We start from the raw sequence: 72,089 nt of genomic DNA on the forward strand, positions 1-72,089 counted from the left end.
CGACAATTGACTCTTTCTAAAGAGAAAACTTAGATGAAAGGCACTACTCAAAGGATTGAGCAGCCCTGAAGGAGTGAACTTAGAATAATAAAGATTGACTGACTATACTGACAAACATAGTGATGCTTCTGACTTAGTTAATGTTTTGTTTGGTAAGTCTATCCTTTCAAGGAATAGTTTTTCAATTGGTAAACACCGGACTTCTTCCTCGAAACAGTAATGCCTCAAGAATTTAATTACGACCCCTAAGATTGCTTAGCTTCAATGCCCCCAGTTTTGAGGATATCACTTGAATTTGCTTGAACTTCAGTTGATCTTCAGTCTTGATACCGGCTGTTGCCTTCTTATACTGATTCTCTTACCGTGACCAAGTCACCTCTTCAGGGTTTTTAACTTGGCGGACCGCGCTAGCCTTAACTTTTGCCTGAACCACCTTTCTAGGTTTTCGATCCAGCAGGCTATCCCCTTAGCTTTTGCCTAAGCCGCCCTTTCGGGTTTTCAACTTAGCAGGGGAATGATCTTAAATTTTGCCTAGACCGCCCTTTCAGGTTTTCAGTCTAGCAGATCTTCAAACTCCGTTATTTTTCTTATTCATCATCATTTCATTTTTTTATTGTATCTCAGGACCTAGCTCATTAGTTCTGAACACCAGAAGGACTTTTATAGGTAGGATAGGGCTTTTCAAAGAATGGCTTAAGGCTCAACAAAGATTTCGACCGAACCTGTGAACAGGTCGCCTACATATCCCAAGGTAGGAATCAGGTCGTGTGTAGTTCAGGGCGAATGCCCCTAGTTTGAAGATAAATTGTTTGATTTTTTTTTCCTTTTTTCTTTTCTTTCTGGAACAATTAACTTCTCTTCTTTTGGAACTTGTCCCTCTCTTTTTTTTTTGAAAGGATTGAATTTCTTTTCCTTTTTGAATCGACCGAACTCGGTTCAACCGAGTTGCCTACGTACCCCAGTATAGGGATCAGGTCTCGCGTAGTTCGGGGGAATGCCCCAAGTTTGATGGGTTTTCAAGAAAATTTGATTTAGGCTCGAAGGGTTTGCAAATCGGTATTCTTTTGACATTGGGTTTTGATTTTGGGATTTAATCGGCCAAAGGAGGCCTTTCGATGTTCAGATTGGGAATCGATCTAGGTTACTAGAGTCCCTCTGGTACTGATTATTTTTTTTTCTCTTTTGTTTTTTTTTTTTTTTTCGCGGAGTTTGACGGCATTTCCAGGTAAGAGATAATGGATCTTCTTCTTTCAAGATTCTAATACGTGCTTTTGACTTTCATAGAGCGAAACTTGTTCTTTGACATCCTCCATCTATGGATTCGTACTCTCGATATCTGATGATCACTTTTCATTGCTTGCTCTTGAACTTCTTATCTTGAATTTGTTGGCTTTATGTTATGAATTTGAGAACCAACGTCATTGATTGAAAATATGAAAGTTGTTTCCACTCTATGCCCCTTGTATAGCATATATCTTCTCACTTTCTTCATTTTCTTTGAGCTTTCCATCCATGTCTTGCCCCTGGTATCGGTTGTAGCTTTTCTAGACAATCTTCTTATTCTTGAAATAATTTTATCAATTCTTCACACTCTTCAGAGGGTAATGTATTTTCAATCGGCATTCACTGAATCAAAGTTTCAGTGCCAGCGTTTACCACTTCAATTTCATTTTTGAAAAGCTGGGATTGGCGCTCCTCCTCTTGTTCAAGTAATTGCTGTGACTCAAGTGGAGTTTCGTCAATTTTGTCCTCATTTGAGGAGGGAGTCTTATTTTAAGATCAGAAGCACACTTAAGAAACAAACACAAGTGAATTATTGGACACGACCTATCCTGAACATGCTCAGGATTCACAACTCTAAATAAAAAAGAGAGATGATTTGCCTGGACTAGGCATTGACCTTGAAATGTAAGACCGGACTCAACAATTGTACTGACCATGATGACTGATTCGCATAGGGGAATGCCCCTAGTTCAAGGATTATGATAGTGAACTCTGAAGGACTTAGCAAAATATTCTTGAAAAAGGTTGCCCTTAGAGTAAGAAAGGACTAAGGGTACAAGTAAGATTGGATCATCTGGACCAGGCATGATCAGATCATGAGATTGCATAATCGAAAGATTGTGAGATTCTGCTCCTGCCAGTTAGGGGATGGCATGAAGATACGATCGAATTGTATGACAGAAGAATGAAAGACGCACGATCAAGAGATTAGATGAGATAGCATAAGATTGCTTTCAACGGATAGATCATGAATGACTAATCCTATGAGATCTTTGAAAATGATGGGATTTATATCCTAACCCCAAAGGGAAAGTTTTTAATCTTCACACATTTTAACAGTGTTACCTGAAGGCATCAACCCTAATCCTAATCTAGCGGAGTGGAGAGAGGATCTCGACTCATGACTTTGTTCGTGTATCTAAGGACCGATCGTAGCCATTGGAAGATGGACCACGGCCTAATCTAGACACAAATGGGTAGGATATCCTAAACTAGGCTCACACACGTGATGCACATGTGTTCGTATACTACATGCATGTGTGGGTTAATCTAGGGGTAAGGCCAAGAGTTCCCTTAGCGCGAATCCCTGTTCGATATACTGTACCAGTGTCCGGCGTATCAGTACGTGAACAAGAGATCCGTTTACGTACCATAAAGGTACTAGGCTAAGGGTGGAATGCTTCTCTAGAACAGAGGCACCAGGTGATGAAATCACAGTCAACCATGCTAGATAACACTCCGGGTTCCTAAAATAGGATGTGTGTGCACGTGAGACGCATGGTTTAGATGCAAGTGATGTAAGTGTGTGCAATATGTTTGCGCAATCTATGATGCCTTCAGGTTTTGTTAAATTAAGTTTGAGTAAAATGTGATGAGAAAATAAAACAAGACAAACTAATCTAACAAGTATAGAGTTTTTATGAGCCATTTAAAATTAAATTCAAATGAATTATCTTTTGAAGTTTTAATGAAGTTAGGTGATCCCCAGCAGAGTCGCCAGACTGTGGTACCCTGATCCCGCGAGAGGGGTGTGGGGCGCGAGCCGCCTCGCACTCTCTCTTTTGGTCTCTCGTATCCACGCGATTGGCGTGTGCATTTTATTATTGATTTGAATTAATCTTTCCTGTGAACTTGGGATCACTAAGGCAATCCGAATTCCACACGAAAGAGACTGACAGAGTCGCCACCTAGATGTGGGATCTAGGACCCGTAATTAACCAGAAATCTAGACTCGCTACCTGGTTACGAGAATGGAAGGTATGGGGAGTTATCCACCACATGCACCATTCTTGCCCGATAATCGGTCTTCGATTCCAAAAGCTAACTCTTTTAAATTTATTTTAAATGGCTCATTCAACTCTATGTTAATGTGCGAACTAAGTGACATGCATCCTATGATCTAATTTCAATGTGAATCCTAAATGTGTATCTTGATTTATTAATTTGTCTGGATTCAATCTAAGTGAAAGTTCTCCTAAAATTCTAATTTCATGGAAAGTCCTAAGTGATTTGATTAAGCATTTACAAGAAAATTAATATACAAAACACCACAATTTGTTTGTGGTGCCGACTCGCGGGTGGTATGCCATCAGACATCCAAGCTGCCTACGTACCCAAGCCTCACTGGGATCAGAGTCGACGTAGTTCGGTGCACCTAAGCTAAGTTACATATGCCTAACTCAACTAAGACACCGACCTAGACGGGATTGACTGTTTCAACAGTTTTAGGAGAAGTTATTTAATTCAAGTTGAAGATTTTATTATCTTAGGATTTCATCTAAGATGCTATATGATTCTCATCTAAATGCAAATGGTCCCTTAGACTAATGCAGGTTTGCCTTACATCCTAGTTTACTAGGCTTGTCCTAGGGAAAGATTGGGTGACTAGTGTAACTAGACCTATGGCACGGTTGCTATACATAGCAAGCGTCCGTGATGAGGCCGGACTCCTGACTCTAGGACTCCCTAAAACCTAAGACTCCCTAAAACTTAGGACACGACACGACACGACACCAGTGTTCCTAAATTGGGCTCTAAGGGTTCCTAAAGGAATTTTGAATCCACCGGCTCTTGGGAATCTCGAATTCTTTTGGGTTTGTGGAAACTTTTAGAGTTTTCTTGAAGCTTTTATTATCTGAAGGTATTTAGTGTGTTTGGTAGCTTTTAAAGTTGTTTATTTAGAAGGTTTTAGTTTCATTTGAAATTTTTAGTGGTCTTTTGGTTAATGGCTTTTAACGGATTTTTATCAGTGGATTTTAAATGGGTGAATTTTAGTTTTGTTAATTTTAGGTTGGATGTACTTTAGATTAATGTCTTTCGATTTTGGTTTGGAAAATGACGTTAACACAACCAAGTTTTGACAATTGCACAAATTCGACAAACCATTGACCATTAAAAGATCTGACAAATGCAGCCCACTAAAACTGTCGTAACTCTTTAACCGCTTGGCCAAATTCAACGTACAAACATGCGTTGGAAAGATCTTTTATAGGGCTACAACTTTGTAGTTCTCCATTGTTTGTAAATCTGTGATTTAGAGGTTCGAATTTGTGTTGCAAACAAAAGGACAGCAACATTAAACTGGAAATGCCTAAAGGTGTGCCGCAACCATTTTGGACTTAACTTTTTAACCGCTCGCTGTCTGATCTAGCACGAATACTCGTTGGAAACGGCACGAAAATATCTACGACTTTGTAGTTAACCATTTCCCACGATTCTGTTGTTTAGAGGTCGAAAAATCTGTTTAAAGTCTAACAGCTAGCACTATGACGGGAATGATATTGGCACCCCCATGTTTTCTTTTGATAGTTCTTATTTTTTTAGTGATTAAAAGACGGTGAATATGAAAAATGGCTTGAATGGGCCTGAGATTAGATTCAAATGGGATGTTTGAAAAAGGGATTGTTTTTATCTACTTGGCAAGGTGGGGTATGGATATTGGGTTCTTGAGATTGAGTGGGGCTGTTGTTATCAAATTGGAGTGGGGGCTGTTGTTATCAATTGAAAGATGGAGGTTTTGTAAGCCAAATTAAATGGGTTTTGATAATTCATGTAAAATTCAAGTTTTCTTTCTTGTAAATGTTCAAAATTTTTAATGAATTGTTTTCCCAAAAGAAATCTAAATTCCCTAACAAGCCAATGATTTCAACATCCCATTGCAAATAGGTTCTAATGACCCTAACACATTAATTATATTTAGCATAAGTGAGAACATGACCAAGGCCAAACTAGTACAAAATTAAACATGACATCAACCAAAATATACGCAAAACAACACTCAATCCTACAAATATAGAAAAGAAAATAAAATTCCAAAAGACATACCTTTTTGTAGACGATATTCCATGCAAACTTATGGAGAAGAGGGATTTGGTCTAGAGAGAGGGCTTGAATTTTCTAAGAGAGGGGTTCTCTCCTCTTTTCTTTTTTTTCCTCTTTTCTTTGGTGAGATGAGAGGGTATTTATAGGAGAATGGGATAGGAGGTTAGGTGAGGTTAGGTGAGGTTAGGTAAGGTTAGGTGAGGTTAGGTGATGTTAGGTGAGGTTAGGTGAGGTTAGGTGAGGTTTGGATGGTTATGATGGGAGGAGAGGTTAGGTGAGGTTAGGTGAGGTTTGAATGGTTAGGATGAGAGGAGAGGTTAGGTGGTTTTGGATGGTTAGACCCAGGTCATGATCTGCCATTGATCTAACGATTTACGGAAATCGGGTCTCGGAATGGAATCAGGGTCCGGGCTATGAAGTGACCCTAGCTTATTTTGTCCCGATTGATGATCCGTAAAGTCAGATCAAGATATTAATGACCTAAAACATATAAATCAATGATAGAGGGGGTTCTCACATGGATTTAACACACTAATTTATTTGTTGATTAAAACAAAACAAAATGGGGTGTCTACAGATGCCCCTCTTTGGTAGAGATGACGTAGTCATTGAATACCAAAGTTAAAAATGACAGAACCATTTTGCGTAGTTTTAATCGACAAAGGACTCTCTAGACACAACGCACCTTAACATAATGCAAAACCTTAGATGAAACCCTAGAACTTGAATAATAATAAAAACTCGATGCGGCGCCGTTCACAAACGGGCAATTAGAGAATGAGATATCATTTTCGAATGGATTCTGAAGGGAAAGGACAAAGATCGCTCTCAAACAGTTTTTAGAAGGAGATGAGACGCCGCTCACAAGCGGGTTCAACGAGGATAAGAAGCATTCCCAAATGGACTTGGATAATGAGGCACCGTTCACAAACGGCCTCAAGGAGGATAGAAAACCATTCACAAATGGACTCGAGAAAAGAGGCACCGTTCACAAACGGGCTCAAGGAGAAGACAAGACCATTCACAAATGGACTCGAGAAATGAAGCACCGTTCACAAACGGGCTCAAGGAGGACGATACCATTCACAAATGGATTCGAGAAAAGAGGCACCGTTCACAAACGGGCTCAAGGAGAAGACAAGACCATTCACAAATGGACTCGAGAAATGAGGCACCGTTCACAAACGGGCTCAAGGAGGACGATACCATTCACAAATGGATTCGAGAAAAGAGGCACCATTCACAAACGGGCTCAAGGATAAGACAAGACCATTCACAAATGGACTCGAGAAATGAGGCACCATTCACAAACAGGCTCAAGGAGAAGACGAGACAATTCACAAATGGACTCGAGAAATGAGGCACCGTTCACCAACGGGCTCAAGGAGAAGACGAGACCATTCACAAATGGATTCGAGAAATGAGGCACCGTTCACAAACGGGCTCAAGGAGAAGACAAGACCATTCACAAATGGATTCGAGAAATGAGGCACCGTTCACAAACGGGCTCAAGGAGAAGACAAGACCATTCACAAATGGACTCGAGAAATGAGGCACCGTTCACAAACGGGCTCAAAGAGGACACGAGACCATTCACAAATGGACTCAGAAAATGAGGCACCGTTCACAAACGGGCTCAAGGAGAAGATGAGACCATTCACAAATGGACTCAGAGAATGAGACACCTGTTCACAAACGGGTTCGAAGAGAAGACGAGACCATTCACAAATGGACTCGAGAAATGAGGCACCGTTCACAAACGGGCTCGAAGAATTTAGGGATTTTTTTATGAACTTGAATTTGACGTAGGAATGGATTTTTATTTTTATTTTTTAATTAAGGATTTGGATTTGATAAAATTTTTTATTTTTGGAAAATGAGGTACCGTCCGCAAACGGGCTCAAGGAGAAGATGAGACCATTCACAAATGGCCTCGAGAAAAGAGGCACCGTTCACAAACGGGCTCAAAGAGGACATGAGACCATTCACAAATGGACTCAGAGAATGAGAAACATGTTCACAAACGGGTTCAAGGAGAAGACGAGACCATCCCCAAATGGCCTCGAGAAAAGAGACACCGTTCACAAACGGGCTCAAAGAGGGCATGAGATTTTTCATGAACTTGAATTTGACGTAAGATTGGGTTTGTTTGAATCGGGGATTGGTTTTGATGAATTTTTTATTTTTGGGAAATGAGGTACCGTCCGCAAACGGGCTCAAGGAGAAGACGAGACCATTCACAAACGGCCTCGAGAAATGAGGCACCTTTCACAGAAGGGCTCAAAGAGGACATGAGATTTTTCATGAACTTGAATTTGACGTAAGATTGGATTTGTTTGAATCGGGGATTGGATTTGATGAATTTTTATTTTTGGGAAATGAGGTACCGTCCGCAAACGGGCTCAAGGAGAAGACGAGACCATTCACAAATGGGCTCGAGAAATGAGGCACCGTTCACAAACGGGCTCGACGACACAAGATAGCTTTGATTGATGAATTCAACAATGAAAAATTTAGAGATTTTTATGAATTTGAATTTGACGTAGGATTGGATTTTTTGAATTGGGGATTGGATTTGATGAATTTTTGATTTTTTGAGAAATGAGGCACCGTCCACAAACGGGCTCAAGGAGGACATGAGACCATTCATAAATGAACTCAGAAAATGAGGCACCGTTCACAAATGGGCTCAAGGAGAAGACGAAACCATTCACAAATGGACTCGAGAGATGAGGCACCGTTCACAAACGGGCTCAAGGAGAAGACGAGGCCATTTGCAAATGGGCTCGAGAAAAGAGGTACCGTTCACAAACGGGCTCGAAGAATTTAGAGATTTTCCATGAACTTGAATTTGACGTAAGATTGGATTTGATGAATTTTTTATTTTTTTGAACTCAATGAAATCGGGGATATTATGGATCGTGCCCGACAAAGATGTTGGAAACTAGGACTTTGACGAATGATGAAACGGCAAACCTTTGGAACGAAGAACCATTACTAGCAAGAATGGATTAGGAACATTTTTATGAAACTTCAACAAGATTTTTCTCAAAGAGACTGCTGGTCTTGTCTTCTGGGGATTTTGATAACTGAAACCTTGAACAAGACATTTGAGATTGGTAATTTAGAACAACGACTCTCTTGGATATTAACATGGAAAAGCGGGATCTGCTTCTTGACAGGTGTTTAGATAAACATTTCTTGACCAGGATAACTAACCGGAAGGGAATTATGAATTTGAATGGTTCATCTTTCTGAGAAATTGGCTCAACCACCATTGCATCTGAGGTTCTTCCAAGCTTAAGGTGCCTTCCTGGGGTATGATCTTTTTACGGAAGCTGGGCTTTCTGATGTTTCTACTTCTGAATTTTTCTGAGCTGATCTTCTTTGAAATGAAGTTGTTTGACTAAATTCTCGAGCTCTTTCAGGTATAATTGCAGGGAGCTGCCTAGGCCTGGCCTCCTTCACCAAGACAGTTACATCATTTGGACATAGGAACGACAATTGACTCTTTCTAAAGAGAAAACTTAGATGAAAGGCACTACTCAAAGGATTGAGCAGCCCTGAAGGAGTGAACTTAGAATAATAAAGATTGACTGACTATACTGACAAACATAGTGATGCTTCTGACTTAGTTAATGTTTTGTTTGGTAAGTCTATCCTTTCAAGGAATAGTTTTTCAATTGGTAAACACCGGACTTCTTCCTCGAAACAGTAATGCCTCAAGAATTTAATTACGACCCCTAAGATTGCTTAGCTTCAATGCCCCCAGTTTTGAGGATATCACTTGAATTTGCTTGAACTTCAGTTGATCTTCAGTCTTGATACCGGCTGTTGCCTTCTTATACTGATTCTCTTACCGTGACCAAGTCACCTCTTCAGGGTTTTTAACTTGGCGGACCGCGCTAGCCTTAACTTTTGCCTGAACCACCTTTCTAGGTTTTCGATCCAGCAGGCTATCCCCTTAGCTTTTGCCTAAGCCGCCCTTTCGGGTTTTCAACTTAGCAGGGGAATGATCTTAAATTTTGCCTAGACCGCCCTTTCAGGTTTTCAGTCTAGCAGATCTTCAAACTCCGTTATTTTTCTTATTCATCATCATTTCATTTTTTTATTGTATCTCAGGACCTAGCTCATTAGTTCTGAACACCAGAAGGACTTTTATAGGTAGGATAGGGCTTTTCAAAGAATGGCTTAAGGCTCAACAAAGATTTCGACCGAACCTGTGAACAGGTCGCCTACATATCCCAAGGTAGGAATCAGGTCGTGTGTAGTTCAGGGCGAATGCCCCTAGTTTGAAGATAAATTGTTTGATTTTTTTTTCCTTTTTTCTTTTCTTTCTGGAACAATTAACTTCTCTTCTTTTGGAACTTGTCCCTCTCTTTTTTTTTTTGAAAGGATTGAATTTCTTTTCCTTTTTGAATCGACCGAACTCGGTTCAACCGAGTTGCCTACGTACCCCAGTATAGGGATCAGGTCTCGCGTAGTTCGGGGGAATGCCCCAAGTTTGATGGGTTTTCAAGAAAATTTGATTTAGGCTCGAAGGGTTTGCAAATCGGTATTCTTTTGACATTGGGTTTTGATTTTGGGATTTAATCGGCCAAAGGAGGCCTTTCGATGTTCAGATTGGGAATCGATCTAGGTTACTAGAGTCCCTCTGGTACTGATTATTTTTTTTTCTCTTTTGTTTTTTTTTTTTTTTTCGCGGAGTTTGACGGCATTTCCAGGTAAGAGATAATGGATCTTCTTCTTTCAAGATTCTAATACGTGCTTTTGACTTTCATAGAGCGAAACTTGTTCTTTGACATCCTCCATCTATGGATTCGTACTCTCGATATCTGATGATCACTTTTCATTGCTTGCTCTTGAACTTCTTATCTTGAATTTGTTGGCTTTATGTTATGAATTTGAGAACCAACGTCATTGATTGAAAATATGAAAGTTGTTTCCACTCTATGCCCCTTGTATAGCATATATCTTCTCACTTTCTTCATTTTCTTTGAGCTTTCCATCCATGTCTTGCCCCTGGTATCGGTTGTAGCTTTTCTAGACAATCTTCTTATTCTTGAAATAATTTTATCAATTCTTCACACTCTTCAGAGGGTAATGTATTTTCAATCGGCATTCACTGAATCAAAGTTTCAGTGCCAGCGTTTACCACTTCAATTTCATTTTTGAAAAGCTGGGATTGGCGCTCCTCCTCTTGTTCAAGTAATTGCTGTGACTCAAGTGGAGTTTCGTCAATTTTGTCCTCATTTGAGGAGGGAGTCTTATTTTAAGATCAGAAGCACACTTAAGAAACAAACACAAGTGAATTATTGGACACGACCTATCCTGAACATGCTCAGGATTCACAACTCTAAATAAAAAAGAGAGATGATTTGCCTGGACTAGGCATTGACCTTGAAATGTAAGACCGGACTCAACAATTGTACTGACCATGATGACTGATTCGCATAGGGGAATGCCCCTAGTTCAAGGATTATGATAGTGAACTCTGAAGGACTTAGCAAAATATTCTTGAAAAAGGTTGCCCTTAGAGTAAGAAAGGACTAAGGGTACAAGTAAGATTGGATCATCTGGACCAGGCATGATCAGATCATGAGATTGCATAATCGAAAGATTGTGAGATTCTGCTCCTGCCAGTTAGGGGATGGCATGAAGATACGATCGAATTGTATGACAGAAGAATGAAAGACGCACGATCAAGAGATTAGATGAGATAGCATAAGATTGCTTTCAACGGATAGATCATGAATGACTAATCCTATGAGATCTTTGAAAATGATGGGATTTATATCCTAACCCCAAAGGGAAAGTTTTTAATCTTCACACATTTTAACAGTGTTACCTGAAGGCATCAACCCTAATCCTAATCTAGCGGAGTGGAGAGAGGATCTCGACTCATGACTTTGTTCGTGTATCTAAGGACCGATCGTAGCCATTGGAAGATGGACCACGGCCTAATCTAGACACAAATGGGTAGGATATCCTAAACTAGGCTCACACACGTGATGCACATGTGTTCGTATACTACATGCATGTGTGGGTTAATCTAGGGGTAAGGCCAAGAGTTCCCTTAGCGCGAATCCCTGTTCGATATACTGTACCAGTGTCCGGCGTATCAGTACGTGAACAAGAGATCCGTTTACGTACCATAAAGGTACTAGGCTAAGGGTGGAATGCTTCTCTAGAACAGAGGCACCAGGTGATGAAATCACAGTCAACCATGCTAGATAACACTCCGGGTTCCTAAAATAGGATGTGTGTGCACGTGAGACGCATGGTTTAGATGCAAGTGATGTAAGTGTGTGCAATATGTTTGCGCAATCTATGATGCCTTCAGGTTTTGTTAAATTAAGTTTGAGTAAAATGTGATGAGAAAATAAAACAAGACAAACTAATCTAACAAGTATAGAGTTTTTATGAGCCATTTAAAATTAAATTCAAATGAATTATCTTTTGAAGTTTTAATGAAGTTAGGTGATCCCCAGCAGAGTCGCCAGACTGTGGTACCCTGATCCCGCGAGAGGGGTGTGGGGCGCGAGCCGCCTCGCACTCTCTCTTTTGGTCTCTCGTATCCACGCGATTGGCGTGTGCATTTTATTATTGATTTGAATTAATCTTTCCTGTGAACTTGGGATCACTAAGGCAATCCGAATTCCACACGAAAGAGACTGACAGAGTCGCCACCTAGATGTGGGATCTAGGACCCGTAATTAACCAGAAATCTAGACTCGCTACCTGGTTACGAGAATGGAAGGTATGGGGAGTTATCCACCACATGCACCATTCTTGCCCGATAATCGGTCTTCGATTCCAAAAGCTAACTCTTTTAAATTTATTTTAAATGGCTCATTCAACTCTATGTTAATGTGCGAACTAAGTGACATGCATCCTATGATCTAATTTCAATGTGAATCCTAAATGTGTATCTTGATTTATTAATTTGTCTGGATTCAATATAAGTGAAAGTTCTCCTAAAATTCTAATTTCATGGAAAGTCCTAAGTGATTTGATTAAGCATTTACAAGAAAATTAATATACAAAACACCACAATTTGTTTGTGGTGCCGACTCGCGGGTGGTATGCCATCAGACATCCAAGCTGCCTACGTACCCAAGCCTCACTGGGATCAGAGTCGACGTAGTTCGGTGCACCTAAGCTAAGTTACATATGCCTAACTCAACTAAGACACCGACCTAGACGGGATTGACTGTTTCAACAGTTTTAGGAGAAGTTATTTAATTCAAGTTGAAGATTTTATTATCTTAGGATTTCATCTAAGATGCTATATGATTCTCATCTAAATGCAAATGGTCCCTTAGACTAATGCAGGTTTGCCTTACATCCTAGTTTACTAGGCTTGTCCTAGGGAAAGATTGGGTGACTAGTGTAACTAGACCTATGGCACGGTTGCTATACATAGCAAGCGTCCGTGATGAGGCCGGACTCCTGACTCTAGGACTCCCTAAAACCTAAGACTCCCTAAAACTTAGGACACGACACGACACGACACCAGTGTTCCTAAATTGGGCTCTAAGGGTTCCTAAAGGAATTTTGAATCCACCGGCTCTTGGGAATCTCGAATTCTTTTGGGTTTGTGGAAACTTTTAGAGTTTTCTTGAAGCTTTTATTATCTGAAGGTATTTAGTGTGTTTGGTAGCTTTTAAAGTTGTTTATTTAGAAGGTTTTAGTTTCATTTGAAATTTTTAGTGGTCTTTTGGTTAATGGCTTTTAACGGATTTTTATCAGTGGATTTTAAATGGGTGAATTTTAGTTTTGTTAATTTTAGGTTGGATGTACTTTAGATTAATGTCTTTCGATTTTGGTTTGGAAAATGACGTTAACACAACCAAGTTTTGACAATTGCACAAATTCGACAAACCATTGACCATTAAAAGATCTGACAAATGCAGCCCACTAAAACTGTCGTAACTCTTTAACCGCTTGGCCAAATTCAACGTACAAACATGCGTTGGAAAGATCTTTTATAGGGCTACAACTTTGTAGTTCTCCATTGTTTGTAAATCTGTGATTTAGAGGTTCGAATTTGTGTTGCAAACAAAAGGACAGCAACATTAAACTGGAAATGCCTAAAGGTGTGCCGCAACCATTTTGGACTTAACTTTTTAACCGCTCGCTGTCTGATCTAGCACGAATACTCGTTGGAAACGGCACGAAAATATCTACGACTTTGTAGTTAACCATTTCCCACGATTCTGTTGTTTAGAGGTCGAAAAATCTGTTTAAAGTCTAACAGCTAGCACTATGACGGGAATGATATTGGCACCCCCATGTTTTCTTTTGATAGTTCTTATTTTTTTAGTGATTAAAAGACGGTGAATATGAAAAATGGCTTGAATGGGCCTGAGATTAGATTCAAATGGGATGTTTGAAAAAGGGATTGTTTTTATCTACTTGGCAAGGTGGGGTATGGATATTGGGTTCTTGAGATTGAGTGGGGCTGTTGTTATCAAATTGGAGTGGGGGCTGTTGTTATCAATTGAAAGATGGAGGTTTTGTAAGCCAAATTAAATGGGTTTTGATAATTCATGTAAAATTCAAGTTTTCTTTCTTGTAAATGTTCAAAATTTTTAATGAATTGTTTTCCCAAAAGAAATCTAAATTCCCTAACAAGCCAATGATTTCAACATCCCATTGCAAATAGGTTCTAATGACCCTAACACATTAATTATATTTAGCATAAGTGAGAACATGACCAAGGCCAAACTAGTACAAAATTAAACATGACATCAACCAAAATATACGCAAAACAACACTCAATCCTACAAATATAGAAAAGAAAATAAAATTCCAAAAGACATACCTTTTTGTAGACGATATTCCATGCAAACTTATGGAGAAGAGGGATTTGGTCTAGAGAGAGGGCTTGAATTTTCTAAGAGAGGGGTTCTCTCCTCTTTTCTTTTTTTTCCTCTTTTCTTTGGTGAGATGAGAGGGTATTTATAGGAGAATGGGATAGGAGGTTAGGTGAGGTTAGGTGAGGTTAGGTAAGGTTAGGTGAGGTTAGGTGATGTTAGGTGAGGTTAGGTGAGGTTAGGTGAGGTTTGGATGGTTATGATGGGAGGAGAGGTTAGGTGAGGTTAGGTGAGGTTTGAATGGTTAGGATGAGAGGAGAGGTTAGGTGGTTTTGGATGGTTAGACCCAGGTCATGATCTGCCATTGATCTAACGATTTACGGAAATCGGGTCTCGGAATGGAATCAGGGTCCGGGCTATGAAGTGACCCTAGCTTATTTTGTCCCGATTGATGATCCGTAAAGTCAGATCAAGATATTAATGACCTAAAACATATAAATCAATGATAGAGGGGGTTCTCACATGGATTTAACACACTAATTTATTTGTTGATTAAAACAAAACAAAATGGGGTGTCTACAATATGCGAACTATATGACATGCATCCTGAAATCTAATTTCAATGTATTTCCTAATGTGTATCTTGATTTTTCTTGATTTATTTGGATTCAATCTAAGTGAATGTTCTCCTAAAATTCTAATATGGGAGAAATCCGATATATTTAGTTAAGAATTTATAAAAAACTAATATACAAAACCCCACTATTTGTGGTGGGCTGACTCGTGGTTGGTATGCCATCAAGCATTCAAGCTGCCTACGTACCCAAGCCTCACTGGGATCAGAGTCGATGTAGTTCGGTGGACCCCTAGCATGTGGTTGAACCATACCCTTTAGGAAAAAATAATTTTTCGGACCAAAATGACCTTTTGACCAATTCGCACCCGAAAAGTGACCAAAATATCCTTAAATTGGATCGCCTTTAAGGGGGAATTGTTAAAAATGGAAAGTCTTCGCGGTCAAAGTTTGAAAATAAAAACTTTTTTAATTGGCTCCTTTTGGCGGGCAATATCGAACATGATCATTTGGTACCCCCTGAAAATACCCAAAATGCCCTTGACACATAAAATATCCAAGTCAAGCGAAACCCCTGAGAAACTCTAAATTTATCAGGTCTTCCAAAATTTATTAAATGATCTAAGATTCCTTAGACACACCCTAGAGGTCAAATGAAACATATTGGAAATGACCAGATTACCCCTGAGGTACAAAACTTGGTGAAATTAGGAAAAACTTCTAAAAATAGCAGCTTTTTTTAAAATTCATGGAATCACTCAAGATTTTTCAGACACAACTCGGGGGTCAAACGGGACACATTGGGAATGACCAAAATACCCCTGTAATGCAAAAATGGGCAAAAATGAAGGAAACCCTGAAATTTCTAAAAATAGCAGGTTTTTTAACTTGCTTGGCTACTTGAACTTTCATCTTTCAGATACCATTGGAACACCTTAGAAACCTTTAGGATTGTGAATCGAACACCTTAGAAACATTTAGGATTGCGAATCAACTTCCAAACACCTAAAATGAGATGAAATCTACCCTAGAATGCATGGATGCCTAATCTATTTGCGAAATATGGACTCGAGACTTGACAAACTATCGAATCTTTTACTTTTTAAAGTGTAGCAAAATGGGGGTGTCTACACATGGCGGTCGCCCGGTGAGGGCTACTTGTTTGCTCGAAAATTTGGCTCACAAAACCTATCCCGGTCGACAGACCCACGGCGGTCGCTCACTCAAAACCCATGACGGAATAGTTCTGTTTCAACAGAACTCATTCCGGGGTCACCCGGCCTAACTCGGTTGACCGGCCCGCTATTTTTCCGCAAGTGCTGGAATTCCAGCAAGGTTGCCACGGTCGCCCGGGACACTCCCAGTCGACCAGCCCTGTATAAAATTCCATTTTTACTTTAAAGTTCAGGGGCTTTTGAGCTATGGTCTTTGTGCTTTAGTCCCAGGTTTTCAAACACATTTTTGGGTGTGTTGATGGTTTTCAAAGATGTAAAAAGTTAAGTATGAAAACCATTTAAAAACCTTTTGAAAGTGCATTTGAACATAAAATTAAGAGGACTCTAAATACATTTTAAAATGATACAGTTGAGTCTTCTTGGAATGTATTCGCTCATTTGCACTTCCTTGAACTTCTTTAGCTTGAGTGAACTTCTTTAACTTGATCTTGCTCTTGTGACTTCTCCTCCAATCTTCAATCCATGTTGAAAGGTACATGAGGTGTCACCAATGGCTAGTTCAACTCCAAGCTTCTTACTTGACACTTGCTAGGCAAATTGTGGGATCTTAAACTTGAGCTACTTGATTCGAACATCCTCAAATGATGATGTCTTCACTATGAGTGCAAGCTCCTTGATCATTGAGTGTGTGGATCCACAAGCCATGTGTTGTGCTGAGTTGTGTAATGACGATTATGACATGAAAATCATGTATATAACACAACACCTCAAAGCAACACATTAGTCCATAACTGCTAATCAATCTGATTTACTAGCATCAAAACAAGAAGGTAAGGTGAATGATTAACCCATGGGAACCCTTGGGCTTACAATGATTTAACAGGACTAAAGACGATCCAAAGTGCACCTACAAATGGTCCATGAGGTTGATTATGGAAGAACCATTGATCTATTTACCAATGGATTTTGTTCATGGTTTGATCAAGTCGAAGATAGAACATTGAAAAGTTCGTCTTTGAATTAATTGTATCGGCTCCCTAACCTATTGAAGTCCTACTTGCCTACAAGACCCTACATGCCTACATGAGACTAAGATGTGTGACTTAAGTGACAAAGGTGCAACTTAATTGCTTGATGTGCGACTTAGAGCCTAGTTTGGATTCTAAATATGAATATTTTATGACTCCTATATGAATAAGACTTAGGTTTTATCTAACCTAGATGAGCTAATTGCACTACAAGAAAGTTATTATTTAGCGGCATTTTTTCACCGGCACTCTTTTAAAACTCCCCTAGATATCAGATATTAGAGGCACTCATTTGCCATTTTGTGTGTTTATCTCTTAAAGTGTCATGAGGGTTAATCCCACTAACCTATCCGAAAGTGCCGGTTAAATTGCCGCGAGGGTCGATCCCACTAACCTATCGTGCAAAATCATCTAATCTATTCCCCTTCCCGTGCTTCTCATCTATTTCCCTTCTCGTGCTTCTCACCTATTTCCCTTCCCGCTTCTATCTTCCCCTTCCCGCCTTTCATTTCCCATTCACCGTCACCGTTGCCGCCGCCTCACCGTTGCCTCCTCTGGTGCGTCACAGTTGCTTTCGGTTTTCTTCTTTACCTAGATTTGATTTGTGGTCTGGGTTTATCTTTCTTTTTCTAAAAGGAAATTTCTGTTTTATTTCATCTAGATCTGTATCTCCGGCGACCTATTCTGGCGTCCATTTTCCGGCATCCGGTAAGATGTAGGGTTAGGGTTTCTTTCCATTTGCAAAATTCAATTTGTGTTTCTTTCAATTGAAAACAAGGGTACCAAAACCCTAGCTCTTGGGTTTTTTACAGAGATGATTGATCCCTAGGGTAAGGGTTTGGAAAATCCAATTTTTTTTCCATAAATCTCTCCATATCTCTATCTTTTTGGAAAATATCCGGTTTTGGAGAGCATTATTGGGCGCTATTTTCTTCCTAGAGGATCTGGTAGGGTTCAAAACTTAAGATTCATTTGATTTTCTCCCTAGGATTTTTTACTAGTTGTATTTTGGGATGTAGAGCCTGGATCTTAGGGTTGTAAGGGGTTAGGTTCAAAAACTTTCTAACTGTTTTGTCTGTTGTTTGAAAACTCTCTGCACATAAGATATACAACCATTAATTTCTCTTCTTCCATGTTTATCTTGTTGCATTGAAGTTTATGTCTTGTTTGTTCTTTTATTCTAAATGGATAATTTCTTTAGCACAAGCTACTTGAGAAGAAAGAAATTGGATTCTCAATGTGAATGTGGTCTCATTTTTATACATTGGCTCATGAATTAAATCATTTTTTTTATAAACGAATTAGGAGACCCTGTAAGTGCCCTGTAATAAGTAATCCATATGAATGGTCTCACCTTTTGATTTATCTCCAAAACAAGGCCATTAATTAAGCTGCTTGGTATTGTAAAATGGAGCATTTTGCTCCGTATTTTTTTTATTTTTTTAATACTACAAACTAGCATTATAGCCATAGCATATACAGGTTACACGGTTCACGATCATTCAAGAACTTTCACAGCATGGTAGTCATCAATTTCCTTTTGATTTCTTTTGTTTGGTTTCTAATTCTATAAATTTTATCCTGGTTGGGTGAATATCCAATGAAATGAGCAGATTCTTGATTTGGTTTTGGGCGTCTATGTCTCACCTATTCTTCTCACCTTCCTAGACTATCTGGTGGGGCTGTTGAGGGATGGAGAGGGGGTGGGGCTGTTGAGAGATAGAGAAGAGAGAAATGGAACTCATTTATGCCATGGCCTTGATGCTAGGACTTTCAACTCTATGTAACCATTATAGTTGTTGGAACTCTAAACCCAGTATTAATGCCCTAACCCTTAGATTCATGTGATGGTGCCCTGCATAAAATAAGCCCGAGTCAAGTGTGCCATTTGTAACTCATAATCCTCTTAGTTGCCTGTAAGTTTCCGTCCAACTAGCTTGTAGGTGTAGCTCATCATTTTGAACCTGTGAGGAAGATCTATATTATAATTTTTGTTTGCCGAATTCAGTGTGTTTTTTATTCTCTCTACTTCAACACTAAGAGGATAAAATAAGTCCCCAAGATCCTTCATATCCAAATCCTCTTTTAAACTTAAAGTCCCGAAGATCCTTCATATCCAAATCCTCTTTTAAACTTTAAGTCCCCAAGATCCTATCAAGGTACCCATTTATTTATATAAGCTATCTTATCAGAAAAAATAACTTTAATTATCCTTCTGTAGCATTTCCCCCCTAAATCTGTTTACTACTTTCGTAACTTGAGTTTTTCCTTTTGGGATTTCATGTGATTAGGTTTGTTCGTACCAGTCAAGATTCTAAGTTGTATTTCTCGCATGATGAAGAGACACTGATTGTGAAAAGGTGGTCTGCTTGATCACCGGCCCAAAGGGAAGAACATCTGCATCTCAAGAGGGAGGCTCTAGAAGAATAGATCCTAGACATTCTTGTTCTCACTGCCCCTGCAATTCATTTTTTTAGCAAAAGCTAAATCCAACCCAAGCTGCACACTTCAGTATTGATGATTAGGTTGATTAAACAACCTCACATGGAAAAAATACCTCATGAGAATGGTTCTGTTTGTTTGTAAAGATGAACATCTAGATTGTCTTAGCAATTTGTGATCTTTGAATGTCAGTAGAAATTGTTATGTTATGAATCTAATTGGTTGAGTCTAAAATTGTTTATAAATATGAACGCCTCAGATTGTGAATGCAATTTGTGATCTTTAATGTCATTAAATTTTGTGATGCAGTGAATGTAATTTGTAAACTTGAAATGTGAATGTAAACAGGTTGTGAACCCAAATTTTGGGATTTTCACATATTAAAAATATAATTATAAACGGACTTTTACCGGCTTTCATGAACGCCTTTTACTGCCGTTCATGAACGCCGGTAAAGATAAGAACAGCCAGTAAAATATATACTTGCTAACGACATCCTAGGAATTTCCCGACGTTCTAGAACGCCAGTAAATATATATTAACGCTGGTAAATGTAATTTTCAGCGGCGTTCATGAACGCCGGTAGTATAATTTTCAGCGGCGTTTATTTTGAACACCGCTAATACTTTTCGGGACGCTATATTCAGCGGCGTTCGGGCGTACACTTTTACCGGTGTTTTTCTGTATTTCACTGGCGTTTCCGGACGCCGGTAAAACCCTTTTTCCTGTAGTGTATATAAACTGAAAAAATGAGTTTGTATTACACAAGAATGTCTAATTCCTAATTTAGCCAGACTCTGGTTTTGAAACTGGATCGTGTTGGTACATTCCCAGAGCACTCTGGTTCATTCCAAGAGCCTTTAGTGTATTTCAGAGGTACTATGGTGTATACTGTGTCATTCCCAAGGGACTCTGGGTTGAATCAGGGAACTCACAAGGACTTTGGTTTGTTCTAACCCCTAATACTAGGTTTTAGTCTTCTAGTGAGATTATTTTAATGACCTAGATTCGTAGTACAATCAACTAGACCTAAATGATAATATGGATTACTTTATTGTACTTCTTGACTTGAAAAAAATTTACATTGACTCATTAATATTGATTTTCACTAATTTCAAAACTCAAACAAAGCCTACTAATTTTGCATTTTTAATCGGATCTAACTGATTTTGTGATTTTTAAAGAAGCTCAATGATCTTGAAGGAACCACACAGATTTTGTGATTTTTAATGAAAATTATCAAGACTCGAATTAGACAAACATGAAAAGGAAAATCCATTTACTCTTGGAACTGAAGAAACTCCCCTCCTCAAAGCATCATACTACTACCGAGAGCTTAATCCATTTTTCTTGCACAGATCACTGAAGGTCTCCCACTAAGAGAACCGTCGTCGAGATGTCAGGCAACTGCCACTACTTGAGTCGAGGAAAGGGGGCGGGTTATATGTTGGAGTTGAAAATTGGGTTGTAATACGATGCTTACACGTGGCACCGCTGTCAATGTGAGACTCGCACACGGTCCCTCCAAAAGATGACCTGCACCAGGGTGCCTCCGACACCGGGCAATCTTAACGTAAGCCCTTGTCTGGCCTACCGCTCCGAGTGGAGCTGCAAGCTGTGTGTCGTCATTTCTAATTCCACATCGTGTCATTATCTTGCAATGCCACCGGCAGAATCCATATCAGATTGCTCCTCCGCGCTATAAGATTCTACACATGGCAGCTCCCTATCTGTCACCACCTAGTGAAACAAACCACTCCTGTCACATCACTCTTCAGGACATGCATAGCCTTCCACTTTCTCCTATCACATCACTCTTCAGGACATGCATAGCCTTCCACTTTTCTGGAAGAGTTATAGATAACACCGAACCTCATTCACAATTATTGCTGGGGATCACAAGGAATGTAAATATTTGGATGAGCAGGATTTATTAGCATCTTCAGAGATTTTATCTCTTATTTTCATTAAATTAGCATACTTATTTTAATAACTGTAAATGAATCATTTTCTAAAAAGAATTATAACTTTTACCAAGACTCGGTTACTTATATATGGTTTTATTCTACAAATATATAACACTTAATAGTAAGGATAATGGTTATTTTAACAGATCTCAAAATCGTAAAATGCAGATTATGACAGCCCGTGCTGTAAAAAAGCACCCATACTGTGGCGACCTGGGCAAACAACAAAAAAAAAGGGCCCCGTATCCCCACAAATGCCAAAAAAACATAAAAATTGTAATCGATCTGTCTTATTCACCTGTCACCGGATCCTGTTTTAGGCGTGTTCCTGTATTTAAACTCCATAGCAACCAATGTTCCAAGCCGACTTATCTTTGTAAAAAACATCAACATACGTAACCTGTTTTGTGCACAATCGAGTAGTGGGCCTTGCTGACAGATATTTAAGACAAAAGAACAGTGAGAGCAAATAATAGAGTGGCGGGCAAACCAAAATGGTTATAAATCTTATAAACTTCTAGCATCCACTACAGTCAAGAAATCATTCTCAAAGTTTAGGTAATGGCTCTACTACTACCGGGCTCTCTCTCACTTTCTTTTCTCTTGTTGCTTCCCTTCGTTCTCCTCGTTCTTTTAAGAAGGTTCACCACTGTTTGGGCTGGTAAGCCCAATTTACTACCCCACCGCTCTCTCCGAAGTCTGACTAAGAAACATGGCCCTTTAATGTTCTTACATTTGGGTCAAGTTCCTACTCTAGTAGTTTCATCGGCCAAACTTGTTCATGAGATTGTGAAAACCCATGATATTGCTTTCTCAGGCAGGGCCAACACCACGGCAGCGAAGCATTTCTTCTATGGAGGCAGTGATGTGGCCTTCTCACCTTATGGTGATTATTGGAGGGTAGCAAAGAAAATTTGTGTTGTAGAACTCTTAAGTGCTAAGAGGGTGCAATTATTCCAACAAGTTAGGGAAGAAGAAGTTTCTAAGATGATCGAGAAGATCTCTCACTCTTGCTCGGTGTCGAGGGAGGCGTCCATTAATCTAAGTCAGATGTTCATGTCTCTCACAAACGACATAATTTCTAAGGTAGCCTTTGGTAAGAAGTGTGGAGGAGATGGGGAGAATAGATATGGTGGACTAGTAAGAGAAATAGCGATCATGATGGGACTATTTTGTGTGGGTGACTATTTCCCATCACTTGGATGGATCGACGTCCTCACTGGATTGGATTCAAGGATGAAGAAGACTTTTAGAGCCTTGGATTCTTTAATTGATCAAGTGATCGAGGAGCATCTTGATCCTGAAAGAGATGAGCAGACTACGGGAAAAGACTTTGTCGATTTATGCTTGATGTGCAAAAGGAATCCAACCTCCAAGACATCCCCATCACCAAAGATAACCTCAAAGCAATTATCTTTGTATCTCTCCCTCTCTCTCTCTCTCTCATATACAAGTGTACAAAAAAGATTATTCATGGGTATTAACATTAATGATGTGGAAAATCACTGATGCTTTCCTTCTTTTTCATAGGATATGTTTGCTGCTGGAACTGAAACAACCGCAACAGCCATGGATTGGGCAATGGCGGAACTTGTCAAAAACCAAACAGTGATAAAGAAAGCGCAAGAAGAGGTAAGGAGAGTTGTAAGCCCAAGGGTCTACTCTCCTATCTTGTTTTGATGATTCTAAACATAATTGATTGTATTTTTGAATACTAATCAATTTGCTTTGAAGTGTTGTGTTTGAGATAGGATTGATCATTGAAGAAACCAACACACAACATGGTCATGCTTGGAGATATCCCATACAAGAGTCAAAGGAGCTAAGTGAAGCTCACCTCATCTCTCAAGCAAGCATACACAAGATGGAAGATCAATTGAAGACCAAGACTAAAGAGAAGTTGAAAGCTACATAGGTATCATTGTACATCCTTTCTCTTTAGATTTTCAAGTCAAGGCAAAGTGTTTTCAAAATGTTTTTCAAAGAACACTTAAGAACTTAAAATGGATTAGTGAATGGTTATGTGGTGGACCAACATGTTGGGACCCTCATAAACATTCCAAAATAACCATAGGAGTTGAGTTCCAAAAGCTAAAAATCAAACAAGCAATAAAAATCAAAATCTGTGGATTTTTAGGCTTCTCGGAACTCCGAGATTTTTTCTCGGAGCTCCGAGCTCGGAACTCCGAGAGTTCCCTCGGAACTCCGAGAAAATTTCTCGGAACTCCGAGAAATGGTCCAGTAGAAATTTTATTTCTTCTGGCCGTTGTCTCAGAACTCCGAGAATTCTCGGAACTCCGAGAACCCTGCGACAGCTCAGAATATAGCCGTTGGGATTTGAATTAATTCTTGTATTTTGATATTTCCACCCCCAAACGGTCATATTCTTTGGAGAGGCTATAAATACAATATGTAGAGAAGTTTTTCTCTCTCTCTTGATTTTTGAAAAACCCTCTTAAGCACTCAAGCAAATTTGCAACCCTTTCAAGCTTAAGATTTTTGGTTTTTCCCAAACTTGCCTTTCACTTGTGAACCTATTGAGTTTGGATATTTTAGAGCTTTCACTTGCAACCATCATTGAAGAGCAATCAAGGATCTACAAAGAGCATCAAGCTTTCAAGAAGAAGCCAAGCTACTCAATCTTCATATCTTGTATAGGTGGCTAGGGCATTCCATTTTTAATTCCCTAGAGAGCAACCGCTTAGAACTCGGCGGAGAAGGAGAGTCTTTGTAAAGGTGTAAGGGCATCCTTGTTTAATATCCCTTGGAATTGTAACCGCCTCGGAGCCGGGCATCGTGGAGGTCTCCAATAGTGGAATCCCTCAAGTGCGACCTTGAGTAGAGTGGAGTAGGCCGTTGGCCGAACCACTATATATCGGTGTGTCAATTTCTCACTCTTGCAATTCCATTATTGTTTGGCTTGGCATTTCACTTTATTCTTTCAATTATATTTGCACTAACCAAATATTTAATTAAGTGAAGAAAAATTCCAATTAGGGTTTATAGGTAATTTTCAAAAGGCCTAATATTGAGTTAAATTCAATTCACCCCCCCTCTTGAGTATTTCAATTGGTATCAGAGCCTCGTCTCTAATTTTTAGAAAACCCTAACCGGTATAGAGTAAAGATTCTAAAATGGCAAACTACCCTCAACACCATGAAGGTTATTCAAACACTAGGCCACCCTATTTTGATGGAACAAACTATGGTTTTTGGAAAAGCAAAATGAAAATCTTTTTAACCCAAGACTATCAAATGTGGAGAGCAATTAATAATGAATACATCTTACCCACAAGAAATTTAAATGATTGGACCGAAGCCGAACAACAAGCTTCGAATTATAATGCCAAAGCCATGAATTCTCTTATTTGTGCTCTATCTCCCGGAGAATTCAATAGAGTATCAAATTTGAATTCGGCTAAGGAAATTTGGGACACTTTAGAAGTCACCCATGAGGGAACCAATCAAGTAAAAGAATCTAAAATGAACCATCTTTTTCGGCAATACGAACTCTTTCAAATGACATCCGATGAAACAATTGCCGACATGTACACTAGATTCACCAATCTTGTAAATGGATTAAGGGGTCTTGGAAAACAATTTTCCAATAGAGATTTAATGACTAAAATCCTTAGGTCCTTACCTTTGTCTTGGGAATCCAAAACCTCCGCAATCACCGAAGCCAAGGACATGAACACATTGAACCTAGATGAACTAATAGGGTCCTTGATCACCCATGAAATGATTTTCAAAACAAAAGCACCCGAAATCGAAACTAAAATCGAAAAAGGAAAAGGAATTGCTTTTGCTTGTAATGTAGGTGAAAATGAAGATGCAAAAGAAGACATGGAAGATGAAGTTGCCCTCCTAACAAGAAGGATCAAATTCTTGCAAAGGAACATGGGAGGGATGAGAAATAGAAGGACAAACCCTCCATTCAAGAAGAAAGAAGAACTCGGTGATGGATCTTCTCAACCACGATGTTACGGTTGCAAGAAGCTTGGACACATTCGCCCGGATTGTCCACTCAACAATGAACCCACTTCAAACAACCGCTTCAAGAGAAGAGAAGGCAAGAAAGGAATGACCGCCACGTGGGATGAAGAAATTGAAAGCGAAGGCGAACAAAATGATGACGAAGATTGCTTGATAGCAAGGAACGTATGCTTCATGGCCTCAACAAACGACAACAATGAGGTAAACACTTTAAATGATGTTATTGTTTTAAAAGAAGTTCTTGATTCCCTACAAAATGCAAATGATGAACTTGAAATTCAATTTGATAAAATTGCATCTCTTGAAAATTCTCTTGCTAACATGACAAAAGAATTTGGTTGGTTGAAAAAGGATCATGAATTTTTAGATGATAAGAATGAAAAATACAAAGTAGAAATTCATGAGTTAAATGCTTCTATCAAAATCTTAAATAAAAACCGACAAGAACTCTCAAATGAAAATAACAATCTAAAGCATGAAAATGGTAGATTATCTTTTGAGTATGATGAACTAAAGAAACTTTTTGAAAAATTTGAAAATAGTTCATTAAAATTGGATAGGCTTGTAAATCTTCAAAGAATGTCAAGTGACAAAAGTGGACTTGGACATAAATGGAACACCACAATATCCAACTATAAAACTAAACTTGAAAAGGTTTCTTCTAGCGGTACCAAAATTTGCTTTTATTGTGGTCTAGAAGGTCATTACAAGGTTGCTTGCTTACATGCTAAACAAGATAAGATTAAGTTGAACTCTAATGTGAAAACAAATGAACATAGCAAGATTAGGAAGATTTGGGTACCTAAGGGATCTCACTTGCCTATTCATATGTAGGTATGCCTTAAAAGCCACAACAAGAGGAACACATGGTACCTTGATAGTGGATGCTCTAGACACATGACTGGAGACCTCACTCAATTCGCATCACTATCACTCAAGGATGGTGGAGAAGTTACCTTTGGAGATGACAAGAAAGGAAAAGTCAAAGGTGAAGGCACCATAGGTAACTCTACCTCTCCCATACATGATGTACTCTTTGTTGATGGCTTGTCCCATAATCTTATTAGCATTAGTCAATTATGTGATAATGGTTTTGAAGTTGTCTTCAATCCCGACAAATGCATTGTTAAAAATAAGATAAATGGAGAAGTAAAATTCATAGGGTCTAGAGACAATAACATTTATACAATTGGACTAGATGATCTTAGACTCCAAAATGTGACTTGTCTAAATGCCATTAGTGAGGATTCTTGGCTATGGCATAGGAGGTTGGGTCATGCCGGAATGGATCTCATTTCGACCCTCTCCTCAAAAGAAAGTGTTAGAGGATTGCCTAAGTTCAAATTCATCAAGGATCACATTTGTAGAACTTGTCAATTAGGAAAACAATTGAAAAGCTCTTTTGCACCTAAAAATATGATTTCAACTTCCTACCCCTTGGAGCTACTTCATATGGATCTTTTTGGACCAATGAAGACTAGTAGCCTAGGTGGAAAGAGGTACGTGTTTGTAGTTGTTGATGACTACTCACGATTCACATGGGTCATATTTCTAGGACATAAAGATGAAACTTATGAAAACTTTCTTACATTGTGCAATCAAATTCAAAATGAAAAAGGTATTGCCATCTCCCACATTAGAAGTGATCATGGAACTGAATTTGAAAATGTACATTTTGACACTTACTGTAATGAACATGGCATAAAACATAATTTTTCCGCACCTAGAACACCTCAACAAAATGGAGTAGTAGAAAGAAAGAATCGAACTCTCCAAGAAATGGCTAGAACTATGTTGCATGAAAATGATCTCCCTAGATATTTTTGAGCCGAAGCGGTTAGCACCGCTTGCTATATCATAAACAGGGTATATCTAAGGCCAATTTGTAAGAAAACACCTTATGAGCTTTGGAAAAACTTGAAACCAAATATAAGCTATTTTAGAGTGTTTGGATGTAAATGCTTCATTTTGAACATTAAAGATAATTTACACAAATTTGATAGGAAATCGGATGATGGAATATTCTTAGGGTATTCTTCTCATAGTAAGGCATATAGAGTATTTAATAGGAGAACCCTAGTAGTAGAAGAATCCATGCATGTGACATTTGATGAAAGAGAGCCAACACCACAAGAAATGCCACATGATGAGGATGAACTCATTGAACATCTTTTTCCAAAATTGAGTGCTCCTCCTCATGCATCAACAAGTCATACATTACCTAGTGAGGAAGTAGAAAATGAAAATGATGACTCATTACCTAGGGATAGGAGAACATTGGTAGATCATCCTGAATCCCAAATTTTAGGTGATGCCACATTGCCAGTAAGAACTAGATCATACTATCGTAGTGTGAGTAACAATTTGGCGTTCCTATCCGAATTAGAACCAAAATCCATCAAGGAAGCTGAAAAGGATGAATATTGGTTGATGGCTATGCAAGAAGAGCTAAGTCAATTCGAAAGGAATAAAGTGTGGAGGCTAGTGCCTAAACCTAGTGATCATCCAGTCATTGGCACGAGATGGGTGTATAGAAATAAATTGGATGAAAATGGAATTATCACTAGGAATAAAGCTAGGCTTGTAGCCCAAGGGTACAATCAGGAGGAAGGGATAGATTATGATGAGACATTTGCTCCTGTTGCCCGTATGGAGGCTATTAGGATACTTTTGGCATATGCATCTCATAAAGGATTTAAACTATATCAAATGGATGTCAAAAGTGCCTTCCTAAATGGCTATATCCAAGAGGAAGTGTATGTTGAGCAACCTCCAGGTTTTGAAGACTTCAAACATCCAAATCATGTCTTCAGGCTTGATAAAGCTTTATATGGATTAAAGCAAGCTCCTAGAGCTTGGTATGAGAGGCTTTGCACTTTCTTAGTTGAAAAGGGATTCGAGATGGGAAAGGTGGATAAAACCTTATTTATCAAAAGAGAAAATCATGATATCCTCCTTGTCCAAATCTATGTGGATGATACCATCTGTGGCTCAACTAATCAAAAATTGTGTGATGAATTTGCAACCTTAATGAAAAATGAATTTGAAATGAGCATGATGGGAGAGTTAACCTACTTCTTAGGACTTCAAATTAAACAATACAAAAATAGAATATTTTTAAATCAAGAAAAATATACAAAGGAGTTATTAAAGAAGTATGGCATGGATAGCAGTAAGACATCAAGAATTCCCATGAGTACTTCTGCTAAGCTAGAAAAAGATGAATTTGGCAAATCTGTGGATCAGAAATTGTATAGGGGTATGATAGGTAGTTTGCTCTATTTGACAGCCAGCAGACCAGACATTATGTTTACTGTCTGTCTCTGTGCTCGATTTCAATCGGATCCTAAAGAATCTCACCTATCAGCAGTTAAGAAGATCTTCAAGTACTTAAGAGGAACCCAAAGTCTAGGACTGTGGTATGAAAGATCATCTTCCTTCACTCTCATCGGATATTCAGATGCAGACTTTGCTGGATGTAGAGTAGATAGGAAAAGCACTAGTGGGACTTGCCAATTCTTGGGTAAATCACTTGTTTCATGGTTTAGCAAGAAGCAAAATTCAGTAGCTCTGTCCACAACAGAAGCAGAATATGTGGCAGCTGGAGCTTGCTGTGCTCAAGTCCTATGGATGAAAAGCACATTGATGGACTATGCAATTAAAATGGACAATATTCTCATCCAATGTGACAACACTAGTGCTATAAGCTTAACAAAGAACCCCATACAACACTCAAGAACAAAACATATTGAGATCAGGCACCACTTCATTAGAGATCACTCACAAAAAGGGGATATTTGCTTAAAATATATCAACACTGAAGAACAATTAGCGGATATCTTTACAAAACCCCTTAGTGATGATAGAATTTGCTATATCCGAAGTGCCTTAAACATTTGGAGTGCGGATCAAATTAAAGAAATTGCCAAATAAATACTTTGTGCCTTTAACCAGCTTATTTATATAGTATTTATATATATAATCTTTGTTTGGTAGTATCTGCATGAATGAGATGTCAAATTTTTAATCTTAAAAATCACTCAATTGATATTCTTAGCCTTCTTAGTTTTTCTAAGTTGGAGAGGTATCTTCACTTTAATTAAAATACCTAACATCTTGACATATGTCAACATCTCGATCATGAACAGGTATATGTGCATTACTTGGATAAATATTTTTATACCATAAGCATTGATTTAGGGGGAGTTATCTACTCCTAAATTTTTTTTTACACCCTTTCTGTCGATGACAAAAGGGGGAGAAGGTTTGAAATTGATTATCTATTCAAATTTACTATATGCACCTCATGCTTATAACTTGTATCATTTATATGTGTGCATATATTGAGGGGGAGTTCTAGTATTCAATTGCCTACTATGTCACTCCACACACACCTCATAATCAATTTTGTTTGTCATCATCAAAAAGGGGGAGATTGTAAGCCCAAGGGTCTACTCTCCTATCTTGTTTTGATGATTCTAAACATAATTGATTGTGTTTTTGAATACTAATCAATTTGCTTTGAAGTGTTGTGTTTGAGATAGGATTGATCATTGAAGAAACCAACACACAACATGGTCATGCTTGGAGATATCCCATACAAGAGTCAAAGGAGCTAAGTGAAGCTCACCTCATCTCTCAAGCAAGCATACACAAGATGGAAGATCAATTGAAGACCAAGACTAAAGAGAAGTTGAAAGCTACATAGGTATCATTGTACATCCTTTCTCTTTAGATTTTCAAGTCAAGGCAAAGTGTTTTCAAAATATTTTTCAAAGAACACTTAAGAACTTAAAATGGATTAGTGAATGGTTATGTGGTGGACCAACATGTTGGGACCCTCATAAACATTCCAAAATAACCATAGGAGTTGAGTTCCAAAAGCTAAAAATCAAACAAGCAATAAAAATCAAAATCTGTGGATTTTTAGGCTTCTCGGAACTCCGAGATTTTTTCTCGGAGCTCCGAGCTCGGAACTCCGAGAGTTCCCTCGGAACTCCGAGAAAAGGTCCAGTAGCATCTGGACATTTTCTCGGAACTCCGAGAAATGGTCCAGTAGAAATTTTATTTCTTCTGGCCGTTGTCTCGGAACTCCGAGAATATTTCTCGGAACTCCGAGAATATTTCTCGGAACTCCGAGAATTCTCGGAACTCCGAGAATGATTCTCGGAACTCCGAGAACCCTGCGACAGCTCAGAATATAGCCGTTGGGATTTGAATTAATTCTTGTATTTTGATATTTCCACCCCCAAACGGTCATATTCTTTGGAGAGGCTATAAATACAATATGTAGAGAAGTTTTTCTCTCTCTCTTGATTTTTGAAAAACCCTCTTAAGCACTCAAGCAAATTTGCAACCCTTTCAAGCTTAAGATTTTTGGTTTTTCCCAAACTTGCCTTTCACTTGTGAACCTATTGAGTTTGGATATTTTAGAGCTTTCACTTGCAACCATCATTGAAGAGCAATCAATGATCTACAAAGAGCATCAAGCTTTCAAGAAGAAGCCAAGCTACTCAATCTTCATATCTTGTATAGGTGGCTAGGGCATTCCGTTTTTAATTCCCTAGAGAGCAACCGCTTAGAACTCGGCGGAGAAGGAGAGTCTTTGTAAAGGTGTAAGGGCATCCTTGTTTAATATCCCTTGGAATTGTAACCGCCTCGGAGCCGGGCATCGTGGAGGTCTCCAATAGTGGAATCCCTCAAGTGCGACCTTGAGTAGAGTGGAGTAGGCCGTTGGCCGAACCACTATATATCGGTGTGTCAATTTCTCACTCTTGCATTTCCATTATTGTTTGGCTTGGCATTTCACTTTATTCTTTCAATTATATTTGCACTAACCAAATATTTAATTAAGTGAAGAAAAATTCCAATTAGGGTTTATAGGTAATTTTCAAAAGGCCTAATATTGAGTTAAATTCAATTCACCCCCCCTCTTGAGTATTTCAAGAGTGGTGGGCAAAAAATCAAAGGTACAAGAGGAGGATATTCAAGGAATGGATTACTTGAAATCAATAATTAAGGAGACTCTAAGACTACATCCTCCTTTTCCATTGTTACTTCCCCGAGAGACGATCTCAGCTTTTAAATTACAGGGTTATCATATTCCTCCAAAAACAAGGGTTATCATCAATGCATGGGCAATTGGAAGGGACCCTGATTCATGGGATAATGCTGGAAAGTTTTGCCCAGAGAGGTTTATGAACAGTCCCATCGATTTCAAAGGGAAAGATTTTCAGCTGATACCTTTTGGGATGGGACGGAGGGGTTGCCCTGGAATTTCATTTTCCATTTCCTCCGTGGAACTTGCTCTTGCCAATCTCTTATATTGGTTTGATTGGGAGTTGCCTGATTCTGAAAACAAAGACCTGGACATGACTGAAGCTGCTGGTGTTTCAGTCAATAGGAATTGTGATCTCCATCTTATTCCCATATGTCACTTTCCTTAAGATGTTAGATTCCATCTTAATATGTGATTTTGTTCTTTCTTTTTGTAACATTTATCCAATTAAAAAATACCTTGGTTGGAATAAATATTTTTGCTTTGATAAAAATACCTAGGTTGGATGAACAAAAATATGGTAAACATGCCCTAAATATGTTGGAATTTAATAGAAAAGTGGCCCTTGTTAGTATTTTACAAAGTTGTTTTGTTTACAAAAGCAACTACTTTGGTTTGAAAAATGAGTTTGCTCAGTTCCTTCAAAAAAGCGAATAGTCCCGTATTGGAAAGTGGAGAAAAGCTTCATGGGTTTATATAGCTTTTCACTTCTTTAGCTTTGTAAATGAGAAGAGGAGAAAGGGGGGCCTATACACGCATGAGCCACAAAGTGGACCCGGTGGGCATTTGGTTATACCACACACACGCCGCCCGGCTCGGCCGGCTGGGCGTGTGAGTCAAGGTTTTCCCTTCCACTATATTTTAATTTTTTGTTTCTGTCCGTCTAACTTCCCTTTACCTTCGCCGTTATTGGATTATAACGCCGACGTTATTAGGTAAGCCGGCTTACAGGAACGCCCCATAACTGAGTAGATAACGTTGTTGTTATTTTACGAATAACGTCGTCATTCCTAAGCGTTGTAGCTATTCGGATGCGACCTTTCGCATCTGTAACATCTTTTGAATGGCTCTTTTTCTTAAATGGTGCTTTTACTACATTAAAGGGTGTGTTGAACGGACACGTTTTAGTTTAAAAAAGAGAAGGTTCTCTGTGTTTTCTTAAAAAAACAGAACGAAAAACCATTTCTAAAGTTTACTGTTTTCTTTCTGTTTTAGCTATCTTATTGTAAACAGAGACTTCTTTCTTCTTCTTTTATTTTACGTATTTTGTTGGGCATTCGGAGTGTTCGCGTGGTTCGAATCTATAAGATTGTGCAGTTCTTGGTGATCGATGGTGCGTCGGGCTGTTATATCCTAGGGGTGATTGTGGCCAGTAATCTGCTGCATTGGAATTAGTTTCCGCAGAGGCGCAAATTCACCTTAAAGAAAGCGACATAGTCCGTGCCTCATCTCGCCGCATCGAAAAGGTTACAGTAACGTTGTTTGTTTGCTTTTCTATTCCTCAACAGAAGTGTTATCGTGGAATTCGTCATCAAGATGGATCGCCCTTACGCGGTCAACGAACTCATACTAATGCAAGGACTTTTCGCAAGCAAATTCGGATCGGAAATGAATAAGAAAATCTGGTAAGCCATATTATACCCTAAATCCTCAACAATTTTTAAGTGAATTTTGTATTGTCTCTGTATAATATGGCATCACGCGATGAAGTTTTATCGGATTCCTCCAATCAGAACAAACCTTTTCATTTTAACTGTGCAAACTTTAAAGATGGAAGAAGAAGATATTCTTCTATCAATCCACGAAAAAGGTAGCCCATGTATTAACTGGAGCAAAGACATGGAGATCAAAACTAGAACCGACTCGTTCAGTCTTGATAAAACAGTGGAAAGAATCTGATTTCCTATGTCAAAATTTTATTTCAAATAGCTTCTCCGATGAACTGTATGATTTCTATAGTGACTCTCAGGATTCTAAGTCACTTTGGAAAGCACTACAGAAAAAATATCATACGGAAGAAACAGGTTCACATATAAACAAACAATTATGATATCATTACCTGAAATTCCAATGATAGGCCCAAGTACTATTATTGGCAACTTAGGAGGAGGGAGATTAGGTTATTTGTAAAAATAAATTTTTATCCTTTTGAAAACTTTTAACCTAAATAAAGATTAAGAGACCAAAAAATAATTTAAGCAACTAAGTTAAATCTAAAGTGCAAATTCAAATAAAAGAGCAAGAGACAAGAAGGAGTGCACTCGAAATTTAAAGTAGTTTGGTCCTCATACACGAGGCCTACTCCAGTCCACCAACCAAACACGTTGATGACTTCACTATGTTGATCTTCTTAACCTTAGCGAAGACCGGTGCCAATTACAATGTCCAAAAGCTTTAACCTTGGTGGCAATCCTCCCCACGGAGAGAGGGCTTCGCTTCTCCGAACACTCGCCCAAATACAACGATTGTCAAGAAAGAAAGAACAAGGAAAAATCTCTTCCAAAGGGTTACAATCTTGAAGAGGATGTACAAATGAGAGCCTATGATCCAAATCCTAAATGTAGAGGATGAGAGGCATAAATAAGTTTGATTCACTCTTAGATGTTCCGATTGTGTTTTAGAGTGTTAGGATTAATTATAGTGAAGTTTAGAACACACACACACACACACACACACACACACACACACACACATATATATATATATATATAGAAAATCCCAAATATGACCGTTTGAGGGCATAGTCATAATTCTGTGGAAAACTCCAACGGATATAATTTTTCTCCCGACAGAGTGTTCTCGGAGTTCCGAGAGACTTTCTTGGAGTTCTGAGAATTTCTCTCAGAGTTCCGGGAATACAAACAAAAGTTAGATTTTTAGTCCCTGGACCATTTCTCGGAGTTCCAAGAACTTTCTCGGAGTTCCGAGAAGCTTATTTCCAGCAGGTTTTCAAGTTTGAATTGCTGATTTGTTTTGAGCTTCAAGGACTTCCAATTCTATACGTAGATGGGATTGTTATTGAGGGTTCCAAAGTGTTGGAACACCACAAGGACAATCACTAAAATATTTTAGTCTATTTAGGGGTGTGTGATTTCTTTATTTATGCTTCTCAAAACCTAAACTAGGATTGGATCTTTACAAACTAATAAGACTTTAAAGATATGGTCTTCACTTGCATTGCTTCAAGTCTTCTTGCTTCTTGGATCTCCAATGACTTTGGCCTTCCGAATGTGGCCCAATGAGAGCTTCTTGGCCTCAATCCAAGCAACCTTGATATAAAACAATCATGATCTACAACTAAGACAGTTAAACACATTAATGATATAAATCACTTGAGTTTGGAATCATCAAAAGAAGATAGGAATGCCAAGGTGGGAACCATTGGGCTTACAATCTCGCCCTTTTTTATGATGACAAGTACAAGGGATTTTCCAATAAAAGAAAACATATTTTTCTTACTCTAGATTTTTCTCCCCCTTTGTCATCAACAAAAAGATGGGTCAAAAAATCCAAGAGTTAAAAATTTTCAATTTTAAGCTCTCCCTTTTTCAAAGAAAAAATCAACCATTGAACTCCTCTTAATTGGAATACTAATGCAACACAAGAGGGGGATTGTAAAAACCATAATTGAATGATATTCAAATTTAAGTACAAGCCCCTAATCTAAACAAAATATGAATAGAATCATGTGGGGGCTTTGGGAACCCAAGTTTTCTTGGTCCCACCACAATCCCTAATCTTAGATGCACATTGGAATTGATAGTGACCATAAATTCCACAATAATGACATCTAAGATGAGGGTCAGATAGACTAGTCTTATTATAAAACTCATGCTTAGGTCTATGACTAGCTTTCTTCAAGATTATGTCAATAATTTTATCACCATTTAAAATTCATGAGGACATAATCTTAATCTTTCATTTTCAACATGAAGATGGGTTATTTGATTCAAAAAATCATTATTGTCATCTTCAAAACATTTGGAAGAGCTTGCCATATTTTGGAATTTAACCAATTGGTAAGATTTCTCATCCAAATTACCCTTAAGGGTTTCAATATCAAGTTTAAGATTTTCAATTTGCACTTGAGCTAGAGATTTGGAAGAAGATGATTCATTTTTCAACATATCAAGTTCTTTTTCTAATTTGGAAATAGATTTCTTAAGAACTTAATTTTTTAAAATTTGGGAATGCAAAGTGTTACACAATTCATCATAAGATATGTTTCCACTATCACTACTAGATGAACTATGAGAAGGGTTGGAATTTACGTCTTCTTCATGGGTGAGTGCCATAAAGCATAAATCATCTTTATTTATTTTCTTTTCACTTGAGCTCTTGGTTTAAGTGCTTGATGCATCCCAAGCGGCTACAAGACCATTGTTCTTCTTCCAATCATTCTTCTTTCCTTTGTACTTTGAGGATGATGACTTGAGAAGTGGACACTCCGGTCTTTTGTGTCCCGTCTTCTTACAATTGTAACATCTTATTCCACCCTCTAAGTTACCTTCTTTTTCTTCTTTCTTCTTCTTTTTATCTTTCTTGTGCTTCTTTCTCCATAAGCTTTTGAATTTTCTCAACGCTTCTTCTTCATCACTATCCACTTCACTTGAGGAAGATGAGTCCGTCTTGGAGGCTTTGAGTGCTAGGGACCTACTCTTTTTTTCTTTTGGCTTCTTCTCCTCTTGTCAGCTAGTGAGGAGCATCTCATGAGTGATAAGATAACCTAATAGCTCCTCCATAGTGAGCTTAGAGAGATCCTTTGATTATTGTACGGCGGTAACCTTTGGATCCCAATGTGGAGGAAGTGACCTAAGCAACTTACCCATAAGCTCATCATTAGGATAAGATTTACCAAGATTAGCTAATTCATTTGTAATTTTAGAAAATCGGGTAAATATTTCAGAAATACTTTCATTTAAATTCATTCTAAACATTTCATATTTGCTCTTTAACAAGTTTACTTTGGAATCCTAGACTTGAGATGTCCCTCATGGGTAATGGCAAGGGTATCCCAAATAACCTTGGCGGAATAAAAAAGAGCTACCCTATTAAACTCCTCCATACATAAGGCACAAAATAAAGAATTAATAGCTTTGTAATTCAAGTTTTTTTGCCTTTTCTCAATAACATTCCATTCTTCAAATGGCTTGGAAGGCAAAGTGTATCCATTGTTAACAATATGCCAAAGCTCCACATCTATCGAAAGAAGATAGATGCGCATCCTTGTCTTCCATTGTCCATAGTTGGACCCATCAAAGAAAGGAGGTCCAGTTGTGGAATGGCCTTCCGGAAGTCCGGTTCCAATCACGTTTGCCATTTCACAATTAGAAAAGTTGCCAACGATCTTACCCTTGTTAGATTTTGAAAAACCTTACCAAAGTTCAAAAAATCTCTTCTAAGAGCCAAGGCTCTGATACCAAGTGAAATTCCAATCAGAGGCCCAAGTATTATTATTGGCAACTTAGGAGGACGGAGATTAGATTATTTGTAAAATAAATTTTTACCCTTTTCAAAACTTTTAACCTAAATAAAGATTAAGAGACCAAAAAATAATTTAAGCAACTAAGTTAAATCTAAAGTGCAAATTCAAATAAAAGAGCAAGAGACAAGAAGGAGTGCACCCGAGATTTAAAGTGGTTCGGTCCTCATATACGAGCCCTACTCCACTCCACCAGCCAAACACGTTGATGACTTCACTATGTTGATCTTCTTAAACTTGGCGAAGACCGATGCCAATTACAATGTCCAAAAGCTTTAACCTTGGTGGCAATCCTCACCACGAAGAGAGGGCTTCGCTTCTCTGAACACTCGCCCAAATACAAGGATTGTCAAGAAAGAAAGAACAAAGAAAAATCCATTCCAAAGGGTTACAATCTTGAAGAGGATGTACAAATAAGAGCCTATGATCCAAATCCTAAATGTAGAGGATGAGAGGCATAAATAAGCTTGATTCACTCTTAGGATGTTCCAATGGTGTTTTAGAGTGTTAGGATTAATTATAGTGAAGTTTAGAACACACATATATATAGAAAAACCCAAATATGACCGTTTGAGGGCATAGTCGTAATTCTGTGGAAAACCCCAACGGATATAATTTTTCTTCCGACACAGTGTTCTCGGAGTTCCGAAAATTTCTCTCGTAGTTCCGAAAATACAAACAGAAGTTGGATTTTTAGTCCCTGGACTATTTCTCGGAGTTCCGAGCTCGGAGCTTCAAGAATTCTCTCGGAGTTCCGAGAAGCCTATTTCCAGCAGGTTTTTAAGTTTGAATTGCTAATTTGTTTTGGGCTTCAAGGACTTCCAATTCTATACATAGATGGGATTGTTATTGAGGGTTCCAAAGTGTTGGAACACCACAAGGACAATCACTAAAATATTTTAGTCTATTTAGGGGTGTGCGATTTCTTTATTTATGCTTCTCAAAACCTAAACTAGGATTGGATCTTTACAAACTAATAGACTTCAAAGATATGGTCTTCACTTGCATTGCTTCAAGTCTTCTTGCTTCTTGGATCTCCAATGACTTTGGCGTTCCGAATGTGGCCCAATGAGAGCTTCTTGGCCTCAATCCAAGCAACCTTGATATAAAACAATCATGATCTACAACTAAGACATTCAAACACATTAGTGATGGGAATGCCATGGTAGGAACCATTGGGCTTACACATTACCATGAATTTTAACATAAAGAGTTGGTTCCGTAGGACTCTTTTGAAATGAGTTATAAAGGAAATACAGGTCAATTTTACTGTACCATGCTCTCGGCTCTTCTTTAAGCCCATAGAGTGCCTTTTTCGATTCTTACACTTTATGCTATATGCCTTTGATCTCAAAGCCTTGAGGTTGATCCACATACACTTCTTCCTCAAGTTCTCCATTTAGAAAAGGCTGATTTCAAATCATGCTGAAAAACTTGCCAATTCTTTTAAGCTTCTAAAGCCAAAACAATTCTAATAGTATCGATTCTAGCCATTGTGGATTCCGGACGGGCGGAGGGCGGTTCGGCGCGTCGCCGATGTGGCCTCTCACACGCATCTCCCCACACTCGGGTGGTGGTGTTTAAGTAGTTTGGTTAACTTTGTGTCTTGGGAAAACCTGAAGAAATACTAAGAGAGATATTAAGAGAAAGACAAGATAAGCCTCAGGAATCATCATAGGATCCGTCATCGCAGCAACCTATCAATAATCATGTTTTGACAAAGTGGGGTGTCTACAGATGCCTCTCTTTGGTAGAGAGTACTTTAGCACGTGAATGCCAAAGCAAGAGACCCAACATCATTTTGTCAATGGGGACTAATGATGGGGCACAAGCCTTCATCGGGTCCTTAGGCGCGACGGCCTTCACCGAGAGGTCTTGTTGTTAGGCAAGGTTTTAAATTTCGGTTTCAGGGGTAATTTCGGACCTAGCCGAAACCGAAATTTCTACAGAAATTGTGAAAAGATGCTCGAAATTTCAAATTTTTGGGTCAAAATTTCAGTCAATTGCCGAAATTTTGGTAATTTCGAAGGAAATTTGGGAAATGAATAAAAAATCAATATTTTTTAAAATTTCACCGAAATTGACGAAATTTCTGTTTCGACCGAAATTTAGTACGTTTTGCCAATTTTGGATTTCGGTCATTTCGGTTTCGGTCTTGACTGAAATCCAAAATTTCGGTCCGAATTTTCGGATTTCGAACGAAATTTAAAACCTTGCTGTCAAGTCCTTGAGCGGAAATCTCTCATTGACGGTTTATGTTTTTGAAAACAAGCAAATGTTAAGCAGGACTTGGGTGGACGCCGTGTTAACAGTTGGGAGGGACATATAGGGGACTAGGCTGTAGCCTAATTGGGAGGGACAACTGAGGGGTTAAGCTGTTTCCTAAAAATAATCTGGGTCGTGGTAGTGCTACCTGTCGGAGCGCTCGATCCACAGATTTGGTTAGCTTGAGAAGGACAATTGGGGGGGTCGAGTGCAAGATTTGATTTAGTTTGAGAGGTTGCTTTGCTGGTGTTTGATGTAAAACTTTATATTTGCAGAAAAGGCAGGTGTCATGTGCTAACGGGCTTAGAATTTGACGAAAAGGAGGGATTGCAAAATGGTGGGTGCCGTGTGCTGACGTGCTTAAAGGTTTTGCCAAAAAGGTGAGTGATGTGTGCTAATGGGTTTAGAGTTTGCCATGTGGTGAAGGACTTAAAGGGTTTTACAAAAAAGGCGGGTGTCGTTTGCTGACGTGCTTAAGAGTTTGTCGTGTGCTGACAGACTTAAACGATTTGCCAAAAAGGCTGGTGCCGTGTGCGGTGCCTAGTCCCGGACGCCACTCCGCACGGGGGTGTCGGTGTTCTGTAGGTGTTTGTCGTGTCTGCATTTTCCATGGACATGGGACCGAGATCCAAATCCCACGAAAAAGAGAGTCTCTTTGAGTCACCACCTAGGTTAGGGTCTAGGACCCGTGTATGCTTTTTTGACGAAACAGGGATAAAGATCCGAGTTTCGCAGGAAGATCAGTAACCGCAGTTGTCCTCTAGGTCTGGGCTTAGAACCCATAGTTGTACTGTGTTTTTAGGTATTGTCTTTATAGAAATCCAAGTAAGGGATATAATTACATTTGGGGAAGGAGGTAGGCACCCCTCATGCATGGGTAAACCCTGTCTCTTGACTTGACTTGGCAATTTTAACCGAACTTTATCAAAAACCTCGACTTTTTGTCCTTTATAAAGATAAGCTTAATTCCTATTTATTTTGAAAGAAGGTGGATTTACTAGATAAAAATCGATTATTATTCGGAGTATACTGCGTGATCCGGGATCCTAAGGAATTACTCTTGAATGTCGTAGCGACTGCTTTACTCGGGATAATTAAAGCAAAGAATGGAAAGAAAAAGGTGGGTTTTGGTTCCTTCCGTTTGTCCAACATTGTCGGAGCGATAAGCTCTTGCTTTTGTCTCTTTTGTCTATTGTAGGACTGGAGACAGAGTGTCGGAATAAGGAGAGGGAGCGCAACAATATTTACAAAGAGAGGTACGGGATTTAAGCATTCGGATTCGTTTGATACACCCGAAGGTGTGAGGCTAAGAATTGGAGTGTTTCTCTTAGTGAGGAGTAACAAAGCACCAAAGCCTAGTCCCTCGTACTAGGTACTTACTCCATGGGACATAATAGGTATGCGATATATGAATATGCAAATATGTAGTGGATGTAAGAAAGTTTTGTGTGCCATTTTGTTTTCCGCAACTAAGTTCCCTCAAAATCCATTATTGATTTTTTTATGTCCGTTTAATGTACAAGTTATGGTAATGTACAAGCGTACAATCAGTTACCATGCAAAATTGTTGACTTTTAACCCTTTAATTATCATTTAACTGAATAAGGTTCTCTAAATTATAAAGTCAGGAAGTCCTCAGCTGAGTTGCCAGTCTGTGGAGCCTGGAGATCCGGAACTGGTTAGGTCCCCCTCCGCACCCACGAGGTTGTAGGCTTGTTGGTTGGTTTTGTGGGTGTTCAGTTCTGTTCTAATGTGTTGACGTAGAAAATCGAATTCCATGAAAAAGGACTGACTAGAGTCATCACCTAGGCTAGGGCCTAGAACCCATAAGTGACTCTGCGAATTAAGTCTGTGTTCCAATAAGATTGGGTTCATTGCCTGGTTATAAGGACAGAAGGTGTTAGGCACCGTTCTCGCCCAGTAAACTGGTCTTTATACTTTTCAACTTTATTTACTTAAGTTCTAACTAAAAGGGGTTATAAGTCTTAATTATGGTGATTTATGCAAGTGAGGTTAGTTGATCTAATATTTTATGTTGTCAGTTTAGCTGTTCACAGTTTATACTCATGTCAGCTAGGAGTGTGTGGGTCCTAAATGCCTAGCTACGTGCCTATGTGATTTATGTGCCTGAATGCGCTTTGAATGTTATGAGGATTGAATGTTTGACTAAGGATTTGATGTTTTAGATGCCAAGTGCTTGTGAGGGCTTATGCTGGATTCTATATGACTAGTATGCCTATTCTAGTATGATCATAGAACTAGTGCTAGGGAAACTAGGAAGATTGGGAATTAGACTACGGCTTGGGGTACGAGTTGAAGATTGGGAATTGGACTAAGGTTTGGGAACTATGATATGGATCGAGATTTGGACTAAGGATAGAAAACTGGTATTAGGATTGCAGATTCTGAGATTGGAAACTCTAGGGTTGGGTATCCTGGTACAGGATATTCTAGGATTGGGTTATGAAGCTAGCTTAAGTGGTTTAATAATGTAACACGACTAAAGACGATCCAAAGTTCACCTACGAGTGTTCCATGAGGTTGATTATGGAAGAACCATTGATCCATTTACCATGTATTTACCTATGGATTTTGTTCATGCTTTGATCCAATCGAAGAAAGAACATTGAAAAGTTTGTCTTTCAATTAATCGTATCGGCTCCCTAACCTATTGAAGTCCTACATGCCTACAAGACCCTACATGCCTACATGAGACTAAGATGTGTGACTTAAGTGCCAAAGGTGCAACTTAAGTGATTGATGTGCGACTTAGAGCCTAGTTTGGATTCTAAATATGAATTTTTTATGGCTCCTATAAGAACGAGACCTAGGTTTTATCTAACCTAGATGAGCAAAACTCAAAAATTGGATTGTTTTACACAAGAATGTCTAATTCCTAATTTAGGTGGACTCTGGTTTTGAAACTGGATCACGTTTGTACACTCTCGGAGCACTCTGGTTCATTCCTGGAGCCTTTTAGAGTATTTCAGAGGTACTCTGGTGTATTCTGTGTAATTCCCGAGGGACTCTGGGTTGAATCAGGAAACTCAGGAGGACTCAGGTCTGTTCTAACCCTAAAACTAGGTTTTAGTCTTCTAGTGAGATGATTTTAATGACCTAGATTCCTAGTACATCAACTAGACTTAAATGATAATTATATGGATTGCATAATGCTACCTTATTGAGTTGAAAAAAAAATTACATTGACTCATTAATATTGATTTCCACTAATTCCAAATCTCAAACAAAGCCCACTAATTTTACATTTTTAATCGGATCTAACTGATTTTGTGATTTTTAAAGAGGCCCAATGATCTTGCAATTTTGAAGGAACAACATAGATTTTGTGATTTTTAATGAAACTTATTAAGAGTCGAATTAGATAAACATGAAAAGGAAACTCCATTAACTCTTGAAACTGAAGAAACTCCCCTCCTCAAAGCATCATACTACTACTAAGAGGCTAATTCATTTTCTTGCACAGATCACTGAAGGTCCCCCACTAAGAGAACCGTTGTCGAGATGTCAAAGCAACTGCCACTACTTCCTCGACTCATGCCAAGTCGAGGAAGTGGGGGGCTTATATGTTGGAGGTGAAAATTGGGCTATAATACGATGCTTACACGTGGCACCGTCGTCAATGTGAGACTAGCACACAGTCTCTCCAAAAGTTGGCCTGCACCAGGGGGCCTCCAACACCAGGCGTTCTTAACCTGAACGCTCGTCTGGCCTACCACTCCGAGTGGAAGCCTTGCAACATGTGTGATGCCTTGCAACATGTGTGATGTCATCTCCAGAAAGATCGTTCCACATATTGTCATTATCTTGCACTGCCACCGGCAGAATCCATATCAGATCCTGCCTCCGCCCTATAAGATTATACACCTGCCAGCTCCCTATCCGTCACCACCTAGAGAAACAAACCACTCCCGTCACATCACTCTTCAGTACATGCATGGCCTTCCACGCCGGTATCTCCGGTGATATATGCGTTCCACGTCACCGCAAAATCATGCTTCGTATCCAGAACCTTCAAATTAAGGGGACGCCCCACTCACAAGAAGAAGTGTGGAGCCGCTTAACCTTCAAAAGGCAGCTTCATCTTCATAAGAGGCATAACACCATCAAAGAATCCGACCAGCAATCCTCGCATACACAAGGCACCCCCACCAACCAAGTTTACATTCCTTCCAGTAAAGATATTCGGAGGTGCGCGTATCCGCCCTTAGTTCACAGTGATCTTCACACCTCTCTTCCGTTCGGCTATCTTTTTCATGGTGCCTCAATCTGACTTGAGTGTCGAAGGGTTCCTCCTAGAGTTCTGACTCCGGATGGTCCTTAACTTTTTGTCTGTACCTTATTTATCAGTCCCCCACCATAGATAAGGTACAGACCCAAAATTGAATTTAAGGCATGATCAAATTATTCAATTGGAATTTGGAGGGCATTTGACGAGTTGAGAAATGGCCATAAACAAAACAACTAGCTCTCCATGTCCTACGAGCACAAACCATAAGTAGCTCTCACGTGGCACCATGTTGTACAATGTATGAGTAATCGCAACAGTTGATCTTTCAGCGAGAAAACTCATATCCCTAAGATAAGGGCCTAAAAAAATCAACAGTTCAAGATCATCCGAACCATAATGGACGGATCAAGGGGCTAGGATCATCTGATCTAGGTGGGTCCACAGCAATAAGCCGGACATCTTGATGTGTACAAGACCGACGGTCTAGATTACACATATATCATCCCAGTGTGGGACCCTGAACTTGAGAGCTCGTCAGTTAGCTGAGCCCGAGCCGCACCGTGCCACCGTCGGCTGTGGTTGCGCTCGCGGCTCGGCTCTCTCGGTTATCGCTCTCGAGACGCTTCCCGTCACGTCAAGGAAGAGTCAGAAATTCGGGAAAAACGGGGCCCACAAATCTAGCGCTGAGCTGTGTGGCCTTTTGACATGTACTGCTTTTCAAGTTTCAAAAGTCGGAAGGCGAAATTAAATGCGATTCTCGGTACCTGACAACGTATATACTATATACAGTGACTGGCCAAATTTTACATTAGGTATTTTTGTTTTTCCAAGAGTCTTCTTCATCCTCCCACCAACTTCGATTGATATCTCCCTCACCTTCCACAAATACCCTTCACATCTCTCTAATTTTCCTCTTTACCACTGCATATAGAAAATTCATCAAGAGCCTTGGATGGAGGGACAATTTTCTTTGTAAAAAGTAATTCATTAGAAAATGAGTTTTCCAGCATTTTGGTTCACTTTGGTTCACTCATATTTCTTTTTCTATGAAAATTGCAACCCTATTAGACCCTCTAATTTTCTTTTCCATGGATTTTTTTTTTCTCCCTGGCCAAGACAGAATCACTTCCAATGTTCTTTTTCTATTTACAAGAGAAAGTCAGTTTTGGATCCTTACCTTAAAAAATAACATGAGAATCAGTAGGAAAGATGGGATCCGTGCTGTAAAAAAGCACCCATACTCGCCACACGTGGGAAAAAACAAAAAAAGGGCCCCGTATCCCCACAAATGCCAAAAAACATAAAAATTGCAAAATCGATCTGTCTTATTCACCCGTCTTTACTTTCTGCTAGGGCTGTTCACTATACGGTTAAAACCGAAATAACCAACCGAATTCGGTCGGTTATTTCGGTTCGGTTAAATGGTAATTCGGTTCAGTTTCTGTTTATGTTGTTAAATTTTTGTTTTCGGTTTCGGCGTCGATTTTTAATAAAAAAATTCGGTAAGAACCGAAAAACCGAATGAGGAGGATTGCATATGCTATTTTGTTTGTCCCCATCTCTTCCCTATGGCTTATGGTCATTTGCTTTTTAGTAAATTTAAAAATGCATTGGCAGCCTTTGAACAGCTTTTGACTCCTACTTTTGACCAAAACCACATGGTTTTCCTTAAAACCATGGGATTTCATTAAAACTATGGGCTGGTTTTCCTTAAAACAGGGGGTTTTTATTAAAACCATGGGCTGGTTTTCATATTGCAAATACATGCATACGTAAAACTGCAAATTTCCACTTTGATTCTTTGAATATCATATTCACCCTGTTTTTTAATTGGGACAGCCACAACGAATAAAAAACTAAAAAAGAGTAGTTCGATTGGGACAGCCAACCTCTGATTCTCTCTCGTCTCTGATTTTTCATTCTCACGCGGTCACGCCTCTCCGCGTCACAAATTCATGGCCTCCACCTCCAGCCCTCCAAGGCTCCGCCTCTCCACGGCATAGCCGATTGTCAAAGACTCCGGGATATTCCTCTCCGCCACTCACGACTCCGGGATCCTTCAATCCCTCGTTGGATAGTTCGATTGCTCACACTTTTTAGGTTTTTCTCTCTCTCAATTTTATTTAGTTTCGGACCCTTTGCCTTTTGAATAAAGAAAAGTGAGCATTGTTTACTAATTCGGTTCTAACCGAACAAACCGAAATTTCGGTTCGGTTTCGGTTAGACAATTTCAGTAACCGAAATATTTCGATTCGGTTTTTTTGTTGTTGTCCGGTTCGGTTTTAACCGAATGAACAGCCCTACTTTCTGCATCGGATCCTGTTTTAGGAGTGTTCCTGTATTTAAAATCCATAGATTAAACCTCCGAACTCCTGGTCAAAAAGAAATGTCTTGACCATTCAAGTAGAGGCTCAATCCCTGCCTTGATGGATTTGCCAAAGGAAAATGACATAGGCCTGTGCCAAATACGAAAAAGGGAGGGTGTGGCTCTTTGGCGTAAAGTCATGGGTATGCTCCCCCAGTGACGAGCGTTCGAATCCCCCCTTTTTCAACTGATGCACGTGGTCTACCGGTGCCTGCGTGCATCACTAGGGACTAGTCCCGCCCCACGAAGTGAGGTGGGGATACCCTATGGCATATAAAAAACAAAAAAATACGAAAAGAAAGCAAATATATCGCTTACCTTTGACAAAAACATCAACATACGTAACTTGATTTGTACACATGTATAAATAACCAAAAATACCCCCAATGTCTTCACCATTGAGAAGAATATATCACTTATCGTTGACAAAAACATCAACATACGTAGCCTGTTTTGTGCACATTCGAGTAGTGGGCCTTGCTGACAGATATTTAAGACAAAAGAATAGTGAGAGCAAATAGTAGAGTGGCGGGCGGCCCAAAATGGTTATAAATCTTATAAACTTCTAGCATCCACTACAGGCAAGAAATCATTCTCAAAGTTTAGGTAATGGCTCTACTACTACCTGGCTCTCTCTCACTTTCTTTTCTCTTGTTGCTTCCCATCGTTCTCCTCGTTCTTTTAAGAAGGTTCACCAGTGTTTGGGCTGATAAGCCCAATTTACCACCTTCTCCCTTCAAGCTTCCTGTTATAGGGAACCTTCACCAGCTTGGCTCGCTACCCCACCGCTCTCTCCGAAGTCTGACTAAGAAACATGGCCCCTTAATGTTCTTACATTTGGGTCAAGTTCCTACTCTAGTAGTTTCATCGGCCAAACTTGTTCATGAGCTTGTGAAAACCCATGATATTGCTTTCTCAGGCAGGGCCAACACCACGGCAGCGAAGCATTTCTTCTATGGAGGCAGTGATGTGGCCTTCTCACCTTATGGTGATTATTGGAGGGTAGCAAAGAAAATTTGTGTTGTAGAACTCTTAAGTGCTAAGAGGGTGCAATTATTCCAACAAGTTAGGGAAGAAGAAGTTTCTAAGATGATCGAGAAGATCTCTCACTCTTGCTCGGTGGCGAGGGAGGCGTCCATAAATCTAAGTCAGATGTTCATGTCTCTCACAAACGACATAATTTCTCTGGTTGCCTTTGGTAAGAAGTGTGGAGGAGATGGGGAGAATAGATATGCTGGACTGGTAAGACAAATAGCGATCATGTTGGGACTATTTTGTGTGGGTGACTATTTCCCATCTCTTGGATGGATCGACGTCCTCACTGGATTGGATTCAAGGATGAAGAAGACTTTTAGAGCCTTCGATTCTTTACTTGATCAAGTGATCGAGGAGCATCTCGATCCTCAAAGAGATGAGCAGATTATGGGAAAAGATTTTGTTGATGTTATGCTTGATGTGCAAAAGGAATCCAACCTCCAAAACATCCACATCACCAAAGATAACCTCAAAGCAATTATCTTTGTATCTCTCTCTCTCTCTCTCTCTCTCTCTCTCTCATATACATATGTACAAACAAGATTATTCATGGGTATTAACATTCATGATGTATAAAATCACTGATGCTTTCCTTCTTTGTCGGCGTAGGATATGTTTGCTGCTGGAACTGAAACAACAGCAACAGCCATGGATTGGGCAATGGCGGAGCTTGTCAGAAACCCAACAATCATAAAGAAAGCACAAGAAGAGGTAAGGAGCGTGGTGGGCAAAAAATCAAAGGTACAAGAGGAGGATATTCAAGGAATGGATTACTTAAAATCAATAATTAAGGAGACTCTCAGATTACATCCTCCGTTTCCATTGTTAGTTCCGCGAGAGACTATCTCAGCTTTTAAATTACAGGGTTATTATATCCCTCCAAAAACAAGGGTTATCATCAATGCATGGGCAATTGGAAGGGACCCTGATTCATGGGATAATGCTGAAGAGTTTTGCCCAGAGAGGTTCATGAACAATCCCATCGATTTCAAAGGGAAAGATTTTCAGCTGATACCTTTTGGGATGGGACGGAGGGGTTGCCCTGGAATTTCATTTTCCATTTCCTCCATGGAACTTGCTCTTGCCAATCTCTTATATTGGTTTGATTGGGAGTTGCCTGATTCTAAAAACAAAGACCTGGACATGACTGAAGCTGCTGGGCTTACAGTCAATAGGAATTGTGATCTCCATCTTGTTCCCACATGTCACTTTCCTTAATATGTTAGATTCCATCTCTATATGTTTTCCAGATTTTGTTCTTTCTTTTTGTAACATTTATCCAATTAAAAATACCTTGGTTGGAATAAATATTTTTGCTTTGATAAAAATACCTAGGTTGGATGAACAAAAATATGGTAAACATGCCCTAAATATGTTGGAATTTTAATACAAAAGTGGCCCTTGTTTGTATTTTACAAAGTTGTTTTGTTTACAAAAAGCAGCCACTTTGGTTTGGAAAATGAGTTTGCTTAGTTCCTTCACAAAAGCGAATAGTCCCATATTGGAAAGTGGAGAAAAACTTCATGAGTTTATATAGTTTTTCACTTCTTTAGCTTTGTGAATGAGAAGAGGAGAAAGGGGGCCTGCGCGCATGAGCCACCAAGTGAACCCGGTGGGCTTTTGGCTATACCACATAGGCGCGCCGCCCTGCCATGCACGGCTCGGTTCGGCTAGTCGGCCGCACGTGTGAGTCAAGGTTTTCCCTTCCTCTATATTTTAATTTTTTGTTTATGTCTGTCTAACTTCCCTTTACCTTCGCCATTATTAGATTATAACGCCAACATTATTAGCTACGCAGGCGAACCTGGGTAAGCCGACTTACTGGAATGCCCCTAACTGGGTAAATAACGCCGCCGTTCCTAAGCGTTGTGGCTATTGGGATGCGACCTTTCGCATCTATAACTTCTTTTGAACGACTCTTTTTCTTAAAGGGTGCTTTTACTACATTAAAGGGTGTGTTGAACGGACACGTTTTGGTTTATAAAAGAGAAGGTTTTCTCTGTTTTCTTAAAAAAATAGAATGAATCCATTTCAGAAGTTTACTGTTTTCTTTCTATTTTAGCTATCTTATTGTAAACAGAGATTTCTTTCTTCTTTTATTTTACGTATTTTGTTGGGCGATTGGAGATTTCACGTAGTTCGAATATCTTAGATCGTGCAATTCTTTGTGATCGATAGTGCGTCGGGTTGTTGTATCCTGGAGGTGATTGTGGCCAGTAATCTGCTACATCAGAATTAGTTTCCACAGAGGCGCAAATGCACCTTAAAGAGAGCGACATATTCCGTGCCTCATCTCGCCGCATCGAAAAGGTTACACAAACATTGTTTGTTTGTTTTGTCTGGTCCTCAACAGAAGTCTGGTAAGCCATATTATCCCATAAATCCTCAACAATTTCAAGGTGAATTTTGTATTGTCTCTGTATAATATGGCATCACGCAATGAAGTTTTATCGGATTCCTCCAATCCGAACAAACCTTCTCGTTTTAACTGTGCAAACTTTAAGAGATGGATGTTCTTTTATCAATCCACGAAAAAGGTAGCCCATGTATTAACTGAAGAAAAGACATGGAGATCAAAACTAGAACCGACTCGTTTGGTCTTAATAAAACAGTGGAAAGAATCAGATTTCCTATGTCAAAATTTTATTTTGAATAGCCTCTCCGATGAACTGTATGATTTCTATAGTGACTCAAGATTCTAAGTCACTTTGGGAAGCACTACAAAAAAAATATGATACGGAAGAAGCAGGTTCAAAGAAGAATGCTGTAAGCAAATACTTTAGGTTTTACATGGTTGATAAGAGAACTGTTATATCACAGACTCATGAATTGCAGAAATTGGTCCATGACATTCTTGCAGAAGGAATGATCGTTAGTGAATAATTTCAAGTGGCTGATATGATTGACAAGTTGCCTCCTACGTGGAAAGATTTTAGAAGCTCTCTTTTACATTAATCTAAAGAACTTTCAATGGAAAGTCTTCTTGTCCGTCTTAGGATTGAAGAAGAGAATCGTAACCAGGATAAGAAAGAGAAAAATGGTATTAATGTTAATACTATTTCTGAAGTAAGAAACCCAAACCAGAAATCGCAAGTGAATCTGGAGCCTGAGAAGAAGACGATGAAGAGGAAATAGAACCAAAACCGAGGTACAAATAAGGTGCACAAGTCCCTCAGGCCAATGTGACTGAAGTGCCACTTGTGGCTATGATCACTAAAGTGAATGCCGTGGCGAGTCTGATGGGTGGTGGGCTGACATAGAGACTTCTCATCATGTTTGTTATGACAGAAGTTCGTTCAAGACTTATGCACCTGCAGATGTTGATAAGAAGGTGTTGTTGGGAGACTCTCACATCACTAAGGTACTCGGAACTGGGGATGTTGAACTTCAATTCACTTCAGGGAGGAAAGTATCCTGAAGGATGTTCTTCACACTCCTAAAATGTGGAAGAACTTAGTTCCTAGTATTTTGTTAAATAAAGCTGGATTTAAACAAATCATCGAATCTGATCAGTACATTGTAACTAAGCATGGATCCTTTGTTGCAAAAATGATATGCTTGTGATGGGATGTTTAAACTTAATGTTGAAATGAATGAAATTTCTTTTATTTGCTTATATGCTTTATTATGTGAATTCATGGCATGCTAGATTATTTCACATAAATATGAAGTATGTGCATGGTATGAGTATACTTGGTTTAATCCCTAAAATAGTATTAGAAGATATTCAAAAGTGTGAAACTTGTAGTATGGCAAAAATAACTAGAAAACCTGTCAAAAGTTTTGAAAGAAATTCAAAGTTATTAGAGTTAATCCATACTCATTTATGTGAGTTAGATGGTATTTTAACCCGTAGTGGTGAAAGATACTTCATAAGTTTTGTAGATGATTTTTCTAAATATTCAATTATTTATTTGATAAGACAAAAGAGTGAAGCTTTGAAAATATTTAAGGAATATTTGTTACAAGTCAAAAACCAATTTCACAAGAAAATTAAAAGACTTAGAAGTGATAGAGGTGGTGAGTATAAATCACTAGAGTTTACTGATTTTGTTAAATCTCTAGGGATTATACTTGAAACCACTGCACCTTACTCTCCCACCTCAAATGGGGTTGCAGATAGGAAGAATAAAATATTAGTTGAATTTACTAATGCTTTACACCTAAGTTCAGGAGCCCCTTCTAACCTATGGGATGAAGCAATTCTAACTTGAAACTATGTTCTTAATAGGATTCCAAATTAGAAAACTAAAGTGTCGTCACTTGAGTTATGGAAAAACAGAAAACCTAATGTTAGTTACTTTAGAGTATGGGGATGTTTAGCCTATGTTAGACTTCCTGATCTTAAAAGACCAAAACTAGGAAGTAGAGTCATAGCATGTGTTTTTCTAGGTTATTCTTTAACAAGTAAAACATATAGGTTTCTTAACCTTAAAAAATGTAATTGTTGAATCAATGGATGCTGAATTCTTTGAGGATAAATTTTCTTTTAAATCTAGATATAGTGGGGGTACCAAAACTACTGTAAATAGTGGGGGTACTAAACATAGTTTGGATAAACACACTGAAGCTGAAATTGAATCAAAGTGAAGTAAGAGGGCTAGAATAGTGAAAGACTTTGACCCTGACTTCTATGCCTTTACTTTAGAGGGAGATCTATCTTCCTTAGAGGAAGCTTTATTCTCTTCGGATGTTGATTTTTGGAGAGAAGCTATTAATGATGTGATGGAATGTTTAATGTCTAACCATACTTGGAAATTGGTAGACCTGCTTCCAGGATGTAAAATTATTGGTTGTAAGTTGGTTCTTAGAAGAAAGCTAAAACCAGATGGAACCATAGACATATTTAAAGCAAGGCTTGTAGCCAAAGGCTTTAAACAGAAGGAGAACATAGATTTCTTTGACACTTACTCTCCAGTTTCTAGAATCACATCTATCAAAGTCTTAATTGCAGTAGTAGCCATCCATAACCTTGGTATACATCGAATGGATGTAAAGACTGCATTTTAAATGGTAGTTTAGAAGAGGAGATCTATAAGGATCAACCTGATGGTTTTGTTGCCTTTGGTTAAGAAAACAAAGTGTGTAAACTGTTGAAATCACTTTATGGTTTTAACCCAGCACCTAAACAATGGCATAAAAAATGGATAATGTTGTTATATCAAATGGGTTTAAGATTAATGAAAGTGATAAATGCATTTATTATAAGTATTTTGATTCATCTTGTATTATCACTTGCTTGTATGTTGATGATCTTTAGATTTTTTGTTCAAACTTAGAAGTAGTTAATAAAATAAAAAACTTGCTTATGCAAAACTTTGATATGAAAGATCTTGGTGAAGCAAATGTAATTTTGGGAATCAAAATAACTAGAACTGAAAAAGGTATATCTCTTGATTAATCCCATTATATTGAGAAAATACTTAAAAAATATAAGTATTTTGACAATAAACCTGTTTGTACTCATTTTGATCAAAGTATTAGATTGTATGCTAATGATGGTGATCGTGTAAATAACAAAGAGTATGCTAGTATAATTTGTAGTTTAAGATATGCTACAGATTGCACTAGACCTGATATTGCATATGATGTTGGTTTGCTATGTAGATATACTAGTTGTCCTAGTATAGAACATTGGAATGCTATATCACGTGTAATGAGATATCTTAAACGTACTATTACTGATGGGATTCATTTTCAGAGATTCCTATTGTCTTAGAAGGATTCAGCGATGCAGATTGGATTACTTTGTCAGAAGATTCCAAGGCTACCACATGTTATGTACTTACCATTGGTGGTGGTGCAGTCTCTTAGAGGTCCAAGAACAAACTATAATCGCTCAATCTACTATGGAATCAGAACTAATTGCATTAACCTCTGCTTGTGAAGAAGCTACTTGGTTAAAGAATATTTTATCTGACATACCTGTTTGGACTAGACCTGTGTCTGCAGTTTTGATTCATTGTGACAGCATGACAGCCATTGGAAGAGTACAGAACAAGTACTATAATGGAAAGTCACAACAAATAAGAAGAAAGCACAGTGCTGTGAGAGAATTGATATCCAATGGCGCAGTCACCGTTGATTTTATGAGATGAGGTGATAACTTAGCAGATCCCTTAACTAAGGTCTTATCAAAGGAGAAAGTCTGCAATACATCGAGGGGAATGGAACTGAAGCCCATTAATGAGTAATTTCCTATGATGGATACCCAATTTAGGGACTAGACATCCCAAGAACTAGATTTTCAACAGGAAAAATGAGTCGTAGTGTAATTGATGAACAATCATGCTAAATATGAGTTTATCTCGAAGTCCATTCCAATGGTGTAACCCAGCATGATGTCCTGAAGCTTTATGAGGTTGAGTATTTTACTCTTAATGAGATCTATAACTCATATGACTGGGATGTCTAGGCTACAAAAGTATCCTTGATAGACTCACCTACATGTTTGCTAGGAAGTGGGCCGCTTCCAACGAGAATGTGGGCTTAATTCTCTTTTGCTTACATGAACACTGGGATTGGCACATGGCCGTAATGTGCAAGCTTGGAAGAACCAATGGAACACTTTAGCTTCATGCGTGTAGTGTACTTCTTTCTGTCCCCAAGGGTTGTAGTTCAAGACATAATCACTTCAATTCTTGGCAGTTAGAATACACTTACATTAAGTAAAGGTTCAAGACATAGTCACATTTATTATGCGTGTTGCTTCGCTGGTTGCCCAACACAAGTTATATTTTATTTTTAAGCATTTTCTATTAAAATAAGTGGGGGATTGTTGGTATTTTAATACAAAAGTGGCCCTTGTTGGTATTTTACAAAGTTGTTTTGTTTACAAAAAGCAGCCACTTTAGTTGTGAAAATGAGTTTGCTCACTTCCTTTACAAAAGCGAATAGTCCTGTATTGGAAAGTGGAGAAAAGCTTCATGGGTTTATGTAGTTTTTCGCTTCTTTAGCTTTGTGAATTAGAAGAAAAGAAAGGAGGCCTACGCGCATGAGCCACCAAGTGAAACCAGTGGGCTTTTGGCTATACCAAACATGCGCGCCGCCCGGCCCAGCTCGGCCGGCCGTGCGTGTGAGTTGATTGTGATATTAAATAACCGCAAGTGCACGGGTCGTGTAAATAGGGGTCGAACTCAGGGAAAATCTTATTGTGACTTCTACCCTTATACTACTCGGAAAATAAACTTACAATATATTGTTGCCTGGAATAGACTCAGGATTTTCGTAGACTACAATCTCGGATCCAACAATATATTTAAATTTATAAACTAAATAGACAAGGATCGAAAACAATAAAGAAAAGATCAGAAATTTAACTCTTATATTTAGGCAAAGTGAACCAAAAGGAATTATACTAATTAATTATCTAACCTAATGAGAGAACCAATATCTAAAAGCCTAAATTGATTGAAAAATTGGTTGGAAAAACTATTCTAAAGTGAATTAAAATTTTATTGAAAAATTATTTGGAAATTGATTTGAATCCTTAATTCGATTAAAAGATTACGTAAGGTTAGAATCCACCATGAGTTTTGGATTAGATTATTAATCAAACGAATTTTTGCATTGGATAGTGTATTTGATAAATCCGGTCAATGGGAAATAAGATCAATAGATGTCATTGCCCATGAGTGATTGATCAGACATGCTAAACAATTTTATATATTATTGAGAATCCACAAATAGAAACCCCTATATATGATGTTATTTTATGCCATTGATTTTAATTAATCATCTTTCTCCTCCCCAATGGCTAGATGGGTTTAGTTACTCATAGAGAAGGGAAAATAAAAAAAATTAAAGAAGATAGAGAGCAGAAGAAGTGCCATATATGATCTTGAAAAGAAAAATAACTTCTTCACTAACTTAAAGTAAACAAAAAATACATCAAAGTGGAACTTGAAATAAAGAACAAAATAAAAGAAAAACTTAGTCTTTTTCTCCTCTTATCAATGGTTGAATCCTTGATCGCCTTGCTTCAAGCCTTGGTGTCGCCTTAGATTGAATATTTGACGGTTGGATCGGATGAATGAACACATCACATGCCTTCATGCAATTTGAAGAGAACAAGAACAAGTGATGGGCGAAATTTCTTTGGAGAAAACAAGAGAGAATGAGGGAGAGCAAACAAAAATTTCAAGGGTGGAGAGTAAGAGAGAACGAGAATTAAAGAGAGCATGAGAGACAAAACAATGGGCGAAATATTATTGGGGAAGGGGAGAAAAAAAAAAAAAAAACCTCGCAATACTAGATAATGCCTCCCTAGCTCCTCTTCTTCCCTCCGTTTTTTTACAAATCCACCTCCAGTATATAGAATACATCCTTTTGTAAAATAATTGCAACATGGTCTACTAATTCGGATGTTTCCCTTTTTTCAAATAGCGGTCCAAAAGAGAGCAATAAGAATATTATGTACGTCCAATATTGGGCAACTTCCTCTTGTTAAAAATCTGCAATTTCTATTTATAGCTACTAAGATGGGTTGCCCCAATTATCACTTTCCATTTGTCATCACAAGGTTGAAAAAAAATTAGCAACAGCAGCTATACGTGGTGTTTATCTTCTAAAATCATATTCTCAAAATATCAACATACTTGCCAGATTAGTCATTGCCTATGTAAATCAGCATGATGTCACGCCCATGCCCTAATGGACCCCACAAATGTTGAATGAGTATATTAGATTATCCCATGGGCTGTTTCTTCTTTTTTTCTTCAACACAACTCAACTGTTATAAAGAAAAACGAGATTAAATGGTGGGCCCTAATAGTGTCTTTTTATTTTGGTAAGTAAGTTGGGGTTAGGCGGACCCCGACCAGCTAAAATTAATGAGAAAGACAATTACAATCTAAGGGGGCTCAAAGGCCAACAGGCGGGGAACATGCTCCCAGGAAACAAAAAGAACAAAAGAGATAAGAAAAAACATAAGAGATACAGAGCTATGTCCTTGTGTAGGGGACTCCAGCAGAATCAGTTGCAATAATATCTTTGAGAGGGTTTGGGATGGACGACGGAGGGATGTCGTCACCCTTACAAGGACAGTCCTCTTTTGAAAGGAAATCAGCAGCTGAATTTGCTTCTCTCCAAACATGAGTGACTTTCCAGTCAACAAAGACAGCCAGACCAAGGCAGATTTTGTCCAACAAGGTGAGGGCCTTCCATGAGAGGTCTAATTAGGGGCCCCAATAGTGTTGGGCGAAACTTCAATGGAATTAAAAAAAATGGAAGATCCCACTCTTTGGCCGAACATCCAAGAATGATAAAAAACTATTTTTGGACTATAGCTACTTTCTATTTCCATCCAAACCGCTCATCATGCTTGACGTGAGAATGTTTACTTTTCCAGCAGCAATGCAACAAGGATACCAAGCATTCTAAAATAAATCCCAAGTGGGTCTCACTAAATAAGCAAATTTTAAACTTGGAAAGAGTTAGGTCGGTTTGGATTTTTGTGCAGTTAGGAGAGAGAACGATGGGCCCACTACAATTAACCGGTTGTGAAGAGAGAATAGTAAGACCACACCATGCATTGGACACACATTTGTCCTCACTTTGTTAACTCTTTCCTGTCCAAATTGTTTCCTTAGATGGGGCCTACAATTGAGTCTTAATGTTACTATATGACCCTCACCATAGAATAATCCTGACCGTTCAATTAGTGGGTCACAACACCCATTGGCTACATCCCGCAAATCACTTCCGTGGGCTGATCGTAACCGCTCAAATTGTGGCTAAAATTCGGCTAATTTCTAGATGGGAGGTGGCTAAAATTTTGGAGTCCAATTTAAGAATTTGCCTTTTTAAACCACCGAATGTAACTTCATGAAACGGTTTAGGTAAGCCCCAATTTTTTAGAATATGGGAGAGAGGGTTGACGTATGGCTCTTTGCATGTATATTTGTTGTATACCCAAAATAGTGAGCCACTTCATTGGTTGATCAAAACCATTCAAATTAATGGGCTACTACCATTGACCGAATGCAAAAAGATATGAGTGGGGACCACACCATGCGTTGGACACATGATGAGCTTCACTACATGGTTACAACACAGGACCCCACCTCACATAAAACGATCTCCATTGTGGGCCCCAATAATTCCCAACGTGCCTGCAAATTTGCCTTCCTTAAAATATTGCCAATCGGCCTTATCACTCCCTTTCTAAAAATCCAAATTGCCCAAAAATGGCAATCCCCTGGATGATCCAAACCGTTCAAATTGTGGGCACCACCATTCGGTCACAGTTGTCACGAACCGATTTCCATTTGTAGCCGTGAATTGATATTGCCACCACCATGGTAAAACTACACTATGATCAAATGGGCCCCACTTATGTTACCATAGAATTCAAGCTTCTTTTATTTTGGCAATCCTCAGTGTCTTTTCTTCATGCATGTATATGTATGCCAATCCATTTAAAGCAATAATATACAGACCTTGTGTTTTGTTCCCATTAATAATGATACCCTAAATATGTGGAAGTTAGTGCATGGCAATTTCGCATTCCCATGCATATGCCCATGTCCACCTCATCCTTTGCATGGTATGTAGAATAAAAAAACGAGGGGAATTATGGGTATTAGTAACAAAGCAAACTCGCTATGAGCTTCAAATGTATTCGGCCAAAGGGAATCCAACAGGGGGAGTGAACTAACCAAATATGGGGGTGGCTTTACAAAAAATAAGTTTTGATTTCCTCTCTCTTGCTTTGTTGATTTCAATCTCAACCATTGAAATTAGGAACTTCACTCTTCTTTGTTCTTCATCTAATCCTTGAAATGCTTGAAACTTTCAAAGCAAAATAATGGTGTGGCATTATCAATTTGGAACCGAAAAGAAATCTTCAATATTTGGACTACTAGGACATCTTGAAATTTTCGAATTTTCTTCTTTGATCTTGACCATCCAAGTTGGAACACACACTCACACAATTTTCGGCTTAGATTATTCCACCTCTTAGCATATTTTCCTTAGAATCCCTAATAGAACCCTGAAACACAAAAAACAAGCAAAATAACTTAGTATACCGCTTTAAATGATAACATATGCATGTTTTTCCTACCTACAGTTCACACATAAATGTACTCATCAGATTCCCCCATACTTAAGTTTTGCTTATCCTCAAGCAAACAAAAAGAAAAATGAACAGATACAAAAACTAAAATAAAAAACAACCTAACTCAGTTTCGTAGGAATCATAATTGCACTTAGCACGTGCAACAAGCCTTTAAACCCCTATGTTACCCTAGTGGACGAGTTGCGTCTCGTGAGTGTTTTGTAGTGAATATACACACAAAATTCTAAAAATAAAAACTTTCATTGCAAATCCTTAATATAGAATAAAGCCAAATACAATCCTTCCTCCTTGCTTTAATATTTTATTCAAGATAGAAACTTCTAGAATACCCCCATACTTGATCTTTATTATCCCATTCTAAGTTGTAAAATTCAATATATATCTTAATCAAGGAATCCTCCTTCATATTTTTTCGCACTTTTGTCCCCATAGATAAGCTTCTAATGTCATCTTTCTTACAAAAGAATTTGAATCAGAATTTTGATAGAAAATTGGACAATTATATGGCCCACCTTTCATTCCACTTTCCCATTATTTCCAAGAATTGAACTCAATTATTCATCTACGACCGTTGGCGTGAATAACATACAGGGCTTGCACCAGACACCTAAGTTACTAAGCAGTGTTGGAATTACGTTTGCATATGACTTTAGAAATTGATACAGTAAGAGTTCCAAAATTTTGATCCGTGCAATGTCTTGACCTCTTAAGCTTTCTAGAAGACCCTTGTAGCGAGCTTTTGGTCAATTACACTCAAACTAGATAGCTTTAAGGAACTAGGTGTAGAACGCCCTTCAGACTTACTTGCTCGAGTAAAAAAGGCTACAAGTCAAGACTAGATCAAAAAGTACTTCTTTTTATTTTTCTTTTCTTCTTTCTTTTTCCACCTTTCTTTCCTTTTTCACTATACCATATAAAAGCCAACTTTCTATTCTCATCTCCTCATCAAATCTTTTAGAAACAAGATTCCAAAAGAAATCTAACTTATAAGTAGAAAGTGTTCTTTTTAGTTTCTCAAATTTCAAAATTAAAATATAGAATAATTTTCTTACTTAAAATGGGATAAAAATTTCTTTCCAAAAATATCTACTTATTTCTTTCTTTTGTAAAATACCAAACACAAAGAAAAATGAAGTATTCCACCTTAAACCATAAAAAGAAATTCACAACTAAGTTTTTCAAAAATACTACCCCCCATACTTAAATCAGGCAGTGTCCTCAATGCATGCAAAAAATAGAAATGAGGACAATAAAGAGAAGAGAGGGGCGTACCTTTTTCTTTTAGGAAAGATTTGAATAAAGAGGCTTATGGAGATCCGTGACCTCTTCCAAATTTGGCGATGGTAACTCAACAAAAGGCTTTAATCTTTGTCCATTTACTTTAAATGTCTTACCATTCTTTGGATTTAAAACTTCAATTGCACCATGGGAGAAAACTTTGTTCACCAAAATATGGACCATCCCAACGGGATCTTAACTTTACTGGAAAGATATGCAACCTTGAATTATACAAAAGAACTTTTTCACCTTCTTGAAACGTTTTCCTCAAAATATTCCTATCATGAAAAGCTTTTGTCTTCTCTTTATAGATTTTTGCATTCTCATAAGCATCGTTACGCAACTCCTTCAATTCGGCAAGTTGAAGTCTTCTATGATTACCTACATCAGACAAATCAAAATCTAGTTTCTTAATAGCCCAAAAAGCTTTATGTTCTAATTTGACCGGGAGATGACAAGCTTTTTCATACATAAGGCGGTAGGGAGACTGACCAAGATTAGTCTTGAATACCGTTCTATGAGCCCACAAGACATCCACTAATCTAATGGACCAATCCTTGTGATTATGATTAACTGTCTTCTCTAAAATTTGCTTAATTTGAGACCTCCACTTGGCCACTCGTTTGGGGATGATAAAGGGTATCCAACTTATGCATAATCCCATATTTCGCCATAAGAGCTTCAAAAGGTCTATTGCAAAAGTGTTTTCCCTTTTCACTAACGATGGCACGAGGTGTACCAAAGTGCGAAAATATGTTTTCTTTTAAAAACTAGACCACCACCTTGTGGTCATTGGATTTGCAAGCAATGGCTTCAATCCACTTCAACACATAATCTACTACTAACAAAATATATAAGTTCCCAAAAGAGTTAGGAAATGGACCCATAAAATCAATACCCACACATCAAAGATTTCTACCACTAAGATTGGGTTGAGGGGCATCATGTTCCTCTTTGTAACTCTACCTAAGGTTTGACAAGACCTACAAGCTTTACAAAATTCAAAAGCATCTCTAAAAAGACTCGGCCAATAGAAACCACAGTGCAACACTTTGTGGGCGGTTTTCTTTGCACTAAAATGACCACCACATGCTTGATCATGACATAAAGATAGGATGAATTGTTGCTCATGATCAGGCACACATCGTCGGATAATTTGATCCGAACAAGTCTTGAACAAATAAGGGTCATCCCAAAAGAAATCTTAACCTGTGAGTGAAACTGATATTTGTATTGGTTGGGCCAATGATCCGGTGTCGCACCTGTAACCAAATAATTCACAATATCTGCATACCATGGTTCACTAGAAATAGCCAACAATTGCTCATCGGGAAAATTCTCATTAATTAGACCTTCATCATCCTTTGCATTAGGTAATCTGGACAAGTGATTGGCAACCAAGTTTTCCGTACCTTTCTTATCTCTAATTTCTAAATCAAACTCTTGAAGAAGTAAAACCCACCTAATGAGACGAGCTTTTGCATCTTTCTTTCCAATAAGATACTTGATTGCCGAATGATCGGTAATTCACATGCGATCCAATCAAGTAGGACCGAAACTTTTCTAGTGCAAACACAACTGCAAAAAATACTTTTTCCGTAGTGGTGTAGTTGAGTTGTGCATCATTGAGAGTCCTACTTGCACAATAGATTACATGAGGTAATTTATTAATTCTTTGGCCCAAAACGGCTCCTATTGCAAAGTCAGAAGCATCACATATAATTTCAAATGGTTCGGTCCAAATGGGTGCTTGAATGATATGAGCCGTAGTTAACTCCTTTTTCAAACACTCAAAAGAATCCAAACATTCTTTGGAAAAATCAAAATTTTGATCTTTTGCCAACAAATTGGTTCCTAGCAATTTTAGAAAAATCTTTTATGAATCTCCGGTAAAAGCCCGCATAACCCAAAAATGATCGGATGTCCTCCACACTTTTGGGTGGTGCAAGATGGACAATGAGATCCGCCTTGGCTTTATCAACCTTAATTCCCTCTTTTGAAATCACATGGCTTAGAACTATGCCATATTTTACCATAAAGTAACACTTTTCCCAATTAAGGACAATGTTCTTTTCTCTACTCATTTCTAAGACCAATTTCAGGTGATGTAAACACTCGGTGTAGGTGGAGCCATGAATAGAAAAATCATCCATAAAAATCTCAAGGAAAGTCTCCATCATGTCCGAAAAGATACTCATCACGCGTCTTTGAAAAGTTGCCGGTGTATTGCATAGCCCAAAAGGCATGCGTCTATAAGCAAACGTTCCAAAGGGGCATGTGAATGTCATTTTTTCTTGTTTTCTAGATGGTTATTCCGGTTGTAACCGGAATAGCCATCTAGAAAACAATAATACTCGTGACCCGCTAACCTTTCTAACATTTGATCAATAAAAGGCAAAGGAAAGTGATCCTTCCAAGTAGCGGCATTAAGCTTTCGGTAGTCAATACAAGTCTGCCACCCCATTTGAATACGAGTAGGTATGAGTTCATTGGTGGCAGATTGTATAACTGTGACTCCCGACTTCTTAGGCACTACTTGAATGGGAGTTACCCATTGGCAATCTGAGATGGGATAGATGATCCCATTATCTAACCCTTTCAAGATCTCTTTTTGGATGGCTTCCTTCATCAGAGGATTAGCCATTCGTTGAGGTTCCCTTGAAGGTTTGGAACCCTCAATGAGGTTGATGTGGTGTTGCACAATCGAAGGGCTAATTCCTTTGATGTCGGCCATTGTCCAACCTATGGCTTCCTTATTATCTTTTAGCAATTTAATGAGTTCCTCCTGTTGAGTGGAGGTTAGGTCTGCAACAATTATTACAGGCAAAGTACAATTATCACCCAAGAAAGCATAACGCATGGTAGAAGGCAAGGGCTTCAACTCCAGCTGTGGGGCCTCTTCAATTGATGGCTTTAGTAGAGATGTTGATAGGGGTCCCACGGGCTCCACGTTTTGGATGGCAAAAGCTTTGGAAAAGATGTCATCTCCTCCATCATCTCCTAGTTCGTCGAAGCATTCTTGGAAACCTGCATCAAGATTAATTTCAAAATTAGTAATAATACCTTCACGAAAGAAATGCAACATATTGATTTCTTCATGAAAATTGGGTTGCTTACCTAATCGAAAAACTTTGAAATCTACTGAGGTATTTCCATAGGAGAGTTTCATTAGGCCATTCCTAAAGGCCTACCAAGGATGATAAGAATTTGATCATTGATATTAGCAACGGGCTCTGTATCTAACGCAACAAAATCAACGGGAAACAAAAAATCTGCTACTTTAACTAATACATCCTCAACCATCCCTTTGGGTGTCTTAATTGATCTATCTGCTAATTGGAGAGTAACGGTAGTTGGTTTGAGGTCTCGTAATCCTAGTTGTTTAAATACAGAAAAAGGCAAAATATTTACACTTGCACCCAAATCCAAAAGAGCATGTTCAATTTTTGTATTACCAATTGTGCAAGAAATAGTAGGACATCCCGACTCCTTATACTTAGCCACCATTTGTTGAGACAAAATGGAACTTGTATTTGCGGCCAAGAAAGCCTTCTTGGGCACATTGGTTGTGCGCTTTTGTGTACATAAGTCTTTAAGCACTCTGGCATAAGTAGGAACCTGTGAAACCGCATCTAACAGAGGAATATTAATTTGCACTTATTTAAATATATTCAAAATTTTATCCATGGCATCCACCTTCTTATTGTGGACCCCGATCCGAGAGAGGCGGGGGACGAGCCCCCACACGAGTCTCAGGATCATCCACGTGTGAAGGAGAGTTCTGCCAAGGAACTCTCGAAACGGATGCCACCCTCATAGCATAGCACGAGTGGCGATATAAAAACAAAGAGATATGTCTTGATCCGGAGCCAAGGCTCGAAACCAAGACATACCTAAAATAAACTCAGAGTCGCCATCCATGGATAAGCCATGGCACCCCAAAATCAAATCCTCTGTGCAATGGATAACCAGAAATATATATGGGTCCGTGCCTAATTACGAATGGAGAAGGTCCGAAGAGCACCCCCAATTCGTCCGAGTGCGAACACTTGGTCTCTTATGCCATTTATTATTAACCTTAAAGAGTTTTGGGCGAAAATCATGTAAAATGGGAACAAATATCCTCGAGCGGACGTCTACCTAAACATGCATGGCTCGGGGATGAAATAATAAGCGCACACAAAATAATGAAAGAAGTGTCACCTAAGCATAGCTAAGTTATAAGTGACATACCTAATGGGTGTCTAAGTTCTAGTGGACAAACACATGCATGCTATAGCTAAAGGTATAAGGTATGTACAAGAAAGTAAGAAAACACAACAAAACATATAATATGACAAAACAAATCTTAAGACTCTAAACGATTTAACCCGAGTCTTCGGATGGTTTGATGTTCATCCAAAGAAGCTTATGTATCCCCGCCTCCACAAGAATCAGAGTCACGTAGTTCTTCGCACCTATTCTAAACTATGATGCCTAAGACATCTAAACCTTTATCCTAAAACAAGTACACAACAAACAAACAAACAACCTATCAAAAGAAAAACCTAACTCTAAAACTCTCTATCTAGGAGAAACTCCTAACTCTAGAGGAAGATCTTTTGAAAATGAGGGTTTTAAAGGTTTTTTTTGTTCAAAAAGATTTAAAATGCTATCTACAAAAGTTTGGCTGGACTTGGGATATGAATCCCAAGCTGCACTACGTACCTCGTGAAAGAGGATCAAGCCAACGTAGTTCGAAACGAACTCTCCTAATTAAAACCTAACAATCCAAAAGATTTAAGGTTTTTAATGTTTTTCAAATGTTTTTGACATTTTTAAAGTTTTCAATGTTTTTGACATTTTTAAAGTTTTCAAATGTTTTTGGATTTTAAAATATTCCAATGCTTTTGGATTCTTAAATGTTTTCAACCTTCAAGGGGACACGCAAGCATAACCACAAACTAGGGCAAAGGCCTAAATCAAAAGGGGAAACCCCGAACAAACAACAAGTGTCTCAAAGAGAAGAATCACAACACGTAAAGAAGTGTCCCAAGAACAGAGAAAACAATCCAAGATCCCAAGCAAGCAAAGCTCTAATAAGACTGAGTTGGTCTCTAATCAAAGCGAAGTAATCAACAACTCTACATGAGAAACTCCTAACTAAAAACACTAAAGAGGGGTACAAATGAGTCAATGACTCTCTAATAACGCTACCAAGAATGGGGTAAAAATGAGTCAAAGACTCCTAGAAGAAAGGGGTATTCTAACATGAGGCTGGGTAAACCTCGTAAAAGGAAGACTCCCTATATGAGACAAGGCTTGTCTCTGAGACACAAATGACGTAAACATCTGATGAGACTGGGGAAGTCTCCTATATACAAAGGAGGGGTATGCTACTTGGACTGAGCAAGTCCCCTAAGGATGGGCTTGGGCTAGCGCCTTCATCGCCCATGCAATGAAAAGGAGAAGCTACCATCTAAAAGATTAGAAAAAAGCCTCTAAATAAAATAAGGGAAACCCTACTGGGACTGAGCAAGTCCCCTAAGGATGAGCTTGCTCTATAGAGACACAAATTGCTTCTCTAAAGGGGAGGCTCCGACTATCGCCATCATCGCCCTCCGCAATTTCTCCGTCGACCATGGCGAAGATATCGCCACTGCACTGCTAGTCCTGAATGTTAAAACCATTTTCTAAAAGCCTTTGAATACCTTTCTTAAGCAGCACTGGAAACCTCAACAGTCATATGAACTTCACTTGGATATTCAGAACACTATGGAGTTAAAATTGAACCTGCCGAAGGATAGCTCTCATTAAACCCATTCCAGAAATCATGCCCACTATCCCTTTCAAATCTCACTGATTCTTTCCCTGCAAGCATATGAAATGCAAGGATACAGAGCGAAGATCGCAGGTTCAACCAAACATAGAAGGGAATGCTATTCTTCTGATTGATCGACATTGATACAGAAACAAGCTCACGGTTTATTTTTCAAAAAAAAGGAACATTCCAAACTAACCATCAAACACTGCCTCCCAATGCAATAGCTTAGTATTCTGCTTTAACCTATCATTGCCATAGTAGCAAACCCGAGGAATGAAGTTAGCTTTACAGCTCAGCCAAATTTAATTTGCAGGGGGAGCTCAAACCACATAGAGATAGAATAAAATGTAAAACCCTTCCTCTAGACGATTATATGCACTGACAATTATCATAATTTAGTTGAACACCCGCACACAAAAATTCCAAAATAAGAATACATGTGAGAACAACTGACCATATCAGCTCAATGGAAATTGACACTAAAAATCATTTCTAATAACTGGGCTTGGCTCCAATGATGCTATAAACTCCAAATTTCACAATCTGAGATGCCCTGGAGTATAGAATACTCAAAGAAAATGAAATTCACTCAAATTATGGTGGAGATGAATATGCGACAATCATTCCCTTCTATAAGAAATTCTTTGAGATTAAACTTCATAGACCAACATGGGGCCTACCATTTACAATTAATCAACATGCAATCTGACGAAACAACTCATGTAGCTATCAGCATAAAAGGGAGGGGGTAGAAAATTACTTGAGTTGCCGGATTTTGGTGGAAACTATCGAAGAAGATGAAGAAAAATCCTCTCTTCTCTTCCTGTTAGAATTTGTTACCAAAATTACAAACGAAAAGGTTTGTTGGAGGTGATCACAGGAGGAGAAATACACGGGAGATCTGCTTAATCAGATTCAAGATCACCAGATCTGGTGAAATCTGTTGCATGTGCTAATGATAAGGTTTGATCACATTCAACGGCAAATGATCGGAAAATTGCAGAGAAGGGTGAAAAAGATGGTATGAGTATAGATCTAAAATTCATGAGGTTAAACACAAGGTTTCTAGGGTTTATAGCTATAGAAATGACAAAAAATGAGCTAAATCAACAATAACAAGCTTTAGAGGTTGGATCTCCGGCAAGATGAGCAGATTCCGACCGGATTCTAGCAGAATCTTGCCGGAGAAGATAACAAGGGTTTGGGGATTTTTGACTCTTCTCTCTCTCTCTCTCAGATCTTGCTCAAAGCCTCTCTGCAAATCCCCTTTCCCCTCTCACTTCTCAGATCTGAGATCTCAGATTTCTCCTTCACGGACCGATTTGCAGAGGGAAATCGGATCCAAAGTAGCGATGTTGGCGGATGTGTTCGGATTCCCGGTCGGATCTCACCGGAGATGATGATAGGGAAAAAGGAAAAAAATACAGAGGATTAGGATTTTACGATTTAAAAAGAAGATTTTGAAACAAAATTTTGAGATTAAAAATAAAAATAGAGAAAAAGAAGAACAGAGAAATCGATCGAAGAAAAGACCTTTATGCCGGATTCCGACATAAATTTCCGGAGAAAGTGAAGGCCGGCGAGCACTCTCTCTCTTTTCTCAGATTTTGGAACGAAAATGATTCTCCCCCCTTTTCGTTTTCTCCTTTCTGCTATTTTATACTAAAAAAAAGCTGCCGATATTGGCACTACTACAATCAATGGGCGCACGAATTTAGCTGGGCGCGCGAATCAGCCGCGGCCCAGACGAGATTATGCACCCCTCTGGCTTCGGACACCCCCCTATTGCAGATAATTCACCCCCCCCTTTTTGATGTTTCACCCCCCTTCACGATTGCATTACACTTTACTGCGACGCTCGTTCACTGAGCAAACGCACTCGGATCTCGACGAAACTTTACGGAGACCTATGGGAGACCTTAAGCTACCCCAGGGTTCAATTTGGGGTCCTAATTCACGGATTTGACGAGGCTTCGCAAAAACACCGCGAACATGGGTCAGGTCAAAATGGGGTGTCTACACTTATTATTGGCAAGTCTCCTTAGAAAAGGAGCCTTGGGCACATATTCCTTCTCTTGTGGTGAAACTACTTGCTCTTTACTTACCTTTTCGGGTTCCGCATTTGAACCTGTGTGAGGGGAGGCTTTACTTACCTCTTTGGTTGTCTCTTGATGATCTTTAGAGGGTTCGGATCTGATCTCCTCCTTTTGGTATTCTCTTCCACTCCTTAAAGCATATATGGCATTGCATTGCTTGGAGGGCTTCCTAAAAAAAAAAAGTTACTAACCTTTTCTTGTCTATACGTATTGGGATTATTTTCATTCTCAAAAATATTGTGCCATGGTATGTGATTGCCAATTTCCTTTTTTGTGCACATATATAATGTAATATTTCCCCATCAAAGTATCCTTTGATATGTGTCACCAATCTAAGACAATCCAAACCATTCAAACCCTTTCCTTTTCTAACACTACATGCCCAATATAGACGTTCTCCATTGTTCCAAATTAGTTTCCAATTTAGAAAGAAAAAAAGTTAGCAAACTTTGATTTTATCCATCCCTTTTTTTCCTAAGCTATTCAGACAATATCCACCGTACACTTTTTCCAAGTCTAATCTTAGCAACCAAAGCAGCTCACCATCTCTTATTTGTGATCCTATCAACAGCCCTCGCTGACTTGATCTCTCGTTTTCTTTTTCCATTACATTAAAAAAAATCATGGTAGTTGATCTGTGGCTGTAGACACCACATTTTGACCCGTCCCTTTTCCCCGAAATCGAATAATTTCTGAAATCGAATAAAATCCTGAAATTCCCGAAGAGCCGAGTCCCTCATGCTAGATAAACTCGAAAGTGCCCATTTGTAGATCATTTTTGAAATTTTTTGGAAGCCCGAGTGCCCCTCAAACCTCATTAGGTCTCCCTATTTAGTTACCCTAATCTTGTCCTTCATTTTACAAAAAATTGGAAAATTATGGGATCCCTCGAGTTTCGATTTGGCACTCTAATGTTTGAATTCCCTGAGTTCTAATGTTTATCCGTGCACCACCCTTTTGATATCTACATTAATTCACTCTGTCTGAGTATTGGAAGAGCTGTTAAGAGGTCACTACATTGCCTAAAATAGCTCCCACAAGCTAACAAAAGACGAAAAGATAGTTGAGTTGGTGCATTTATCAAAACATTGTAGTGCTAACATCAGTGGCCTTTCCATTAATAAAAGACAAGAGGAACAAAATAAATGGTCTATGTAAATATCAAATCATCGGAGTGTCAATATCATTTCCTTCTAAAGAGAGGCAATAATGCATTCACTCATTTCCCTTACTTGGACTACCAATGGTGCATTAAATACACACAAGGGGGCTGTCCAAGGTGGAAAGAAGGGGTGGAATATATTATTTCTTTTCTTATTCACCATTAGTGTTGCCTGGGCACCACCCTTATAGGGTGAAAGAGTAGTGGAAATGCATTTGATGGGGGCTGTCAAAATAAATAAAGGGGTGCAACTTTCCATTTTCCTATTTAGAGGGATCTACTAGGGCTTCATGCGAGTGCTTCTCCTTCATTTTTCCAACAAAAAACACAGAGAGAGAGAGAGAGAGAGAGAGAGAGAGAGAGAGAGAGAGAGAGAGAGAGAGGACGGTTGGGCTGCAACTCGTCATCCTCGACCCCACTCCGACCGGCCATTGTTCCACCCTCACATCTCCATCATCTTCTCTACCACCAAACCCCCTTCCATTAAATTCCTTCACCACCACAGATCTTCAACTCCACCCAAACCCATCCTCATTAAACCCTCTTCTGCTTATATTGAAACCCTACACCATCTTCACAACCACCATAGTCCGCCGGCCGAGCTCCACCACACCAAACCCTACTTGGGTCAACCTTCATTGCTGTCCAGCCACCTGCCATCAGATTTTTATCATTTTCCATCGTCATTTTCTCCCCAATCACCATTTATAAGACCCAAATCCTCCTCCATCTTTATTTAGATAATCACAAAGAGGGTTTTGAGGAGAGAATACATAGAGAAAGAGAGAGAAGCATAGAGGAAGAGGCCAACCACCTCTTTCTCCGACGAGATTCTGCCTCCTCCGTCCACATCCCTCACAGCCACCATCATGTTCCATCACCTCCCTTCTCCTAAACCCCATAAGACCCCACTCCCAACACAACTTCATCTAACCCTAGTCACTTCCTCTATCACCTCCACTTGTTTGTAGCCACCAGTACCAGCAGCCCAACACCATTTCTTCAAAACCCATATCAAAACCCATTCCTAGAACCTATGCCCTGTTTATTCAAAACCCCCATTTCTACCATAGCTGAAAACCATCACCTACCTCCGCAAGCTTCATCTCATTTTCATTTCAACACTCTTGCCTCCATTACAGCCACTACAACCATCAAAACCCTCTACTTCACTAATCCCTAACCCCAATTGGACCTGCCACCATCACCATCATCTCCACCCGAACACCTTCAGCCCTCTCTTTTACTGATTAAATCCGGCGATTTCGCCCAACTCCGGTCACCTCAATTCCTAACCCATAAGACCATTTCTACCATTTTCTAGATCCCAAACCAATTCCTCTTGTTCACGTTTGCTGATTTAAAGCCCATTTTGATTCCCTTCTATTTGTTCCTCCTTCATAGCGTATTCACCGCCTTCTTCAAATCCTGTTCGATTACTTTTGTCTCCACCATCTACACTGTGCAACCAACATCTTTATTCGGCTCCAACAAACCCGTTGCAGCCGGCCGGTGTAGACATCCCATTTTGACCGTACCCCTAAGCCCTCCAATTTTGAGCAGAACCCGACCAAATCAAACCAATAGGGTCCCAAGCTTCACCCTAGTCTGGATTAGGGTCTCTCCTAACCCCCTGCAAAATTTCATCGAGATCGGAGCTCATTTGCCTAGCAAAAAGGCTGAGAGAGTGTGTATAGTGCAATGAAGGGTGGCCCACTAAATTTTCATTTTCCCCTAAAATCCTTGTATTTTAGGAAAAATCCAAGTCAAATCAAGCCCCTAAATACCCATGAATACATTTTTAGAAGCCTTAAAACCTCAGAAATGCCCCGGCAGAGTTTCAGAAAAATCTGACAAAAAAATTCGGAAAAGACAAGTAGAGTTTGTACAGTTATCAAAGTGTGGGGGGTGATTTAGCCAGATGGGGTCGCGCATTCGTGCGCCCATCAAGCAGTAGTGCCATTATCAACCACTTTTTTTCTATATATACGAAAAAAAGCCGAAAAATTAAAAGAAAAAGAAGAATATACTGTTCATAATCGGAAAATCCGAGAGAGAGAGATTGCAGAGAAAACTTGGGTTTTCCTCCGCCCGCATCTTCTCCGGCACGACTCCGATCCATCTCCAGTTTATCTCCGGCTGATCTCCCTCCTTTTCCTTCTCCGGCACGGCTGTACTCCGGCAACTTCTCCGACACGGCACCGATCCTTTTCCGGCTCCGATCCTCCTTCGGCAAGCTCACAATAGCTACCGATCATCTTCATACTCATTCTTCATATAAATCTCTGTTTTCTCATTTTGTTTCTTTACTTTCTTGATAAAACCCTTCCTTTTCTGTCATTTTCCCCCAAATTCTAAACCGAAAACCTAAATCTTCGATCTCACTTTCCTCCGATCTTCTTCTCCGGCAAGACTCTGGTCGGTATCCTCTTGCCATTCATCTTCCTTATTCTTCCGTAGAACCTTAGGCTTTTCTCTATACCTTTTTTGTCAAACCCTAAATCTCAGATTTCTAACTCTTAACCCTAATCCTATTCTTCATCTTCTCCGATCATTTTCCGGCAAGTTTTCCGTCCGTTTACATTCCTCCGAAATCCAGCTGGAAATTCTCCTTCTAGCCATAGAAACCTTAGATCTGTTCATTAGACCCTTAGATCTATTCATCAAAACCTTAGATCTGTGCATTTGATTCAATCAAAAGTTCGTTGAGTGTAAAAGGAAGGAAGATCTGCAATCTCCGTTAGAATTTGTTTCTCTCAGTTAAAGATTCAAGATGATCTGAAAGAAAAGAAGAGAAAAGAGAAAGACAAGAGTAAAAAGGTAAAATTACTCTCTGCACTGGTAAAATTGTTAAATCTGCACCTTAAAACGGTTCAAAGAAGTGGAGATCTAAGCATCTATACATCTTTTGGAGCGATTTTTCGTCAATTGTCATTATCAGCTAAGAAAAGAGGTATTTAATCTGTTCTTTTCTTTAAAGTTTATTGAAATATATGATCTGCTAGTTTTTTTTTTATATAGATAAAAATTTCTACACGATTTGTATTCTTAAGATGTCTGTCAGATAAAGAATTGTAATTTTCTTTGATAATTTGTAATAATTTTCATAGATCGAGTTAATTTTAAGGATCTCTTATTATATAATTACAATGTAATCGGCTAATTATTATAGTCACCTGGATAGGTTTTTATTTATTTATTGAGCAGATAAGAGAATATCTGATGGAAAATGATCCTTGAGGTAATAGCTATAGGTGATAGTGTGTATCCATGACTATGGGTGCACATGTATGCATAAGTGTTTCAATGTGTGCAGGTGTGTGCTTCAAGTCTATGGTTTGGCTTCCTGTTAGCACCATACAAGCCTTGTTTCAGTCCCAGCTTTAACAGAATTTGGCTCATGATCTGACAAATGTTTTGGCATAGGTTCAGCCCTGATTTGACCCCAGTTTTACACTAAATGCAGTCTCAAAATCACTTCCTGTTTAGTACACAATACCGATTCGTCCATGAATTAGCCCTTTCTGCTATTTTGGTGTTTACATTTTGACAATTCCCCTTAAAGCCTGGTTTTAATAGCTCTTTCTTCATTTTGATAATGAAAGTCCCTTTATAGCTTAGAGTATGGCTGTAAAATATTCTTTTCAGTTATACCTCCAAATATGGTTGAGCTGAACTTATTTCATTGCATTGTACACCTTAACTGTCAATGTTTATATTGTTATGATGAAGACTGTTTGCTAAAAAAAAATATAGAGTGAGGTGATCGAATGCCCTGTATATAACTGATCGTAATAGGATAAAAGATTGGCAAAATATATGCTATTGTTTTAGAGAGATGATACATCAGTTCATGCATCAGTTCGTATATTAGTTCATATCAGTTCAAGA

The 72,089-nt window shown here is 38.8% G+C and overlaps 1 protein-coding gene, 2 long non-coding RNA genes and 1 pseudogene across 3 annotated transcripts; 2 read left to right on the forward strand and 2 right to left on the reverse strand.

Moving 5' to 3' along the window:
* Positions 1-1,791: 1,791 nt before the first annotated feature.
* LOC143886423 (uncharacterized) lies at positions 1,792-6,113 on the reverse strand. The gene is made up of 2 exons (XR_013253789.1): positions 5,329-6,113; positions 1,792-2,137 (listed from the first exon to the last, which is right to left on the reverse strand). It is a non-coding gene; the product is annotated as an uncharacterized LOC143886423 (long non-coding RNA).
* A 4,502-nt stretch (positions 6,114-10,615) lies between these two features.
* Positions 10,616-14,600, reverse strand: LOC143886424 (uncharacterized). Its single transcript, XR_013253790.1, has 2 exons — positions 14,153-14,600; positions 10,616-10,961 (listed from the first exon to the last, which is right to left on the reverse strand). It is a non-coding gene; the product is annotated as an uncharacterized LOC143886424 (long non-coding RNA).
* Positions 14,601-21,891: 7,291 nt separating this feature from the next.
* Positions 21,892-31,771, forward strand: LOC143885867 (cytochrome P450 71A1 pseudogene; annotated as a pseudogene).
* A 14,504-nt stretch (positions 31,772-46,275) lies between these two features.
* LOC143886425 (cytochrome P450 71A1-like) lies at positions 46,276-48,107 on the forward strand. Its single transcript, XM_077390393.1, has 2 exons — positions 46,276-47,265; positions 47,389-48,107. Exons 1-2 carry the CDS (start codon positions 46,354-46,356, stop codon positions 47,995-47,997), a joined length of 1,521 nt encoding a protein of 506 aa, XP_077246508.1. The 5' UTR covers positions 46,276-46,353; the 3' UTR covers positions 47,998-48,107.
* The last annotated feature ends 23,982 nt before the right edge of the window (positions 48,108-72,089 follow it).

This window comes from Tasmannia lanceolata, unplaced genomic scaffold, assembly GCF_043159265.1.
Source record: "Tasmannia lanceolata isolate RefF3 unplaced genomic scaffold, GAP_Taslan_0.1 ptg000011l, whole genome shotgun sequence".
In the NCBI taxonomy this organism is placed as follows: Eukaryota; Viridiplantae; Streptophyta; class Magnoliopsida; order Canellales; family Winteraceae; genus Tasmannia; species Tasmannia lanceolata.

Coding starts and splice junctions, on each gene's coding strand:
- LOC143886425 (XM_077390393.1), top strand. CDS start 46,354: ATGGCTCTACTACTACCTGGCTCTCTCTCACTTTCTTTTCTCTTGTTG. Junction 47,266..47,388: donor ACCTCAAAGCAATTATCTTT/GTATCTCTCTCT, acceptor TTGTCGGCGTAG/GATATGTTTGCTGCTGGAAC.